Genomic DNA, 72,089 nt, shown 5'->3' with positions numbered 1-72,089 from the left:
TTTACATGGCAGGGCGCAGATTCAGCGGGCAGGTTCTGGGGTTTGCCTGTGATGGGGGGGAGAGGCTGGAGGTGGGGGGGTTTCTCAACTCCCCTTTCCTGGTCGGCCGCCCCCCCGATAGAGGGTTGAACCCAGGGGGGCTGGACGGTAGAGGGGGGGAGCTGTGTCTGAGCGTCTCCGAGTTCCTCAGGCTCCGATTGGTCCAGGCGGATCGTGACCCCTCCCTGACCCCCTACGATTCGATCCAGGTGTACGGCTACGAGGGTGAGGGTTCGCTGGCGGGGTCGCTGAGCTCCCTGGGGTCGGAGGGCAGCGGTGGGGCCGGTGAGGGGGGGCCCGAGGACTGGGGGCCCCGGTTTGAGAAGCTGGCGGATTTGTATGGAGTGGGGGGGAAGGGAGAGGGAGGTGGGGAGGTGGAGGTGGAGGAGGAGGAGGAAAAGGTGAGTGGGGAGTGAGATGAGGAAGAGAGAGGAGGAGAAGCTGTCCTCCCCTCACCTTTACAATTAAGAACATTAGAAAAGTTTGGGAGAGAGGAAAGGCCAGTCGGCCCATGAAGGCGCGTCCCTCATCAGTGCCCCCCCCCCACTAGGGGGCTCTCATTTAAAATGCACAGAATCTTTTTTTAAACGCTCCCAGTGTTCCTACTGCTTCACCTGGTCCATACATTTATAACTGTGTAAAAAAAAAAAACTGTTTCCTCTCTTGTTCTAAACCACTCTCCACATCCTCCCTCTTGTTCCCTCTGTGCTAAACTTGAAGTTGTGTTCTTGGGTTCACTGATTCTAGATAATTTAGGGTTTTATAGACTTTTCAATCAAGTCCCTCCGTCTCTTTCTCCTTCTGAAGAGATTTGATTCTTTGAACCAGTCCTCCCAGCTCATGCATTCAGTCCTGGGATCAGCCGAGTTGCCCTCCTCTCTACCTTCTCCATGGCAAAGATTTTGACCAAAACTGCACCCAGTCTTCTCGGTGGGGTCTAACCAGGACGTTGCATAGAGCCTCCCTAATCTTGTATTCCGCGTTTTTCTCAATATAGCCCAACAGGTCATTTGTCTTTTTAATATTGCCTCCCCACATTGGCGAGAGACCTTTAATGATGACTCCACTCTTGCCCAAGATCCTTTTCAAAGCCCACGATTTCCATCCTGTCCATTTTATAATTAACAGACCCAGTAAGTAGAAACACTTTCCTTTAGAGATCCGTTATAAGGGTTATAAACAACGACAAGAAAACAAACACAAAAACGCCACTAACAAAACTGTACTGCAAAAAACAGTCAGGCAGGCAGACGGACAGACAGACAGACAGTCAGGCAGACAGACAGACAAACAGACAGTCAGGCAGACAGACAATTTCTATTGTAACTGATTATAAACAACAGAAACAAAGGAATCAATGGCAACATTTATAATACTGGTCTTTATTATTTCTAATCATAGTCTGTAATTGTAATGGCGTAATTTGTAACCTGCTTATAGATCACTTCTAACCTAAACTGAAGTGTTTTTTTTAAAGAGAGAAGAGAGGTAAAGGGAGGAGAAGGCTACATGTATGTTTGTGTGTGTATAGAGATTTTCAAAAGATTGGAAATGGGAGGGGCTAAAAGCAATAGAGGGTGTGGTTTACATGCAGGGGAAGGGTTAGGGAAAAAGGGGGGTGTTTATGCAAATCAGTATGTAAATAGATACCGAGGGGCGGGGCTGTGTCGAAGGGTTGTGGTCATTTTGGAGAAAATAATGCAAATGTTGTGCAATATTGTATTAAAATTTATACTGTGTTTCTTAAAGCGATAAACCTACATTGATGTAAACAAGTATAATTACAAATAATAATAATTATAGTGTTGGAGGATACTTCAAATGATAAATAAATAAGCACTTTATAAATAAATTCTCATTTATGTATTTATGTATTTATTTTTGTGTAACAAACAAGCCCCTTCTCAAAGTTTACTGCTTTGGTAAAGCATAGGGAAGCATTGCAAAGCACAGAGAGGTCTGGTAAAGCATAGGGAAGCATTGTAAAGCACAGAGAGGTCTGGTAAAGCATAGGGAAGCATTGTAAAGCACAGAGGGGTCTGGTAAAGCACAGGGAAGCATTGTAAAGCACAGAGAGGTCTGGTAAAGCATAGGGAAGCATTGTAAAGCACAGGGAGGTCTGGTAAAGCATAGGGAAGCATTGTAAAGCACAGAGAGGTCTGGTAAAGCATAGGGAAGCATTGTAAAGCACAGAGAGGTCTGGTAAAGCATAGGGAAGCATTGTAAAGCACAGAGAGGTCTGGTAAAGCATAGGGAAGCATTGTAAAGCACAGAGAGGTCTGGTAAAGCATAGGGAAGCATTGTAAAGCACAGAGAGGTCTGGTAAAGCACAGGGAAGCATTGTAAAGCACAGAGAGGTCTGGTAAAGCACAGGGAAGCATTGTAAAGCACAGAGAGGTCTGGTAAAGCATAGGGAAGCTGCGACTGAGACACTTGCCTCTCCTCTTAAGAGATATCTTCTGTTCTCGCTCTTGGAGTGAATGTCTGTTCAGGGAGAATTGCAGTGGAAAATACATACGTTGCATTTCAAATGCGTTTCTGAATGTGACAGCCAATTCATCCCTGGTGTCTTGAACTGGAAAAAAACCAAAACATAAATAAATGCATTTCTTTTTAAAAACTGTCGTTGTATGTTTTTTTTTTTTTCCCACACGCCTGGGATTTTCATTTATCATTTCATCTCTTTTTCATCAGTCATAGTTTGACACATGGGAAATCTATACAGCTGAGGAGGGACTGGGAGGGAGGGAGGCAATGCGGCTCTAGTGGAGCTGAGGAGGGACTGGGAGGAAGGGAAGCAATGCGGCTCTAGTGGAGCTGAGGAGGGACTGGGAGGGAGGGAAGCAGTGTGGCTCTAGTGGAGCTGAGGAGGGACTGGGAGGGAAGAAGTGTGGCTCTAGTGCAGCTGAGGAGGGACTGGGAGGGAGGGAGGCAGTGTGGCTCTAGTGGAGCTGAGGAGGGACTGGGAGGGAGGGAGGCAGTGTGGCTCTAGTGGAGCTGAGGAGGGACTGGGAGGGAGGGAGGCAGTGTGGCTCTAGTGGGAGCTGAGGAGGGACTGGGAGGGAGGGAGGCAGTGTGGCTCTAGTGCAGCTGAGGAGGGACTGGGAGGGAGGGAGGCAGTGTGGCTGTAGTGGAGCTGAGGACGGACTGGGAGGGAGGGAGGCAGTGTGGCTCTAGTGGAGCTGAGGAGGGAGTGGGGGATATGGAAGAAGTGAGGCTCTAGTGGTTAGAGCTGAGAAGAGACTGGGAGGGGGAAGCAGTGTAGCTGGTCTAGGCTGCACTAGAATTACATTGTAACTGCAGTTTAATATCACTAGACTGGACTGGAATTACATTGTAACTGCAGTTTAATATCACTAGACTGGACTGGAATTACATTGTAACTGCAGTTTAATATCACTAGACTGGACTGGAATTACATTGTAACTGCAGTTTAATATCACTAGACTGGACTGGAATTACATTGTAACTGCAGTTTAATATCACTGGACTGGACTGGAATTACATTGTAACTGCAGTTTAATATCACTGGACTGGACTGGAATTACATTGTAACTGCAGTTTAATATCACTAGACTGGACTGGAATTACATTGTAACTGCAGTTTAATATCACTAGACTGGACTGGAATTACATTGTAACTGCAGTTTAATATCACTAGACTGGACTGGAATTACATTGTAACTGCAGTTTAATATCACTGGACTGGACTGGAATTACATTGTAACTGCAGTTTAATATCACTAGACTGGACTGGAATTACATTGTAACTGCAGTTTAATATCACTAGACTGGACTGGAATTACATTGTAACTGCAGTTTAATATCACTGGACTGGACTGGAATTACATTGTAACTGCAGTTTAATATCACTGGACTGGACTGGAATTACATTGTAACTGCAGTTTAATATCACTAGACTGGGCTGGAATTACATTGTAACTGCAGTTTAATATCACTGGACTGGGCTGGAATTACATTGTAACTGCAGTTTAATATCACTGGACTGGACTGGAATTACATTGTAACTGCAGTTTAATATCACTAGACTGGACTGGAATTACATTGTAACTGCAGTTTAATATCACTAGACTGGACTGGAATTACATTGTAACTGCAGTTTAATATCACTGGACTGGACTGGAATTACATTGTAACTGCAGTTTAATATCACTGGACTGGACTGGAATTACATTGTAACTGCAGTTTAATATCACTAGACTGGACTGGAATTACATTGTAACTGCAGTTTAATATCACTAGACTGGACTGGAATTACATTGTAACTGCAGTTTAATATCACTAGACTGGACTGGAATTACATTGTAACTGCAGTTTAATATCACTAGACTGGACTGGAATTACATTGTAACTGCAGTTTAATATCACTAGACTGGACTGGAATTACATTGTAACTGCAGTTTAATATCACTAGACTGGACTGGAATTACATTGTAACTGCAGTTTAATATCACTAGACTGGACTGGAATTACATTGTAACTGCAGTTTAATATCACTAGACTGGACTGGAATTACATTGTAACTGCAGTTTAATATCACTAGACTGGACTGGAATTACATTGTAACTGCAGTTTAATATCACTAGACTGGACTGGAATTACATTGTAACTGCAGTTTAATATCACTAGACTGGACTGGAATTACATTGTAACTGCAGTTTAATATCACTAGACTGGACTGGAATTACATTGTAACTGCAGTTTAATATCACTAGACTGGACTGGAATTACATTGTAACTGCAGTTTAATATCACTAGACTGGACTGGAATTACATTGTAACTGCAGTTTAATATCACTGGACTGGACTGGAATTACATTGTAACTGCAGTTTAATATCACTGGACTGGACTGGAATTACATTGTAACTGCAGTTTAATATCACTGGACTGGACTGGAATTACATTGTAACTGCAGTTTAATATCACTAGACTGGACTGGAATTACATTGTAACTGCAGTTTAATATCACTGGACTGGACTGGAATTACATTGTAACTGCAGTTTAATATCACTAGACTGGACTGGAATTACATTGTAACTGCAGTTTAATATCACTAGACTGGACTGGAATTACATTGTAACTGCAGTTTAATATCACTAGACTGGGCTGGAATTACATTGTAACTGCAGTTTAATATCACTGGACTGGACTGGAATTACATTGTAACTGCAGTTTAATATCACTAGACTGGACTGGAATTACATTGTAACTGCAGTTTGAGATCACTAGACTAGAGTGTATTATGATGACATTGTAACTACAGTTTAAATGTAGTAAAGTCATATGTATATATTATTCCAATACACAGTGGCCTATTAAAATTATAATTTGGTAGGCAGAGACAGAGTAGAATTGTACAATACGTTTATTATTAATTACCAGTTCAGTTAATTGGACAGCTTATTAAGAACTGCAGAGTTTAATGCAGAATAAAGATGTCAAATTAAAGAGAAGGTACAGAGGAGAGGAGAGAGAGGTGAGAGGAAAGATTGCAGAGGGGGGAGAGGGGAGAGAGGAGAGAAGAGAGAGTGGTTTTAGTTCTTTCCTTCAAGTAGACAGTGTATTTGGTTTTTGGTGCTGTAGGAGTTTCATTGCAGACAGCCTCTGTAATTGAAAACGTTCTTCATCAGATGAAATATTTATCAAGCAACAAACAACACTTTTCAAACGAGACACAACCCTCCTGATTCAAACAAGGGTTTGCACATGAGAGCAATCCAGCTAGCAGAGTAACCTTGTGATGGGACAGTGAGAGACAGGGACCAGCGTACTAGTGAGTATGCCCTGGAGTATAGTGGAGTATAGTTTACCCACAGCAACAGGAGCTATGATAACTACAATATCCAAACCTGAAATCTGATGTAGTCACAGAGACAAATAGAGAGATAGAGCAATAGAGAGAGATAGATAGATAGATAGATAGATAGATAGATAGATAGATAGATAGATAGATAGATAGATAGATAGATAGAGACAGATACTTTTTGAAAACTTTATTTACTATTAAAAAAAAACCCAGAATAATACATTTACAATACAGTACATTAATCACAGGTGAGTACAGCAGTGAAACCAAGCTGCTACAGTCCTGCTAAAATCATCACCCAGGCCCTGCCCACCCTCAGCTAATGGCAAGTACAAAACACACTGCCTTAACCAGGGCACTCCATCCCAGATAAACTCCACTAATATGGTCTGGATCTCTTTTAGAATATTCTCTGGTGGGTCTATGCAAAACAGCTTGTGCCCCAATGTTTAAATGTTTATACCACCCCTTCCCGGGTCTTCTGTTGTTCATCTTCATCTCCCAGATGAGTCCTCAGATATTTAGACCCCCCCCTCCCGGTCTTTTTTCTCTACGTCCCTCTCGTTTACACCCAGCAGAGCTATCTCGTCTGCATAAGCTGGCTCAGAGGCATTTTGGAACGGAAAACCCTGTAAGCTGATTTAAAAAGGGCTCTACTGCCAAGGAGAACAACATCCCTGATAAGGGGCACCCCTGCCTATCCCCCCTTCCTCACTGGGAAAGGAGCATTTAAGCCAGCATTAACCTTTAAAACACCAAAGAAGCCACTAGATTATTGAGTTGTTTTTGATGTATTTGGCTTTAAAGTCAAAAGCCTTCAACGTTGCCCACATACATGCATTATCCTGTCAAAGGCTTTCTCCTGGTCCAATGAAATGACCCTTACGTTGAAACCAAAAATCTTAGAAGCTGCTGGAATATCTCTTATAATAAAAATTCTCATAACGTTTAAACTCCCCACCCAAATTCGAAAAAGGACTGAAAAAAACAAACATTTAGAGACGAGTGAAAAAAAGTAGGAAAACTATTCAACTTTCTATCCTACACTTTTTTCTTTGTTTACTTTACTTGACACATTTCGGAGCCTTAGAAGCTCCTGTGTTGAAAATCTACTGGGCTTCATACTTCGTACTACTTTCAGAGCTCAAAAAAAAGACTGAGGTGCGGCAAAAGAAAATCAGACACGTTTACTCTGTCTTTTTTCTTTGGTCTGATCAAGAAAACGCTTTACCCTTTCTATAGTGTCTACCCCTGACAGCAGGCGAATCCACTGCTTCCGCGGCAACAGATGAGTCTATGAGACTGCCTTCATCTCCCTCTTCACCCTCCGAGGACAAGCTGTCCTCATCCCCCACTGTAGCGACACGCCAGGGAATCGAACCCGGTGCTTCAGTCTGTTCATTGCTGTTCTCTAGTGCAGTGCTACTTTGTTTTTTGGAACATTGTTATCACCTAATTTCTTCTGTCTCTTTTCTATCTCTCTACTTTAAAATTCCCCCCCCCCCCACCCTTCTTCTATTTCTGCATCCCAGATACTGCTTGGGGGCTACGCTGTTTGCTCTTCGACATTGCCTCGGCACAGGCCAGCACATCGCTACCTGTCTGCTCTCTCCAGCCCTGGACACACCAGCCTGCTCCTTCTCCCTCTCTCTCTCCACTCCTCTAACATTCTCCTCATAGTCTGATTCAGGCACCACCAGATTCTCGCTGCTGTTAGTACTTCCAGCAGCTTGCTCCTGCGCCTTGACGTTACCCACCACAAACGTTCCTCTGTTCTGTTTGTCCACCCCTTTCATCTCTCTCTTTCTCAGGACAATGCAGAACAACATGCCCTTCGCTGCCACATTTCAAACACTTTGTAGAATCTGATGCAGATTCATGAGCAACTGTCTTCAGAAAGACACCTGAACCAGGGGAATTACAGCCCCGTGGAATTCACCCAATTCCCGACGTTATTTGTTAGTTCTCTTTCCATGAGATCATTCCTTAGAAAAGGAGGCTCAATAGACAAAATCATTTTAATAGCAGGTACTGCAAGAGGTGAGACCTGACAAAACATTTCATTTATGACAATGGCCCTGCTCAACCCCTTCTGCAAACTCCTCTGGAGAAATTTTAATGTCGCCGTGTTCATTTTCCAAAAGAAAATGCCCAGGCTCATATAACAATAATCTTTATTTTCATAGTGGCGCACCATCACAAAGCGCTTTACAAGAGACTAGGGTGTGTGAACGGTGCATCAGCTGCAGAGTCTCTTACAAAAACCTCTCACCCCCAAAGACGCAGCACAAGGAGGTTCAGTGACCTGCTCGGGGTCACACACAGGGAGTCAGTGGCTGAGCTGGGATTTGAACCGGGTACCTCCTGGTTACAAGCCCATTTCAGCCTCCTGTGTGGTCTGGTGGTTAAAGTCGCTGTCTGCAGACAATGCATCGGTTTACCCTTGAACTGTTTTCTTTTCAAGAGCAAAGAAATATTTTCTTGGTGCATCCATCTGCGCAAGATTCTGAAATCTTGACCGTGTCAACTTGTGTGTCCAACAGATCACCTGTTCAATTTTCTTCATTTTCAGGTCCTCAACCAGCCTGTTACTGTAGCCCAGGGGAACCCTGGTCCTGGAGAGCCACAATCCATCAGGTTTTATAGGTAACCCTTAATCATCAATTTTAAAGACTTGGAACAATTTAATTTTGACTAGTTAAGCAGTAATTTGTTCATTTAAGTAATTTAGAGATCATTTGGAACAGAACCCCGAACACCCTGCAGCTTTAATGGACCAGAACTGACCACTTCTGATTTAATTGAACAAATTAACTTGCTAAATTACATTCTTCAGAAATTGCTGATTTAAGGTTTAATTATAAAGCCTGCTGGATTGTAGCTCTCCAGGACCCTATCATCAGTGATATTTGATTCCAGCTCTTTCATCGCTACACTAGTGCTCTGTGTAATGTGCTTAGTGTATTCCTGACATGGCATTTTGATCTGAACTTTAGCCACGTCCTTCCATCACCTCAATGATGAAAAAGCTATTTTCTTTCTCCTTTCCACCTTTCCCAAAAGAATCTAAAAAAAGTGGGCGTCCTGCAGCAATTTCCTATTAAAGTGCCAGTATGAGGAATGAACTTTCAGTTGGGTCTAAAACAACCATACCGTGGTCTGAGAATCCACTGGGAATAATCTCTGACTTAAATAGGTTTAAAACAGGATTGCAAATGTAAAATCTATCCAGCCTGGCGATATAAATATTCCCAGCGCTACCTTTACCCCAGGTGTACTGCCTGATATTATTGTGTGTTGACCTCCAGGCGTCCACAAGATCATTGGCAGTTCAAAGGGAGACCAGTTCCCTGACTAACTGCGGATGGGGCTCTGAGCCATTCCTGTTAGACTGATCGTTAAAGGTGCAATTAAAATCACCTGCTATAAATCTACCTCTTCCAGCTGACACTGTGGCAAGACATGTTTCTTTTTTTTGCACAAGCATTTACCTGTAATCATCTCCTTGCTCTAACTTCAGTAGCAGCAGAAGTATCAGGTTTCAAATCTGCAAACCGCTGCTCTGAAATTAGTTCCATTCATCGAAGCCTGATTATTAATATATGTGTGTGTCTCCTGTAGATAAGCAACAATCACTGTCTTCTGCAATAAATAATCCAAAATATCTGCCCCCCCCCCCCTTAGTGTATCCCTCCTGTCAATGAATTACATTTTATTTTATTGTGGTTCCCATTTGTTGCTACAACTGTTATGTGTGTGTATTGCTTTAAAAAAAAATTTAAACAGTTTGATCACTTTTTCAAACTTTTAAATTGCATTCCACTGACTCAATATGTACCCGCATGGACCTCTCAGATCTACATTTCCCATCACCCTCCTGCTCACATATGTAACTGAGATGGATTTACCAATGAGCAGGAGGATGATGGGAAATGTAGTTCTTGAGGCAGGCAATGCAATTTAAAAGTTTAAAAAAAAAAAAAAAAGTGTTCAAAATGCAAGGAAGACAGGGAACATACACAGAAAAATAACAAGCAGGTAATCAGGAGAAAGAAATAGGTCATTGTTCGTTTAAACATTGTAACTGTTTTAAAAGGGAACCTCTAACTTTATCGATAACATGTTCTACCACAGTAATTGCTCTTTTACCTTCTATGGTTTCCAAGAATTGTATGCTCAGAGCGCTGTACCTTCCTCTAACCTGCTGACAGGCGGAGAGCTTGTAGCTATGACTCTGTGTCACTGTCGCACTCTCCGCTCTCGACTGTGCTCGCCTCAAACCGAGGTCCTGCGCGTTTACTGCCAGTATCCCTTTACCGACGCGTCTTCTCTCTCAGAATAATCATTGCTGTTGTCTGAGATCCTACTGGCTTGTCTTAGGCTTTTTAAAACCTGCATTGTCTGTCTGTGTTGCCTCTACTTCTCCCTCTGCTCGCTCACTCCTCTCCCCAACACTGCCATTATCTACCTGCTCAGAGCCAAATCTCCCTTCCTCACCCTCTGCTTCTGGCCCTACGGCACCCTCAGTGATCACTTGTGGCAAAGTGTTTAACAGTGTGCAGGAGCAGGAATGCAGCAGTGATCAATGAACAGACAAACAACGGTCATCCAGGTGCATTGTACCGTCAGTCATGACCCCTTGGTTAACTAGTACAACCACTCCTCCAATCCGTGGCTGCCACTTCGTTTCCCTTCCGGGTCGATGATTTAGTGTATCGTAGCGCCGCCCCCTTTCTAGATGACCGACTTCCTTCTGACCCTGGGAATGAATTGTCTGGCCATCCAGTCCAGGGCACTCTGTTCCCTTTACACAGCGCCCTCACAGGTCAGGAGAGAGATTTATCACCAAGAATCATTCTGTCTCTGTCACATCACCCTAGTAATGTTAACATTTGAAAGTCCAGCTTCCTGGCTGGCCAGTGGTCTGCCCTTTTTTGCCACCTGCCACTTTTTGCTTCCTTTGGGAACTGCGCATGCTCTTTTCTGCCACTGCACACTCTCAACACATTTACTATGCCAGAAACAGCTACCCAACCCAACAAAGGGACGAAAAAGATTTAAGAGGCAAGATACTTTAATTTCTGAGACTGTGTGATGGAGAATATGCCCAGAATGAAACCCACTCCAGTCTGACTGAAATCTGTAAAAAGAAATATAAGAACATAAGAAAGTTTACAAACGAGAGGAGGCCATTCGGCCCATCTTGCTCGTTTGGTTGTTAGTAGCTTATTGATCCCAGAACCTCATCAAGCAGCTTCTTGAAGGATCCCAGGGTGTCAGCTTCAACAACATTACTGGGGAGTTGATTCCAGACCCTCACGATTCTCTGGTCCTTGTTTATTTTTTCAGGGTTATGTATGCATGCATTTTGCAGTGACTGTTTGTATAGATTGCCAAGAACAGGTCACATACGCTTGGCAAGGACACAATCTGTTACAAGCGTGTTTATACATTTTAGGCTCAGAATAATATTTAGTTAAAGGAAAAGGTTAAAATCACTGGATAATATTTTTAAATACCACTTCAGTGATGACGTAAGGCTTTAATCTAGCCAGGAGCGCTCCCAATACAAGTACATGAGTGAAAACCCTGGGTAGATGTGATCTACAACGTACTGTAGTGGTTCCAGGGCTTGTGCTGTGGATGGACATTATGTGCCTGCAAGATAGCTTTCTTTTTTGACTGCCAGGACCACGGACAGCAAGAGTCAGGACCATGGACAGCTCAGTGGAAATTTCCAGAACAGCTACACCTGTCTCCAGGTGTAACCAAGGCAAACAATCTGCTCTACTTAACTGCGCCCTGGGCTTTCTTTTATTGTCATTTCTTATCCTGGCAGGTGAAGGAATAAGAGGGCGTTGGGAGAGAGAGAGAGGAGAGAGAGAGAGAGAGAGAGAGAGAGAGAGAGAGAGAGAGAGAGAGAGAGAGAGAGAGGAGAAAGGAGATGGGAGAGAGGAGAGGAGAGAGATGAGAGAAGAGAGGAGGGGGGGGAGGGAGGGGGGGGGGAGTTGTCTCTAAAAAAAGAAAGAAAATTAAAAATTACACCAAGTGATTGAGTTCGTGTGTCGACGGTACGGGATGAACTAGGATTCCCTCACCCCTCCCTCCCCTCACACACACAGCTTCCTCACTCCCTCCCTCCCCTCACACACACAGCTTCCTCACTCCCTCCCTCCCCTCACACACACAGCTTCCTCACTCCCTCCCTCCCCTCACACACACAGCTTCCTCACTCCCTCCCTCCCCTCACACACACAGCTTCCTCACTCCCCCCCCACACACACAGCTTCCTCACTCCCTCCCCCACACACACAGCTTCCTCACTCCCCCTCCCCTCACACACACAGCTTCCTCACTCCCTCCCTCCCCTCACACACACAGCTTCCTCACTCCCTCCCTCCCCTCACACACACAGCTTCCTCACTCAGCTCCCCTCCCCCCTCCCCCACACACACAGCTTCCTCACTCCCTCCCTCCCCACACACACACAGCTTCCTCCTCACACCAGCTTCCTCACTCTTGTCCCCCTCACGACACACAGCTTCCTCACTCCCCTCACACACACAGCTTCCTCACTCCCTCCCTCCCCTCACACACACAGCTTCCTCACTCCCCTCACACACACAGCTTCCCCTCCCCTCACACACACAGCTTCCTCACTCCCTCCCTCCCCTCACACACACAGCTTCCTCACTCCCCCCCCCCCACACACAGCTTCCTCACTCCCTCCCCCACACACACAGCTTCCTCACTCCCTCCCTCCCCTCACACACACAGCTTCCTCACTCCCTCCCCCACACACACACAGCTTCCTCACTCCCTCACCCCTCACACACACAGCTTCCTCACTCCCTCCCCCCCACACACACAGCTTCCTCACTCCCCCTCCCCTCACACACACAGCTTCCTCACACACACACAGCTTCCTCCTCCCCCTCCCCTCACACACAGCTTCCTCACTCCCTCCTCCCCTCACACACACAGCTTCCTCACTCCCTCCCTCCCCACACACACAGCTTCCTCACTCCCTCCTCTCCGTTGTGTCGAAGCTTCCTCACTCCCTCCCTCCCCCACACAGTTTCCTCACTCCACTCCCTCCCCTCACACACACAGCTTCCTCACTCCCTCCCTCCCCTCACACACACACAGCTTCCTCACCCTCCCACCCCAACACACAGCTTCCTCACTCCCTCCCCTCACACACACAGCTTCCTCACTCCCTCACCCCCCACACACACAGCTTCCTCACTCCCCCTCTCCTCACACACACAGCTTCCTCACTCCCTCCCCCACACACACAGCTTCCTCACTCCCTCACCCCTCACACACACAGCTTCCTCACTCCCTCCCTCCCCACACACAGCTTCCTCACTCCCTCCCTCCCCACACTTCCACACAGCTTCCTCACTCCCTCCCTCCCCTCACACACACAGCTTCCTCACTCCCTCCCTCCCCTCACACATACAGCTTCCTCACTCCCTCCCTCCCCTCACACACACACAGCTTCCTCACTCCCTCCCTCCCAACACCAACAGACAGGCAGACACATAGGAGAGGTGATTATACTGAATTGAAATACAACATCTAAACCTGTAATTTTCCTTTTCTTTCCACAAAACTCCTCTCCCCCTCCCTCTTCCTCTCCCTCTCCCCCCTCTCCTCTCTCTCTCCTGACACAGCTGTCTACTCCAGCGATTTTCCTCAACACACAATACAGGTAAAACCACCGACGTAATTGAGGTATGATGTTTTTTGTATATGTCTTTTTTGGAAAACCAAAACATTTTGTACTGTGAGAGAGAGAGAGAGAGAGAGTGGGGAGAGAGTGGAAAGGCAGGGAGAGAGAGGGACGGAAGGAGGGAGAGAGAGGGGGGGAAGGAGGGAGATAGGGGAGAGAGGAGAAGGGGGGAGGGGAGGAAGAATTGCTCCAGCATTGCTGTAGACCCCCAGAACAATACTGAACCCTGATTTTCAACATAACAACACACTGTGGTCCCATTCTACCAGCCTCACCCCATTGCAGCTGACCTATACTTGTGCTACCCTTGTAGTGTAATACAGAACCATTGCAGTGCCACTGTCTGTCTGCATTGCCATTGAAGATCATTGAGGGTATAGTCAGCACACTGTGGTCCCATTCTACCAGCCTCGCCCCATTGCAGCTGCCCTATACTTGTGCTACCATTGCCCCTCAGTGTAATACAGACCCATTGCAGTGCCGCTGTCTGTCTGCATTGCCATTGAAGATCATTGAGGGTATAGTCAGCACACTGTGGTCCCATTCTACCAGCCTCACCCCATTGCAGCTGCCCTATACTTGTGCTACCATTGTAGTGTAATACAGAGCCATTGCAGTGCCGCTGTCTGTCTGCATTGCCATTGAAGATCATTGAGGGTATAGTGAGCACACTGTGGTCCCATTCTACCAGCCTCACCCCATTGCAGCTGCCCTATACTTGTGCTACCATTGTAGTGTAATACAGAGCCATTGCAGTGCCACTGTCTGTCTGCATTGCCATTGAAGATCATTGAGGGTATAGTGAGCACACTGTGGTCCCATTCTCTGGTTTCTGTTTAGTATTTTTCTCTGCGATTTGTTTTTGAAACAGATGGAAGTTGATGGGGGCGGAGAGTTCACTGGGAGAAATAAAGTTTAAATTCCTGACCTGTCTGTTTGAGAGATCGCAGTGGAAGAGTTGAATTTATATGATAATCAGAGAGCAGCTCTGAGACACAACCGAAGGCAGTGGGGGGGGGGTCAGGAAGGAGGGCTTTATCAGCGACAGAGGAGGAAGAGAGGGAAAGAAAATATAGTATAATGTTGTGTTTGTATTGATGTGAGTTTTCTCATGACTCTGTAAAAATTTTGAGTTTCATTAAAGCTGCAGACAGACAGACAGACAAAGCATCTTGCCTGGGTGTTAGGACAAGTCACAAATCAATGTCATATTAGGGAAGTGTGCAAGAACCCCAGACACAAACAAAGTATGTGACACTCCTTCATAAATCAAAGACCGACAGGACTCTCAGTCTGCCCCTGTCTTGTCTGTCTCGGGGTGTTTAACGACAATCAAACTGCTAATCATTTTGGGAACCCCCAGACATTATCAAATAAGTATCAATCGTAGAGACAGGTACGTCATTCTGACACAGAACTGCCCTAACTGTGTGGAGGGGCAGTGGGGGTTGGTCAGGACCAGACCAAAATTTAGGTATTTAAACACCGGTGAAAGACTGGAAACCTCTCATTATATATTGAGAGAGAGAGAGAGAGGGGGGGGGGGGGAGGAGAGAGCACGTTAAACAAGAGGAGAGGAGAGGAGAACGAGCCGTGGTCTTACTTGAAGTAAGTAAGTCATTGTTGGAAGGTCGTCGTTGGCGTCCTCACTACACCCAGATCCCCCCCCCCCCCCACCCCCCACTCAGGAGGGGGGAGTATCTTAGTCACCGTCAGGTCAGTGTACTGTGAGTTCAATATTGTCGGGTCGAAGGTCGGACCAGACAGTTATAAGTCCAGTTTGGTATAAATATTCAGAAGCTTTGGTTCCAAGCTAGAGGAATGTATATTTAAAATGACTTTGATACTTGATATTTCTCCCTTCTCCCCTCCCCCTCTCCCTAGAGGGAGGATCATAGATTTTGAGATTAGACCGTACTGTCCATGTAGATAAACTTCTTTTTAGAGTATGTGTTTACCCCCTCGAGTTAGTTTCAGAGTAGGGGCTGAGAATTGAGACTCGAAATTGTGATAAGGAATGCCCTGTTGACGCTACAGTAAGGGGTTTTAAATGTCTGACGTACACATACTTGTGAGCATCTCTGGCCCCATCTCCGAGAGACTGGAGAAACCCCCCTCCAACCCCCCCCCCCCCCCCCCCAACCCACCCTCCTCTGTGTCGGATTACCTCTGGAGAGTACTTATATAGACGAGAGAGAGGGAGGGGTGGGGGGGGAGGAGATCGAGAGATTTTGTTCTCCCCTCCCCTCTCCTCTTGGGACGCAGATGAAACTTCATTCATTTCAGTAACACCTTTCCAGCACTCACTCAGGAGTGAGCCCCCCCCCCCCCCCCCCGCCCCCCTCCCACCCTGAAATCATTTGGCGGGCCAGTCCCTGGACCCTCAAGTTATAAACAGCCCAGCTTCCATCCCCTCAGAAAGCTTGGTTCCAAGCTAGCGGAATGTATATTTAAAATGACTTTTGATACTTGAGGATCCCCTCCCCTGAATGAGGTGGCCCCCTCTCTCCCCTCTCTCCCCTCTCCTGATTTCCTCCCCTCGCTCCTTTCCTCCTTCCTGTCCTCCGCTCTACTGCCTCTCCCCCTCTCCTCTCCTCCCCTGCTCTCTCCCTCTCCTCTCCTCCCCCTCTCCCCCTCTCTCCTCCCCTGCTCTCTCCCTCTCCTCTCCTCTCCTCTCTCTCCCTCTCCTCTCCTCCCCTGCTCTCTCCTCTCCTCTCCTCCCCTTCTCTCTCCCTCTCCTCTCCTCCCCTGCTCTCTCCACCCCTGCTCTCTCCCCCTCTCCTCTCCTGCCCTGCTCTCCCCCTCTCCTCTCCTCCCCTGCTCTCCCCCTCTCCTCTCCTCCCCTGCTCTCCCCCTCTCCTCTCCTCCCCTGCTCTCCCCCTCTCCTCTCCTCCCCTGCTCTCCCCCTCTCCTCTCCTCCCCTGCTCTCCCCCTCTCCTCTCCTCCCCTGCTCTCCCCCTCTCCTCTCCTCCCCTGCTCTCTCCCTCCTCTCCTCCCCTCTCTCCCCCCCTCCTCTCTCTCCTCCCCCTCCTCTCCTCCCCTGCTCTCCCGTGAGAAGGACGAGCTCACCCTCTGGGACACCTAGGAGCTGCTCTCCAACGAACCTAACCAAACTCTGTGGTGGATCTTCCCCCATAGAGGGTCGAAGAAGGGTCTTCGAAGGCCTGCCCGGGAGGAGGGGACCTCTCCCACCTCCTTTCGGTGGAGGGGGACGCTTCTCCCCCTCGTCCTCCTCCCCCCTGGGGTGGAGCTATCTCCACCCCTGCTCTGCTCTCCCCTCTCTCTGCTCCTCCTCCCTGCTCCTCTCCCCCTCTCCTCTCCTCCCCTGCTCTCCCCCTCTCCTCTCCTCCCCTGCTCTGAAACAAAAAACAGATTCATCTCAGCTGAGATTGCGTAACAGCCCTAAATCAGCTCGGGTGCAAATGATTTGTTTGAAAGGTCGCAACATTAGTGAAATGTTTTCAGCCTGTGTGTACTCAAAGTGGTTCAACTTGGAGATAATTTCCCTCAGGTATATAAAGACTTTCAAGCTGCAACTCGCGTAGTGATCCAACAAAGCAACCATAAAGACCAAGGAGCTTTCGAAACAAGTCAGGGATAAAGTGGTAGAGAGGCACAGAGCAGGAGAAGGGTGCAAGAAAATTTCAAAGGCGCTGATTATCCCTCTCAGCACAGTGAAGTCCATCACTAAGAAGTGGAGGATGCATCATACCACCCAGACACTCCCCAGATCAGGTCACCCTCCCAAACTAAGCAGCCGGGCAAGCAGGAAACTGGTTCAGGGTGTCACTCTGAAGCCAACAATGACCTTGAGAGATCTGCAAAGTCCTGTGTCTGGGATGGGAGTCAACGTTCACACATCAACAATAATCCCTTCCCTACACAAAGCTGGCCTGTATGGACAGGTGGCAAGAAAGAAGCCATTAATGAAAAAGCCTCATCTTAAAGCACGTATGGAGTTTGCGAAAAAGCATGTAGATGATACTGCAGACTATGCTAAGTCTGGTGCAAGCCCAACACTCAACACCATCCCAACTGTCAAGCATGGTGGATACAGCATCATGTTATGGAGATGCTTTTCTTCAGCAGGGACTGGGAAACTTGTCAGGATAGAGGGGAGAATGGATGGTGCAAAGTACGGACGAATCCTTGAGGAATATCTGTTCGAGTCGGCCAAGACTCTGAAACTGGGGAGGAAATTCACATTTCAGCAGGACAGATGACCCGAAGCACAAAAGCCACACTGGAGTGGTTGAACAAGAGAATGAATGTTCTTGAGTGGCCCAGTCAAAGTCCTGACTTGAATCCAATCGAAAATTTATGGCAAGACTTGAAGATTGCAGTCCATCGACGGTCCTCAACAAACTTATCAGAACTGGAGCAATTTTCCCCTGTGAAGAATGGGCAAAAATGTCACCATCCTACTGTGCAAAGCTAGTGGAGACCTACCCAAAAAGACTCATAGCAATAATTGCTGCAAAAGGTGCTTCTACCAAGTACTGACTGAAGGGGCTGAATACTTATGCAACCAGTAAATTTCATTTTGTACATTCAAAACCGACCGTAACTTGGAGGATGAGTATATTGTCAACAAGTCAAATTGGTCATGTCGAAACTTTACCATTTTTGTTTCAAGTAAACTTTTTTGACACGTCTTTGTAATAAACAAAAGTTGGTTTACACCGATAGGGGGTGAATACTCTGCAAACCGTTTGGTACATATCACAGTCTTAAACCCTATGCTTTACCAACCTCTCTGTGCTTTACAATGCTTCCCTATGCTTTACCAGCCCTCTCTGTGCTTTACAATGCTTCCCTATGCTTTACCAGACCTCTCTGTGCTTTACAATGCTTCCCTATGCTTTACCAGACCTCTCTGTGCTTTACAATGCTTCCCTATGCTTTACCAGCCCTCTCTGTGCTTTACAATGCTTCCCTATGCTTTACCAGACCTCTCTGTGCTTTACAAATGCTTTACCAGACCTCTCTGTGCTTTACAATGCTTCCCTGTGCTTTACCAGACCTCTCTGTGCTTTACAATGCTTCCCTGTGCTTTACCAGACCTCTCTGTGCTTTACAATGCTTCCCTGTGCTTTACCAGACCTCTCTGTGCTTTACAATGCTTCCCTATGCTTTACCAGACCTCTCTGTGCTTTACAATGCTTCCCTATGCTTTACCAGACCTCTCTGTGCTTTACAATGCTTCCCTGTGCTTTACCAGACCTCTCTGTGCTTTACAATGCTTCCCTATGCTTTACCAGACCTCTCTGTGCTTTACAATGCTTCCCTGTGCTTTACCAGACCTCTCTGTGCTTTACAATGCTTCCCTATGCTTTACCAGACCTCTCTGTGCTTTACAATGCTTCCCTATGCTTTACCAGACCTCTCTGTGCTTTACAATGCTTCCCTATGCTTTACCAGACCTCTCTGTGCTTTACAATGCTTCCCTATGCTTTACCAGACCTCTCTGTGCTTTACAATGCTTCCCTATGCTTTACCAGACCTCTCTGTGCTTTACAATGCTTCCCTATGCTTTACCAGACCTCTCTGTGCTTTACAATGCTTCCCTATGCTTTACCAGACCTCTCTGTGCTTTACAATGCTTCCCTGTGCTTTACCAGACCTCTCTGTGCTTTACAATGCTTCCCTGTGCTTTACCAGACCTCTCTGTGCTTTACAATGCTTCCCTATGCTTTACCAGACCTCTCTGTGCTTTACAATGCTTCCCTATGCTTTACCAGACCTCTCTGTGCTTTACAATGCTTCCCTATGCTTTACCAGACCTCTCTGTGCTTTACAATGCTTCCCTGTGCTTTACCAGACCTCTCTGTGCTTTACAATGCTTCCCTGTGCTTTAGCTTTCACTGAAATCTATTACACTTTGCTGTGCTTTTACCTGATACTTGGACAGCTTTTTTTATGGTGATAAAGAGTTAGACTAATAAGAAGTCAAATAATGATATATAGTATATATAGTATATATATATATATATATATATATATATATATATATATATAGAGAGAGAGAGAGAGAGAGAGAGAGTCGCTGTCCGATATGTTAATCATAATGTTAAGACGGTGAGTTAATTGACGTCTTTGTTCGGCACTAATGAGATTTGGAGCTTATCGCGCCGTGTTTAATTATTTCGATAAAGACAGCGTTTAAACTTCAGGTCTCCAGTGACCTCACCCCAGTAACCTCCGAGTCAAGGACAGACCAGCGAACTTCTTCACAGAAGTTTAAAATACGCATGCAGGTAAAAAAAAAACGAGAAAGTGAAGCAGCAGGGCGGCGTTTCTGCAAACGCCTTCATCAGTGTAATGTGTGTGTGTGTGAGATAGTGGAAGAGTCTGTTTCTTCTCCTGTGGGTTTGTGGGTTGTCTGTCTGCAGATAATGAAAGGAGCAAGAAATGCATATCTTGCTGTATCGTGCATTGCCCGTACCGCAGTGGTTATATATTTAAAAATAAAGTCAATGTCCTGATCTCGTTTTTTAACATCATCACGTAGTGCAGTTTAAGATTAGAAGGGAACCTGGTTGCAGCAACTCAACACTGACACATTGTGGCTTCAATTGGAACTGCACAATATTTCTGCGTAGTGCAGCGCTGCCATCTAGTGCTTGAAGTGGGAATTGCATCTTAAAATAACAGTCACCAAGAGCAAATAACATTAATCATCATCATCATCATAATAATTGCTGTATCTTGCCATCTTCCTCATGGTGTCTAGGAGGAGTTAAGAGTCTAGTTAAGCATGCCGTATGCCTGTTGAGGTGAACTTCAATATTTATTAATGAGCTTGCCCTGTTACATGAACTTACTTTCTGTGGCTAGCTCTCTAAGTTACCCCTCCTGTGGTCTGGTAAGGTGACATTAACAATGCCTGCTGTAACACTTGATCTCACTTTCCTCTGACAGTCCATCTTCCTCCAGTCACTGACAGGCACTTTTCGTAATGCCCTCCCCAAAAAAAGTATATTACGCGTTTTGTTGTGTATTACTGTTTTATTTTCCTTTTTCCTGTCGCCTTCTGTTTTCATTATTATTTTGAGCACCTGCGAGTGCACCCGCATTCAATTTGTTTACCAGCCTTGGTATTCCCGTGGTGCTGTCTGTCATCGTTGATAGACAGGCCACGGACAACAGTGCCCTCTGCAGGTAAAAAGAAATCCCTACCTCAGAAGAAAACTGGGCACCTGTGTGGTGTTTCAAGTACACCTGTTCTGTCTCCCGTGACAGTGAATTACCCACCACCCTTCCACATGCCCTCACTCAAAAACCCTGCCCTGGGCTGTTACTGCAAGCAGTGCACTAGATTTTGCTCTTGCTTCAGATGCAATGTCTGTAATTCAGTCACTGTGTAATATCTCCCTGCAGGAACCTCAGAGATGTCATCAGAGAAGAGCATGCCTCAAGAGGCTGAACTCCAGGTAGAAATGAAGAAAACGCAGGTCAGTCGAATCACTTACTTTGCTGAGGACACCAGAGACGTGCTGAGCTCGGAGAGAACTCTGGACGCTACACCCATTGTCCCAAACCCTCAAGACCAGGACAAACCTCAGGGTCCAGCAGACATGTCTCCTGTCACCTCTACTGCACCAGCACACAATATCTTGGGGAGGGGGGGGGGTAGGGGTTGGTTTTTTAAGGGGGAGGGGGGGGGGTGGGGTGTAAAAGAGGGGGGTCCTGAGATTCCAGGAGACACGCCTGTCACATGTCCATCAGATACATCATCTGTCATCTCCACTCCTCTGGACTCTACAGTTCCTGAGGATCCAACAAACAGTCCATCCACTGCCCCCGCATCTGTGTCCCCTCCTGGAGAGATAAAGATAGACTCAGTAGATATTGACTCTGTCTCTCTGAGCTGGGGAAGACCTGGTAATATGGATGGGATCCCACACAGCTTTTACATTATCTACGCTAGCTCTGATGAGAGTGACCAAGATATGACCACTACTGCACCCTCTAATTTTACTGTCATCTCTAAGCTGAGACCTGGGAGAGAGTACAGCTTCACAGTCACCACAGTGCTGGAGAATGGGACCCAGAGCACACCTGTTTCAACATCTGCCTGTACAAGTCAGGATCAGTTCTCTGCAGCTCGGGGTATTAGCCTCTTGATTATCTCTACTTCCTTTTTGTCTCATTCCAGCTCAAGCATGTCTTGTATTTCGTGCATTTGTGACGATACATGAATCACATGTGATGGAGAAAAGGCTCTGACGCTTGACCTAGAGAGTAACAGTTAGTATCATTTTAAAGAATTGTTTCAAGGGCCAAACGGGAATTAATTGAAGCAAGCCTTTGATAAAAAGAGTCTATCAACCCCTGATCTGTTGTTGGATGGCTTCCCTCTTGAGCTGGTGGATGGAGATGCATCAAATATCCCTGTAAGGTGGGTGACCAATGTTCTAACAAAGCTCCATGAGAAAGTCCAACATAAGAGCAGGGTGCTGGTTGTAACAGTGCTGGGAGTCCAAAGCACTGGGAAGTCTACCCTCCTCAACACAATGTTTGGGGTTCAGTTTGCAGTTAGCAGTGGCAGATGCACGAGAGGAGCCTTCATGCTGTTAATCAGAGTCAAAGAGGATCTTAAAGAAGAGCTGAACTGCGATTTTATCTTGGTAATCGACACTGAAGGTCTAAAATCTCCAGAGTTGACACAACTAGAAGACAGCTATGAACATGACAATGAGCTTGCAACACTGGTCATTGGATTGAGTGATGTCACCATAATAAACATCGCAATGGAGAACTCCACAGAGATGAAGGATATCCTACAGATCGTGGTGCACGCCTTTCTTAGAATGAAGGAAGTGGGGAAGAAACCAAACTGTCACTTTGTGCACCAGAATGTGGGGGGACGTGTCTGCTCATGACGACAATGCAAGGGACAGGAATAAGCTTCTAGAACAACTGAAGGAGATGATACTGGTAGCTGCCAGGATGGAGAAGCTAGATCCCAACATGAAACTCACAGATGTTGTGGAGTATGATTCCGAACACAGTAACTGGTACATCCTTGGTGTGTATAATGGTAAGCCTCCAATGTCTCCAGTGAACACAGGTTACAGTGAAGCTGTGTATGAGTTCAAGAAGAGCTTGACTGATGTTTTAAAAAGCATCACAAACCAGAAACCTTCTGCACAAATTACAGAGTTCCTGGAGTGGGTGGGGAGTTTGTGGAAAGCAGTTAAATATGAGAATTTCATCTTCAGCTTCAGAGACAGTCTAGTGGCTGAGGCTTACAATAACCTGTGTGTTGAATATGGTAAATGGGAATGGGACTTCCAAAAGTGGCTGGAGAACGCTAAGGCAAAAATCTCAAATACCAATGAGCAGACCTCAAACCTTGATGAGTTTCTCAACAGTTTACAAGCTGAGTCAGTAAGGAGGGACGTGTTCATCTCATAGAAAGCTACAGAGCAACCTTTGAGATCAGCATCAAATCTCTTGAAATTGAAAACTCTGGGACAAACAAATTGACAGCCGCTATTGATTTTCAAAAAGGAATGAAGAAACTACATGATTTCAACGAAAAGCATAAAGCAATATTAGAGGAAAGAGTATTGCAACTGCTAGGAGAGTGTAGGGAAAGAAATCAGGATTTATCTGAGGAGCAGATGAAAAACAAAATTGAGAGGATGTGGGAAGACACAGTGAAGAGACTGGACTTTAAAGGTTTAGAGAAGCAAGACATTGTGTCAAATGTTTTCAATAAGCAGAGAAAACAATTTGAAAGACATGTAGGCACAATTAAAATGGTGTTAAATGAGGCTACAGATTTGACTAAATACGGCAAAACACAGTTTAATGTAACTGATAAACACTTTGATGGCGTATGGTATACCAGACGCCTCACTGATCATTTGGTACTATCAACACACCCCAAAGAGGAAGCAAATGTGTTGGTGAAATCTTTAACAGAACAGTGCACAGAGTTTGTATCACACAAAAAAAGCAGTAAAACTGACTACCGTGAGACCTACACCAGAGAGCTGTTAGAAATTATAGATGTCAAGCTGAAGGAAATTGAAAAGTTCAAGACCAACGACAAGTTTGAGGTTGACCTGAAGCTGCGCGCCTGTGGGTTTGCAGCCAGGGAATTCCAACAGATGCACGAAGATTTCTTTGAAGACAATGACCCCAAGAAACATCTGGAAAAGTCCAAACCACAGTACAGTTCTGACTTCATAGATCTTTACCATGAGAAGGACCAGAGCCTAAAGAAGGCTGACGAATTCACTGAGCGCTGCCTCCAGCCTGCAGTAAGGGAGTATATCAACAAAGCCATTGGGATAGACATCGTAGATGCAATGCTGACTCTGTGAAATACAGCACCAGCGCATCTTTCCGCTATTCTGTCTTGAAACAGCTGTTGAATAAATCCAGTTCTCATTATGTGGCTTACTGTACAAACTATGAAGGTTTTGTTAAGAATTAGATATTTGATTGTATTCTTGAGCAGTTTCAAAAAGGTCCTGCCCTTTCAGATTTAGAAGGAAAACATTTGGAAGCAATAACGAAAAAAATACAAGAAACCGTTGAAAAAGAAAATAAGACTTTAACAAAACGCAAAACCATTTTTATGCTTGGAATGGAATTCCGAATGGAATGAAGACATGTCTAAGTGCTGAAGTTTCTCAAAGGTGTGATATCCAGAAGAAACTTATCAATCTGCCATTCCAGCCACAGGACGAGCTGTTGAAGAGGGTGTTTGGTTGTGGAAAGCAGTGTCCATTCTGCAAGGTCCCCTGTGAGGAAGGAGGCCAGGACCACAAAGAACACCACGCATCAGTGCATCGACCACAAGGGCTGGGTGGAATTAAACAGGGTTCTGGCAAACTACTGAATTAATGTGTACAACACTTGCATTCAGTAATCAGAAATTTCAGAATAGTGTCACAGCTGGAGAGTGGCATCCCTATAAACTATAAGAGATTCGACCCTGACTGGAACATTCCCCCAGATCCCAGTATCGAAGCCTCTGACTACTGGAAGTGCGTGCTGACTACATTTAATGAAGAATTTGCAGTGGAGTATAATGCAAAGCCTGCTGCTATCCCTGTGGAATGGAGACACATAACAAAGGACTGAGCACTGAAGAGTATAAAAGAGTTGTTTAACATGAAGTAAATAAGCAGCAGCTCTGATCTACAGTGTAAAAGCATTCTAGTAAAATAACACCCTGGTTGTAGTCTTGAAACAGGTGTTAAATCGAAGGACATGTTTTACTATCAGATGTAGGGCTCTTGGAGGATTGTTGGTCTGCCTATAGGCATCAGCTTTTCCTTCTAGTATCCTTTACTTCATAAGTCCAACAGACGCCTTTGATTATCACCCATAACTCCACAAGAAATAAATACAATACAATTCATAAGCAAAGGAAGATGTCCTCTCATTGTGATTGGTGAACGAACAGCAATATTCAAGGCTTACATTTGTTAAGACAACTGTGATGACAAATGTATTATATCCTAAAATGTGATAATTTTCTTTAAGTATCTTCAGAGTGTGTGTGTATTTTATAGCACACAAAACAACAACGTATGTTCTTTGTCTTTGTCGATAATTAGTTACAGAATATTCAGAATTGACATATAACATTTTGCTTTGAGGTAGGTATTATCACTAATATATATATATATATATATATATATATATATATATATATATATATATATTATATATATATATATTTTTAATTACTGACAAAACTATGGCTATTGAAACTCAGGGGGGCTGTGTGAATCATTGCTGGAGTCACAGTCCAGTATAATATATAAAACTATGGCTGTTGAAACTCAGGGGGGCTGTGTGAATCATTGCTGGAGCCACAGTCCAGTATAATATATAAAACTATGGCTATTGAAACTCAGGGGGGCTGACTGAATCATTGCTGGAGCCACAGTCCAGTATAATATATAAAACTATGGCTATTGAAACTCAGGGGGGCTGTCTGAATCATTGCTGGAGCCACAGTCCAGTATAATATATAAAACTATGGCTGTTTAAACTCAGGGGGGCTGTGTGAATCATTGCTGGAGCCACAGTCCAGTATAATATATAAAACTATGGCTATTGAAACTCAGGGGGGCTGTCTGAATCATTGCTGGAGCCACAGTCCAGTATAATATATAAAACTATGGCTATTGAAACTCAGGGGGGCTGTCTGAATCATTGCTGGAGCCACAGTCCAGTATAATATATAAAACTATGGCTGTTTAAACTCAGGGGGGCTGTGTGAATCATTGCTGGAGCTAAAACTGTACAATGCACTAGTAAGATCTCATCTTGAATATTGTGTTCAGTTCTGGTCACCTCGCTGTAAAAAAGATATTGCTGCTCTAGAAAGAGTGCAAAGAAGAGCGACCAGAATTATTCCGGGCTTAAAAGGCATGTCAAAAGCAGACAGGCTAAAAGAATTGAATCTGTTCAGTCTTGAACAAAGAAGACTACGTGGCGACCTAATTCAAGCATTCAAAATTCTAAAAGGTATTGACAATGTCAACCCAAGGGACTTTTTCGACCTGAAAAAAGAAACAAGGACCAGGGGTCACAAATGGAGATTAGACAAAGGGGCATTCAGAACAGAAATACAGCATATGCTACTCGTCTTTTTTTGTCCTTGTTGATAACGCAGTATCATTTACTGTGTCTAAAGTAATAAACTTCCATTGTCAACAGCTTTGAAGCCAAAGTGCAATTCATTTCCTTGAACAATAAAAGTGAAAGCATTTTAAACCACTTTAAAATCTGAAACAAAACCTAGATAGACTGACACTAGGTTTTATTTTATACTCTTGTCACACTTGAATAAATGCTTAGAACCTTTTGATGGCATGAAAACAACTCTTCGGGAAGAAACAAAAACTAAACAGAGCAACAGCTTGAAAAGTATTCACCTTCGGTCACCTTTGATGGCTTTACAGAAATGAAGGTTTCGCTAATCAATCAATACATTAACGAATGTGTTTATTTTATGTTAAATAATTAATGTGAGCCATGAACCTTTCAATATTTCTTGTTCATCTCTAGAACAATTTAAAAAGGCACCTTGCAGACTTGCTGTGGTGTCCTATACCCTATTGCCTGCATGCAGACAGTGTTAGGGCAGGTGGACAGGCAAGGGTTCCTCCATTTTGTGTCCCTGCTGATAAAGCCCCATCATTTCCTGTGTTTAAAGTGTAATAAACTCCCATTTTGAGTCCACAGTGCAATAACGATTAAAGTGAAACCATTTTGTTAAAACCTGGAGCAGGTCCACCTAGATAGACATACTGTGGATTTTATTTGATCCTCTTGTTATATTTTATTAAATTGTTAATAATCTAACACTTTATTTGTTATGAAAACATCTTCTGGGGAAACAGAACATCTGTTAGAAAAAGATTGATTGCTTGAAATTAATTCATCTTTCTTTTTTGATCAAATACAAGGTCACCTGTGAATGAAAGGTAAGTATTTATTTATTTATGCATAATATTTTAATTTTTAATTGAATAATGGTATTTGAGAAGGTAAATTAATTTTTTTTTTTTTTTTTTTTTTACTTAGGCTTACTGAGATAGTTTTCTTTTTATTCTTTCGCTGGAAAAGTCTTGTTTTTCTTCATTAAAAAAAGTTACTGTATGGATCAAAATGTCTGATAATGCAAATTAGTTACCATGAAAATGTAATTCTATATTGACAAACTACATATCTCAGCAGTCTCACTACATGGTAGCCATTATATATATATATAAGATGTTTTTTTAATATATTTTTTCATATTACATATTCATATTGTTGTAATTAAATTATATTTATTTCATTTTACCCTGCATGTATTTGCACTGTAGTTTAGAGTTATTTTACAATATTTCATATATAGCAAAGTAGAATATATGTTTACTATTTTAAATAGAATATATTTAAATATACAATGCATTGTTTATGCAGGGTGGATTTGAAGATTAGTTTTATTATTAATATATTACACTGTGTAACACAATTTTTGTTCCTGGGTAGTAAGTGTTATTTCCTAATTGCTTATGCCTCAAAAGTATAGAAAATGGCTATTATTTCCCACAAACTTTGCTTTTGTGACCAGGACAGTGATATTTTGAAATATCACTATTTCCAATGAGAAAACGGGCGCGGGTCTCTTCGTTCACATAAAGTCAGAAAAAAACAACATATGAATCCAAATTAACATGTATTTATACTAAAGTAATACAAAGATGACTACAAAAGATTTAGAAGCGAGTAGTTTGGTTCGAGATTTACGATTATACTGTAAATTTAAAAATGTGTTACACGGTGTTATTAATATGAACATTGAGGTGTATCTGGAGCATACAACGTATAATTTGCCAAATGTTTAGAATACTTTCAGGTAGGAAGAACAGATATTAACCTTTGACTGTTTTACAGCAATGAAGGCTTTGCTGAGAATTGAAGATCTTATTCTGATTCTTCTACAGGTGTACTCTGCGCAAACAGGTGAGGAAGAAATACTGTTAATATATATTTTTTCTAAATACTGTCGAAAATATGTAATTAATGTGTGTTCCGTTTCTCTACCTCATTACAATTAATAAATAAATACACAAAGTATTGATATATAATAAAAGGCTATGTTATAAATATATCTCTGTAGTGTAGGCACAAAATAACCAGTTGTAAGTATGAATATGTATAGTTACTACATCAAAAATATCTTCATATTTAAACATATTTTTATTGGTATTTTTTAAAAAATATATCTTTAGATATATTTCTTATGTCATCGGCCCATGTGAAAGTTTACCATGGTAGATTTGTACACTAATTTTTCAGTTTTCCCACAAGCTTTTTCAATGGTCACACTATGTATTTATTGTACAGTAGCTTAGAGTAGTAATTTTACATGTGCTGTACAATGCTTCCCTGTGCGCTACTAGTGTAAGAAATGTTATGGGAAATGTTTGGGGTATTGGTTCAGCGATGTTTGATTGACACAGGGATTGTTTAGTTAAGTCTGGTGGAGCGGGAGAGAGGCAGAATATGGCAACTGTTCCTGTTGTTCAGTTATGTCTATGGATCTGATTTACATAAAAAAGAGAAGTGTTCAAGGACCAAACAGCCTTGTCTAGTTCTCTATTTAAACACCACATACAATGCTACACTAGTTTGCTGCACTATGGGAAACTTTTGTAAGGGTTAATTTACCATTATTGCTTGTTTTCTTTTAAAATATGTTTTACCAGACCTCTCTGAAAAGTGTAAGGTACTGCACGCAGGAAATATAAGTGTGCATTATAAATACCATATGGGAGATACTAAAATTGGAGAAGGAATCTATGAAAAAGACCTAGGAGTTTTTGTTGACTCAGAAATGTCTTCATCTAGACAATGAGGGAAAGCTATAAAAAAGGCTAACAAGATGCTCGGATACATTGTGAAAAGTGTTGAATTTAAATCAAGGGAAGTCATGTTAAAACTGTACAATGCACTAGTAAGACCTCATCTTGAATATTGTGTTCAGTTCTGGTCACCTCGCTATAAAAAAGATATTGCTGCTCTAGAAAGAGTGCAAAGAAGAGCGACCAGAATTATTCTGGGCTTAAAAGGCATGTCATATGCAGACAGGCTAAAAGAATTGAATCTATTCAGTCTTGAACAAAGAAGACTACGTGGCGACCTAATTCAAGCATTCAAAATTCTCAAAGGTATTGACAATGTCGACCCAAGGGACTTTTTTGACCTGAAAAAAGAAACAAGGACCAGGGGTCACAAATGGAGATTAGACAAAGGGGCATTCAGAACAGAAAATAGGAGGCACTTTTTTACACAGAGAATCGTGAGGGTCTGGAATCAACTCCCCAGTAATGTTGTTGAAGCTGACACCCTGGGATCCTTCAAGAAGCTGCTTGATGAGATTCTGGGATCAATAAGCTACTAACAACCAAACGAGCAAGATGGGCCGAATGGCCTCCTCTCGTTTGTAAACTTTATGTTCTGTGCTTTGTAATGCTTACTTATGCTTTAGCTTTCACTGTACTTTATTACACTTTGCTGTGCTATGTCACACTTTTCTAAGGAAAAGGCAGACATATTTATCGTCTTAAATGTATTTCTTCAAGCTTTCAAATCAAGCTTGCAATCCATATACCTTATGTAAATGTTTTTCAAAGCATGTTGAATATCAGAAAATTTTTATAAACCCTCTAAAAACAATATTTTAAAGAGTCCTTAAAACATCCCTTATAAATCAGTCAATAGAATACTCCTTAAAACAGTCCTTAGAAAAATGTCCCTATGTTGTTGTATCAGTAATGCTATTTAAGATTTTTTGGTCCACATGCAGTGTATGTAGGTAGCTTTCTTTGTCTTATTTATATTCATTTCTGTGATTTATAATAAGTTAATGCACAAACATGCACATGCCTTGTTAATTTTTATATATACCCCCCCCCAGACAAAGTTACCCTTCTAGTGCCAAGCGATCCTGTGGCTGCTCGAGTAGGTGAGAATGTCTTGCTTCCGTGCCAACTCTCTCCAAATGTCAGCGCTGTCAAACTGGAGGTGAAGTGGCTTAAGCTAGAGGATTCGTATCCAGTCCATGCATATGCAAAGGGAGCCGACCTGAACGGCATGCAGAGCCCAGGATACAGAGGCAGGACTCACCTCTTTAAAGAAGAACTGGGCACTGGCAACGTGTCTCTACAGCTCAGCAGCGTCAGAGTCTCGGACGAAGGAAGATATGAGTGTTACGTGGTCTCATCACAATGGTTCACAGATTCACCGATAAACCTAAAAGTTACGGGTAAGCTGAAATATACTGTTATAACCAATTTAGACATCAATTTCAAGCAATATAGCTTCATTCCTGAAGGAATTCAATGGCTCTGAACCCTATTGACAGTGCTATGGCAGGTGAATCAGTCCCATGCTGTGCTATTGACAGTGCTATGGCAGGTGAATCAGTCCCATGGTCTACACCCTATTGACAGTGCTATGGCAGACGAATCAGTCCCATGTTGTACACCCTATTGACAGTGCTATGGCAGGTGAATCAGTCCCATGTTGTACACCCTATTGACAGTGCTATGGCAGATGAATCAGTCCCATGGTCTACACCCTACTGACAGTGCTATGGCAGGTGAATCAGTCCCATGTTGTAAACCCTATTGACAGTGCTATGGCAGGTGAATTGACTATTGTGCTATGGCAGGTGAATCAGTACACCCTATTGACAGTGCTATGGCAGATGAATCAGTCCCATGGTGTACACCCTATTGACAGTGCTATGGCAGGTGAATCAGTCCCATGTTGTACACCCTATTGACAGTGCTATGGCAGGTGAATCAGTCCCATGTTGTACACCCTATTGACAGTGCTATGGCAGGTGAATCAGTCCCCTATTGACAGTGCTATTGACAGTGCTATTGACAGTGCTATGGCAGGTGAATCAGTCCCATGTTGTACACGCTATTGACAGTGCTATGGCAGATGAATCAGTCCCATGGTGTACACCCTATTGACAGTGTTATGAAAATATATAAAAAAGAAAATGGCATTTTAATCTGTTTTTGATTGAATCCTATGGCACGTTATTCATCTGCCCCCCCTTTCTACCTGCAGCCCAGGGCAGCTCCCCCCGCATCACTCTGCTCGGTCTGCAGGGCGGTGGTGTCAGTCTGCTGTGTGAGTCTGAGGGCTGGTTTCCTAAGCCGAAGCTGCAGTGGAGGAATGTGAAGGACGCTGATTTAACAGGGAGGGCTGTTCTCACTGAGAAGCAAGGAACAGACGGACTCTTCACTCTCCAGAGCTCTCTGCAGATATCTCAGCAAGAGGCTGACGGGATCATCTGTCTTGTAAGACACGGGGAGGAGAAGAGAATCCTGCAGACCAGAGTTCACATCACCGGTCAGTAAACCCGCACTAATTCTTAACTGATCAGATATCCACATGCATGCAGAGTATTTCAATGAGCAAGAAAGCCATTCCTGCTGCTGACACACTGTGCATAACTAACCCTGTGTCCTTTCCTCTGCAGGAGAATTCTTCACGCTGGTCTCCTCCTCGTGGAAGAGCTTGTCTGTGTTCTTTATAGTTTTTCTCATACTCGTAGGATTGTGCATCCTGGTGGCCGTGTACTACAACAGAAAGAAGATGAAAGGTATGGACGAATAACTTCATATAACAGTGCAATAAAAACATGGGACTCTATGCCTTGATTTCTTGGCATTAGGTCAATAAAAACAGATTGATGTTACAAAACTAGCGTGAAAAGTAAGGTGTATCGTATTCATAATACAGCCTTGAAAAATCAATCTTTAAAATAGCTCATAAGTTAAGGGTGTGTGAATAGCACCCCATTATTATATTATTTGATCTACAACGAATAATGCCTGTTCAGTAGGGCTGGGTTTATTGACTTTTGGCATCCATTGCAGCGCTATGCACTTACAATTTACATGTTATACAGTACAAGGGTTTGGTGTGTGCTTTACATTGTTATTCGAGTTTTTTGTTTTAAAAAAAGTGTTGTTTTTTTTTTTTTTTAGAAACCATGGAATTAGCTAAACATGATCTTGAAACAGGTACGTTCAGTGCAGAGGAGGGAGGATGTTTGAACAGCACTATAGTGGTTAAGGGGGGTGTGTGGTCCAGTGGTTAAAGAAACAGGGTTATAACCAGGAGGAGGAGGTCCCTGGTTCCAATCCTAGCTCAGCCACTGACTCACTGTGTGATCCTGAGCAAGTCACTTGTGCTTTTGGGGTGAGACGTTGTTGTAAGTGACCCTGGAGCTGATGCATAGTTCACACACCCTAGTCTTGTATCTTGTAAAGTGCTTTGTGATGGTGGTCCCCTGTGAAAAGTGCTTCTAAAAAAATATTACTTAAATCATGATACTGTTTTTTTTAATGGTTTTAGGTATTTCTAATTGAGCAATTTAAGAACAAACATGAAATATACCGTAAGTGAATGCATGCACTAATGCAATAATTTCATTTCTTTTAGAGCGTGCTGGCCTTCATAAACAAATAAGTAAGTTTTTTTCAGGTTTTCATAATAAATTAATACATACATAATATATAAACACATACAATTCAAGTATAATTTAAATTAATACAAAAAAAATAATATATGGGCATTACTGCAGCCATGAACCATGCAAAACATCTTCTATAGTGATTCAGACAGCATACATTGCACATTCAAAAGACACCATGACAGCTCTCCCCATCACCTTGACCCTGAACTGAACAGAAAGAAGAACTAATACCTACTTACTTGACTGGATTGTTTTACCCACTGTAAACATGTCCTATTTTGTTTCTGCAGAAGATACTGGACATCTCCTGAAATCAGGTATATATTTAATCATAGAAAATTGCTTACATGGTTCATTATCTGACAACAACTTTACTCACACAATTGAAGATACAATATAAAACTATGCTTATGAGACAAATTAGAGACTGCGTTGTGGAATTGTGTGACGTGTAAGCCTTACATGTGACAAAATAAAGCAGGACTGCATTGTGTTAGCTCTGACCATTTCATTTCTTGCCTATACAAAATGTTCTTTCTTGCTGCGTGTTTCTAGTGAAACGTTGATCTGGAAATGCAAGTGTCAGGTGGTGATGAGAGTCTGGTGGTGATTTGAGAGTCAAGTGGTGATCTGAGTCTGGTGGTGATTTGAGAGTCCTGTAGTGATTTTAGGGTCTGGTATTGATTGAGAGTTGATATTGCCTTGATAACTACATTTATAGCTCCTTGATGTCAGCGTAAACAAAAATGTAAAAAACCAAATTAAAGTCACCGTTCAGTGAATGGTATGCTAGCATTGCCAAATCTGGATTAGACAATACGATGACACTAACATGGATTTAAGAACATTGAAAGTCAAATTCATGGGAAGTGGCTGATGAAGGTTGTTTCTGATCTCTCTGTGGAAACGAATGTTATGGTACGACATGGCTTCAGATAAGTTGCAGTCGTGCTAGACTTTTAAATTGGCTTATTTCTTTTTCTTGTTTTTTTTTTTCTGTACAGCTTTGGGGTGCATATCATGAAAAGCACTTTATAAATGAAATGTTACTGTTGTTCAATCAACTGAAGTCAGTTGAACTGAGTTATGCTTGTGCGCTCCCCGAATATAAAGGTTGCTAATAACCATATTTCTGGTACTGTTACATTCCCTGTCCGTGAAAATAAAGACATTTACAGTGTTGGATTCATACTTGATACCCATTCTGTGATTCCAGTCCAGAAACATTTACTTTATGTCCTGTAATTTTACAAAATTGCCACCGATAGTCTCATATCATATTTGCAGGAACAGTAATTCCATATTTGCAGAGTTATACAAACAGACATTATGTTAAGTGGTGGTTGGTAAGTTTTACCTCTTGTCTAATATAGCTGCCATATTTCGTTTATAAGACATTTAAATTTTTTGGGGTATTTAGTGTATTAGGTTGATAAAGAGAAATTATTAAGCATTATTTTGTTTTCAGGCTTAAAACTTCAGACCTAAGGCACAAACATTGTTCGTTACCAGTTCAGACTCAACCTGAGTCCACCTGGGTTTGGGTTCTAATAAGCCCACCTTGTAGCATTATTAAAAAGTATTTTTTTTTTCTAGAATGGGAGAAGCTGCAGAAAAACTCAGGTAAGTTTTATTCTTAATTATAAAATCAGTTGGATGTTTTGAAGCATTGTAAAGTATGGAAGCCCAGAGATGATAGACCTCTGAGGTCTTGAACGCTTATGATTCATTATTGTTTAGTTAGTCCGTTGAAATGTATCACCTCTCCTTCTTTTAAAGTATGGAATACACTTACATCAAAGAAATGAAACAGGTTTATGATATTCATGGTTTTTTGAGGATACATTTCTGTTGCTGCATTTATTTGTTGTATCGCACAAAATGCTATTATGAAGTGGACTTGCCCTGCAATAATATAAATATATGTGGCTTCCATATTAGATTTTTAGAGTTTAATTCAAACTGATTCCTATCTCTGTCCTCCCCAGTTGCTGTGACTCTGGACCCTGAAACAGCACACCCTTGTCTCATTGTGTCTGAAGATGGGAAACGTGTGAGAAATGAAATGGAAGAGCAGAATGTCCCTGACAATAAACAAAGATTTGATGAGCATCAGTTTGTGCTGGGCAGGGAGGGGTTCACCTCAGGAAGCCACTACTGGGAGGTGGAGTTGGGGGATAGGGATAACTGGAAACTGGGAGTCGCCTGCGAGTCTGCTGAGAGGAAAGGACGTTTTGACCTGAATCCCAGTGAAGGTTACTGGGTGATTCAGTTACGCAGTGGAGGTGGGCTCTGTGCCTTCAATGTCTCTGTCATGGACCCTAAAAAAGTGGGTGTATATCTGGACTGTGAAGCGGGTAAGGTCTCTTTTTATAGGGTGGAGGATTACTTTCATATCTACACTTTTACTGGTAAATTCTCTGGGAAACTCTACCCTTTATTTGATCCTGGAACAAGTGGGGTGGACCTAGTGATATCAAGCACATTCAAGGATGGATCAAATAGGGTTGATTAACCCAAGGTAGACCTTCCCACCATTCCAGTTTTATTGTAATGTTAATAATATAAAATACTGCCGTGACAAACATGGTATTTTCATGTTCTGATACCCATTCAAAATTCAGAATATTTGAATATTGGGTCATTTGAAAAATATACATTTAACACTCCCAGAAGTAAGAATAGGTTATGAAGACCTTGCCTTACTTCACTGAATTAACTACAAAACCAATTAACTGCAAAACTAATTAACTACAAAACCAACTAACTGCAAAACCAAGGATGCCACATAGTAGTTTGTTAACCCTTTACGGTCCTGTGCCGGATCAGGTCCGACGTTACAATTTTCCCTTTCCAGTCCCATGTCTGGACCCTGTCCCACATCATCAAAAAGACGTCAAGCCCGGGTCTCTAGTCGTTTTTTCTCCAGAAAAAGCAGAGAAAACCTTTCAATGGCCGAGTGAGACGGATCTCATAGCCCTGTACGCTACAGAGATAACACAGACATAACAAAGGAGAGAGCTGCTTCTGCACCCAGCGCTCAGAACATCACAGACACCTGCAGAGCTTTGAGATGTTACACTAATAAAATAATGACTCGGATCACATTATTGAGGAGTTTGGTGATAAAACGAGTGATCAGGAGAGAGTTTATCAGTGCGCACGTCTATAAAGAGGTGTGTGAAAAATACAGCGATCAAGGGGTGGAGCTTGGCTGGAGAGGCAGTACTGAGTGTGCTGTTGATATGCAGGGCCTTTTAAACCTGTTTTACTCGGAAAAAATATATATTTTAACAGCATGTCTAAAATAAACAGTGGTTGTGAAAATAAATTGAACCTTATAGCCTGACAAGTGCTGAATAAATGGACTGCAAAGGGTTAAACATTTTTTTACATGTGTGTGCAGAGTACTAAAGTCAGCCTTTTCTTTGCAATGATCAGTGACCATAGGTGTATTTTCATCAAGTCATACTGAGGCTTATTTATGCTTTATTTAGCTCGACAGCCAACTGAAAACTGTTAAATTTAACTGAAATAAACACTCCAAATGAAAGCAAAACTCACCATTTTGGTTATTGTGTATTTACATTCCACATAAAAGAAACGTGGGTGGCACTTAAGGTCGCCACACACTGGACGTGATGCAGCAAGCGAATCTGTGCAGCAATCACATGGGACACAGGAAGTGAACTGATAGTGTTGTGTCAGCTACAGGATAACTGGGCTCAATATAACTGTGTGCTAATAAAGGATGTTAAATGATTTTTAAGCATTGGTAATTACTTGAGAAATATATTATTCAATGATACATGGTATAATCTTTTGTACTGCGTTTTAGAAAATGCCTGTAAATAAATACATACACCCCAATAATGCTCTGCCTCTTTCTGTTCATAAGGGGAGTGGAACCAAGTGGATTACCTTGGAACAATTAAGGGAGAGTTTGACTTTATCTGGGATCTTTTTACTTGCCCTCTGGTAGAAAAACACTCCCTTTTTGCTTGATGTTTCCAAAAGAAAACCTCTCTTCGGGAAGGAATGAAAGAGGGTCTGTGGATCATATGAACAGTAATTAAACATTACAGCATACAAAAAAAATACTGTCTGCAGCGTTAATTAAACTAAACTCTGGAATAATGCAGTAAACTAACAGACACTAAGAATACACCACTTTGTGAAAGACTCTATATAAAACAAAGATTGATTGATTGATAATATTTATTTATTTATTGCATTTATATAGTGCTTTTTATACAAAAGTATCGCAAAGCACTGTACAGTACATAGCATAAAAAAAGAACAAACCACAGTTCATTTGTGTAGCATGTCACACACACAACTGCACAATCAGACCATTTCAATGACGGTATACACACAATGCAAAAGCAGCAATTTTAAAGTTACATTCAATTTTATAAAAGTGTGTTTTTAGTCTTGACTTGAAGACTGTAACGGTCCCATGTTCCCTGACAAACGAAAGTAGTGTCAAAGTGAACAGGATTGTGGGTTGAACTGGATTGTGGGGCTTTGTCTATCTGTGTTTCTGTCTGTCTGTCTGCAGCTTTAATGAAACTCAACTATTTTCAGAGTGTAGTAAACTAACACAGACACCAAGAAGAAGGGATTATATTGTAGTGTCAAACTGAACAGGATTATGGGAGATTATGCCTTTTTAGTGCTATTGATGGTTTTTAGTGATATTGATGACACTGAAGGCACGTATTAACTATGAATAAGCATACAATTTTGGCACAGTGATTTTTTTTTGTACGTTTCATGAGCTAGCTGAGGGAAAAACACAAGAATTCACGGAAAGGCCACAAAATAATATAGGTTTAGCTACATCAACATTCACAAGAGCTTTTAAATAGTCCACCAAAACCAATACTGTAAAGACTATTGCTTTTGACTGCTGGCAAGTTTAAAAAGGGGCATTCAGAACAGAAAATAGGAGACACTTTTTTACACAGAGAATTGTGAGGGTCTGGAATCAACTCCCCAGTAATGTTGTTGAAGCTGACACCCTGGGATCCTTCAAGAAGCTGCTTGATGAGATTCTGGGATCAATAAGCTACTAACAACCAAACGAGCAAGATGGGCCGAATGGCCTCCTCTCGTTTGTAAACTTTATGTTCTTATATGTCTGGGGAAAATGCTTACAGTAGGGTTTTCTATAATAATGAATAACCTTGGCAGGAAAAACGGGTGGTTTGGATGATGTACTCCTTAAAAGTCTCCCCTGAGTTTAAGAGTGTGCTTAGAGTTTGCTAACATGAAATTTGCTGCCCAACCATGTGGCTTACAGATAAATGAGAACTAATCAAGAAAGTCATTATTAATTAAATTGACCGAATTTTATTTAATTTTAATTTTCAATTGATAAATATATTTAAATTCCGGAAAACCAAGGTTATGCTACGCCTTCTGATGCGGTAACCTGACCTCATGCACCAGACTTTTCGGTGAGCTAAAATCTAGCAAAATAGAGGGCATTGAGAAGACTACTGCAGATAGTAATGACAGGACTACTCTATTGCAGAAAGAGAGTTTACAATAGATGAGCTTAAGAAAAAACCTAAGTTGGGATAATCAGCTACGAACATCTAGGATAGACTATCTTGCAGTATTAGACAGGATAGTCAAATAGGATATACTAGAATGAGTGATACTGATTCACAAATAAAAGGGATGGACCTCTTAAACTGTTAACTTTAAAGAAAGAAAAAGCAGTTAAGCAGCCAGTGGGTAACCCCGGTGGTACTAATGAGAACGGAGGATGGAAAGCTCAGGTTTTGCGTTGATTATCGGAAATTGAATGCTATCACAGTGAAGGATGCTAAACCCCTGCCCCAAATCGACGATGCACTGGATATGGTGGCAGGAGCTCAGTGGTTCTTCACTTTGGATTCGACGTGGACCCCCCAGGAGAGACAGAAGACTGCTTTCTCCACAAAGTATAGACTTTGAGTCTAGCGTTCTGCCATTTGGTGTGTGCCATTCAGTGTGTGCAAAGCAGCGAGTATGTTTCAGCGCTTAATGGAAGAGATTTGCCAAGTGCCTGATCTACTTGGATGACAGTATTGAGTTTGGTGGGACTTACAAAGATAGATACGCCCTTTTTTTTCGGCTTCATTCGTCTCCTGTCGGTCTCACTCGGCCATTGAAAGGTTTTCTCTGCTTTTTCTGGAGAAAAAAAACGACTAGAGACCCGGGCTTGACGTCTTTTTGATGTGGGAAAGAGTCCGACATCGGACTGGAAAGGGAAAATTGTAACGTCAGACCTGGTCCGATGTCGGACTGCAAAAGGTTTTTTTTTTTTTTTTTTAGTGTATTTTTATTATAGGTTGCAATGTTAATAATTTGATGAATAAATCTCCCCTGGATAAAACAATATAAAGTGAAACAGCCACCACTGTTTCGACCATTTTAATAGAGTGTTTAATTACTGTTCAAATAATCCACAGATTGAAGACTCATCAATCAACCCTCCCTGAAGAGAAACGTTCAGTTGCACTAGGAAACATCAATCAAAGGGGCATAAAAATAACTCGCTCCATTTTAAATAAATGAACACAAAGGTGCAGAGCATTGTGTATTTATTGAAAAACATTTTGTAAAAGACAGTACAAAAGTCATTCAGAACAGGATCAAGCGTTTTGAAAGCATTGCTTCATAATTATACAATGTATCATTGAACAATATATTTCCCAAGTAATTACCTCTGCTTAAAAATCTGTTTCCTATCCTACAGAAGACACAACACTTTAAATTCACTTCTGGTGTAATTGCACATGTGTTTTATTTTATGTGCAATGACTTTATGAAAACATATGTACATGGCCACTGTTTATGGCAAAGAAACAACGAAAAAAGTGTCTACTTTATGTGCTTTACATTATGTAAACACAAGAAAAAATGTTTAACTTGTGGCATCCTTGTTTTTGTTTTTAATTCAGAGGGATAAAGTAAGGCCTTCACAACCTATTCTTACTTCTGGGAGTATTAAATGTACGTTTTGCAAATGAACAAATATTTGAATACTTTGTCTGACTTTTGAATGGATATCCGAACATGAAAATACCATAGCACTATTTTATATTATTATTAACAATAAAATAATTAAACTTTAGGGTCTGCCTTGGGTTGAACATTATTTGATCCATCCTTGACTGTGCTCACTATCACAAGGTCCTTCCCGCCTGTTCCAGGATCAAATAAAGGGTAGAGTTTCCCAGAGAATTTACCAGTAAAAGTGTAGATATGAAAGTAATCCTCCACCCTATAAAAAGAGACCTTACCCGCTTCACAGTCCAGATACACACCCACTTTTTTAGGGTTCTTCAGAAGAGAGACATTGAAGGCACAGAGCCCACCTCCACTGCGTAACTGAATCACCCAGTAACCTTCACTGGGATTCAGGTCAAAACGTCCTTTCCTCTCAGCAGACTCGCAGGTGACTCCCAGTTTCCAGCTATGCCTATCCCCCACCTCCACCTCCCAGTAGTGGCTTCCTGAGGTGAACCCCTCCCTGCCCAGCACAAACTGATGCTCATCAAATCTTTGTTTATTGTCAGGGACATTCTGCTCTTCCATTTCATTTCTCACACGTTTCCCATCTTCAGACACAATGAGACAACGGTGTGCTGTTTCAGGGTCAAGAATCACAGCAGCTGGGGAGGACAGAGATAGGAATCAGTTTGAAATAAACTTATAAAATAAAAATCTAATATGGAAGCCACATATATTATTGCAGGGCAAGTTCACTTCATTCGTGGGGGAAAAGTCAATTTTTCGTATTCTCACAAAATATATTGGTACAGAAATTTACCATCAAAGAACCACAAATATCATAAACCTTTTATTTCTTTGATGTAAATGTATTCCATACTTTATGAGCACGAGAGCTAACTAAACAATAATGAACCATAAGCTTTCACGACCACAGAGGGCTATCATCTCGGGACTGATACAGCTACCATTTCATCTTCCATGTCTCAAAATATTCACCTGAGTTTCTTAATTTATAATTAAGAATAAAACTTACCTGAGTTTATTTGCAGCTTGTCCCACTCTAGAAGAAAAAAAACAAGAAACACTTGACCATTGAATAATGTTGCAGGGTGGATTTATTACAACCCAAACCCAGGTTGACCCACTCTGAGTCTGAACAGGTAACGAACAATGCCTTAGGACTGAAGTTTTGAAAACATTATGTCTGAAAACACTTCCTCTTTCTTGTTTATGAACTGTGGCAGGGAATAAGCGTTAACCCTGCCTGTGTAAACAGGTGTACGTTTGGCAGGGCTCAATCTATGTGGCCATTGCCTAATTAGGCAAGTGAGTGTTATTTGGGGAATGACCACATATATACTGAACATCAAAAGAAACTTCTCACTTATATTTGGATAAAATTCTGTAGATGTGATCGAAAAATGACAAACTATGTTCCAGAGCAGGTGCAGTGACTTTTTATTGTGCTGATAAACAATTGACATTTTACTGTCTGAAGTTATGGAGGGACAGGGGATGCTGTGAAAGTCACAGGGTAGTAGCGTGTGAGGCCAGCATTGGAAGCAATACAAGCAGTTCTTGCTTTGCACCAGGTTTCAGATGTTGTCTTGTGGAATCCTGGCCCGTTCCTCTTGTGGTGCCTGGATAAGCATCTGTCTCTTCAGAAACAACACGTCTCCCAGTTTGTGGCCTGCAATTGGCAGAGTGTGTCTGGTTCTACCGTCTCGCCAGGTTTGAGATCGCTGGCTGCGAGCGCCCGAGGCGGCGAGCCACAGCCCGCTGCCCCAGCCCAGCCTCCAGCACGCCGATCGCACGAAGGCGCTGCTCCCCTGAGAGACGGGGCATATTGTTTTGTTTTTTCTCTGATTTTTCTTTATTGCTTTTTTCAAGCTTGCAATTCAACAGTCAAGGATGAATGAGAGTGTGATTAAAAAATAAACCAAAAACATTGTCAATGTCCATTCACATTCCTTATTTATCTATTTCTAAATGTGTTATAATGATGAGTTTCTTTTGATGCTCGGTATATATTAGGGAGGTAAAGGCAATGAGTAGCAGGGTGTGCGCACAGCTAAAGTACCGAGATAGCGTTTGCCTGGGTCTAAAACACCACCTGATGAGCTCATATCGCTGCTTGGCTCTCAAATCGCTGCCTGGCTCTCAAATCACTGCCTGACTCAAATCACTGCCTGACTCAAATCACTGCCTGGCTCTCAAATCACTGCTTGTCTCAAATCACTGCCTGACTCTCAAATCACTGCCTGACTCTCAAATCACTGCACAAAGCATCTTTTCAGTTGTCGTCAGATATTAACCATGTAGCAGCTATTTTTCGTGAAATATAAATGCATACCTGATTTCAGGAGATGCCTAGCACCTTCTGTAGAAAAAAAGAGGACATGTTTACAGTGGATAAAACAATCCAGTCGAGTTACAGTACTAGCTGGAAATTTTTTTTAAATCTTATTTTTTTTTATTATTTTTCCAGCTCATGCAATTGTTAACAACTAGCTTACTATAATTTTAACAAACGCCTTTTTTTTACTCGGATGTATTCTATATGCGTTTGTTAGACTATGTGTGGCAGACAGTGGGTTAATTAACTTGTAAGCCTCTCATTCACGTCTTTTCACCTTTTCGAAGGTTCCTAGCTTGTAGCACAGGTCAAGAGAGAGAGGCTCAGAACTGAATGGGAGGCAGGGACTGTTCAGGGTCAAGGTGATGGGGAGAGCTCTCATGGTGTCTTTTGACTGTGCAATGTATGCTGTCTGAATAAATAGAAAACGTTTTTGCATGGCTCAGGTAGCAATTATGCCCATTATTTGTTGGATTCATTGAAATTGTATTTGAATTATATGTATTTATATATTACATATATATTACATTTTTTATTATGAAAACTGAAAAAAAAATCTTACTTATTTGTTTACGAAGGTCATCACACTCTGCAAGATATAAAATTATTGTATTAGTGCATGCATTCACTTATGGTATATTTCTTGTTTGTTCTTAAAATGCTCAATTAGAAATTAAAGAGCCAGTATCACGATTAAACCACTATAGTGTTTATCCTGTTTTCATTATGAAAAAAGTTTTCATGCTGTGTTTTGGTATAGTATTGCTCTGTTTTTCCTGTGTGGGAGAAACCCACTTCCTGCAAGGTTACCTGAGCAAATGTTGTAGGAAGAAATGGCCAGGGAAAAAAAATCCAAAGTCAAGTGTACATAACAACATAAGAACAGTTACAAACGAGAGGAGGCCATTCGCCAGTCTTGCTCGTTTGGTTGTTGGTAGCTTATTGATCCCAGAATCTCATCAAGCAGCTTCTTGAAGGATCCAAGGGTGTCAGCAATTATCAATTTTTCTCTTCATCTATGATGTTGTCATTTGTATGTCTTAGACATTTTGCTTCCTCCTTGAATGTTCTCTTGCAGTTATAATATTGGAAAAGCTTTTTGGAATTGGTTTTAGCCCCCTTAGCAATGTTCATTTCTATCTCTCTCTTGGCCTTTCTAACTTCCTTTTTGACTTGCGTCTGCAGTTCCGTGTACTCTTTCTGTGTACTTTGTTCTGGCTTCTTTTAAACACTCTGTAAAGAGCCTTTTTTTCTCCTGAATATTTAATTGATCTATTAAATCATTTTCTTTTAGATTGTGATTGGTCTACTTTTGGGCTGTATTTGTTTTGTGCCTCTATTTACTACATATAGCCACACTTTCTCCATGGATGTCTTCTCTATTTTACTCCAATCGACTTCTGTTAGTCTTTGTCAATTCTTCATCGTTTTCAAAAATTGTAAACCTTAGCTTTAGTCGTTACTTTTGGGGTTTTAAAAAGCACTTCAAATGAGACCATGTTGTGGTCTGAGTTTGCTAGTGATTCTCTGACCTCTGTTTTAGTTATTCTGTCTTCGTTATTTGAAAAGACTAAATCAAGGCATGCCTCCTCTCTAGTCGGTGCCTTGACAAATTGCATTAGGAAGCAGTCATTTGTCATTTCCACCATTTCAATGATGGATGAAGATTTATCTGCTCACCTAACCTGTAATTGCAATGCAGTGGTCAAGGTCACCTGGGTTCAATAGTTGTTATAATAATAATGTTACTGTTAACTTTTCTCTGCATCACATAATAGTCATGTGCAAATTATGTATAATGTGGTGTATATATTTTTTTCTGGAAAGATGATGGTAATAAACAGAAGTTACATGAACCTGTTCATTATTCCAGAAGCACTGAATGCTATTTCAGGATAAGTAGGAAAAGGTCTAAGACATCTACCAGGTACTGTTTAACTTATATTAATGAGATACTGGCTCTTAAAGTGTATTTAATTATCCGTCCTCTCACATCTTAACATTTCACCCTCCTCTGCACTGAACATACCTGCTTCAAGATTACTGTTAGCCAATTCCACAGTTTCTAAAAGACAAACAAACAAATTATAACACACATTAAACCCATGTTTACAAGTTTATGAACTGAATGTAAGAAATTAGCCTTGTATTTCCCTCTTTAGTACAGCTCCTTCAAACAAATAATTGTATACAATAAGGTTAGGGCTTACGATTTTCGGTTTTAACTGATTACAACGGTAAAACACCTTGATGGGGGGATAAAAAATGATATCAATGTATAGTCAATAAAACCAGAGAACATTGGAGAAACAGTGGAAATGGTCAATCAATTCACGCTGGCCACCACTTTCCCATTAAAAAATAAAACCAGCTGGCAAAGCCCCTCCTTCCTGACTTGCATCTATGATTGATTCGATCTGAATACAGGCGATCCTCCACATACGATGCTTTGCATTATTACCCTGCTTCGACTTTACGACGGGGCGAGACCCGAGCCATGCGTCCTGCGCACAGCTCGGTGTCCGGACCACAGTACCTGCCATGTCATGACTTTACATTCTAGACACTATGAGCTGTGGTCCAACATTAGTGCTAATTAGGGTCTGTGAAAGCAACTGTATAACAGACCATACAAGTCAGAGGAGCAGTTTAAATACCCGAGGGTGATGCAAAGAGGGCAGTAAAGTCACAGGATGGTATAAATGTGGTTTTACTCTGGAACTTCTACCTTGCTTGTTTTGATGTGTTTAAGCAATGCAAGCCACCCTGTATCTTTAGAACATTTACAGTGTTGCTGTTCAAAGAGTAAGTAGCAGGGTTGTGAAAAATCCAGCGCTATAAATCCTCACATGTTGCTATAACCCGTCAACTCATTTTTCTTTTCTTTGTTAACATCCTGACAACTTTTTATACTTGTAACTTTAAACTTTTTTTTAAATGTCTGCCCTAGTGCTCTGGGGTTTGAGATCTGTCCTCTAACTCACTGCAGGAAGAGCCATAAAAAAATAAAACAAAACATAACAAATCTCTGCAGTTAACAATGAAAATAAATGACAGATTTACATAAACAGCATAACGGAAAAAGAGCATCATATTTAAACTGAAATACAAACACTGAAATACAATACAGATACCGAAAACTACCAGGGACTCGCATATATACATGTGCAGTAGGAATGTCCATCTAAAAGCAAGATGACTCTTAAGATATTTGTTATAAATTATGAACGGATTAAAATGTTTTGAGAATGTATGTTGAATCTGCTTTTCACAGTGGTGTGAAATATATATATATATATATATATATATATATATAATATATACCTGATTTTTACTCTAGTGTTATTTGTTTTGATGTTGTGTGATTGTATTTCTTAACATGAGATCTGCAATGGATGCCAAAAGTTATAAACTCAGCCCTACTGAACCTTATTGCAAATAAAATAAAATACGATTATTATGGGATGCTGTTCACAAACCTTTAACTTATGAGCTATTTAAAGATTTCAAGGTTGTATTATGAATACGATACACCTTACTTTTCACGCTAGTTTTGTAACATCAATCTGTTTTTATTGACCTAATGCCAAGAAATCAAGGCATAGAGTCCCATGTTTTTATTGCACTGTTATATGAAGTTATTCGTCCATACCTTTCATCTTCTTTCTGTTGTAGTACACGGCCACCGGGATGCACAATCCTACGAGTATGAGAAAAACTATAAAGAACACAGACAAGCTCTTCCACGAGGAGGAGACCAGCGTGAAGAATTCTCCTGCAGAGGAAAGGACACAGGGTTAGTTATGCACAGTGTGTCAGCAGCAGGAACGGCTTTCTTGCTCATTGAAATACTCTGCATGCATGTGGATATCTGATCAGTTAAGAATTAGTGCGGGTTTACTGACCGGTGATGTGAACTCTGGTCTGCAGGATTCTCTTCTCCTCCCCGTGTCTTACAAGACAGATGATCCCGTCAGCCTCTTGCTGAGATATCTGCAGAGAGCTCAGGAGAGTGAAGAGTCCGTCTGTTCCTTGCTTCTCAGTGAGAACAGCCCTCCCTGTTAAATCAGCGTCCTTCACATTCCTCCACTGCAGCTTCGGCTTAGGAAACCAGCCCTCAGACTCACACAGCAGACTGACACCACCGCCCTGCAGACCGAGCAGAGTGATGCGGGGGGAGCTGCCCTGGCCTGCAAATACAAAAGGAGAGAAATTAGTAAGCTAGTATAAGGCATTTGCAATAACACTGTAAATTGGACCACAATGGGGCAGAATAGGGAGTCTGCAAGTTGCTTTTAAAAAATGTTCTAGAGGGATTAATGGCAATTCTTCAAAGATTAATACCAAGCTCTAATTCCTGTAAGGATCAAGTTGTTTTATATGATATGGTGAAATTTTGATTTACAGTATATTACCTATAAGAGGCTTGGGATGACGAAGCCTTCCCAAAATAAACTGTTCTGCCCCCCCCCCTCCCCCCGCAAGCGCTCAAAGCAGGTCTAACTCGGAAGCTACTTGTTTTAGATATCTATCTATCTATCTATCTATATATGTGTGTGTGTGTGTGTGTGTGGTGTGTGTGTGTGTGTGTATATATATATATATATATATATATATATATAATATATATATATGTGTGTATGTGTGTGTGTGTGTGTGTGTGTGTGTATATATATATATTGGTCCTTTAAAGTAAAATGTTACTGCCCATTTTATTCATGACACAGCACATGTGAGTCTGCCTTAAAATCACGCAGCACAAATAAGAGAAAGACGTTATCTGCATGGAATACCTGGTCACTTGTCAAACAGACTTTGCAATTTACAGCTTGGTAACGTGGAGAACTACTGGGCCAGAGTTAAGAAACAATTTAAAACAATGCAGGGCGCAGCAGAAGACATGATGCCATTGTACATGTGCGCATTCGAAAGGTATGGCAGGAACTGTCGAGATGCATTTCTAAATGTTCAGCATCAGATCACACAGCTGCGCAGGCAGGCAGACCGAAGAACGGACGGCAACAAAACATCTTTTAAACCCCAAAGTCTCTTTTTAAGAGGGACCCAAATCTTTTGCGAAAAGCTGAATTATTTTCAAAATGGGATAGGGAAACGCTGTAGTTCAGGGAGAAGGAACAATATCTCTTGTACACTTTGGTTTCCCAAAAGCTCAACATATACATAAATCTCACCGGTCGTGTTTATTGTGATAAATTCCAATATGCTGTAATATCAACACCCCCATGTGACCTGTTTTGACCAATCCGGATAGCCATACATTTAGTCCTTTCTCAAAAATAGATATATAGTATTATATATATATATGCTTATATATATATATATATATAGATATATATTATATATATATATAGATATATAATTATTTTATCTTACTGTATATCGCTTGGTTGAATAAATGCATGGGGAAAAGTGTGGAATAGCCTCCCCAAACAAAACACCCACACATCGCCTATACAGCTCACCTGTAACCATTAAGTTCATGGTTGATTCAGAGAACCAGCTTGACGAAAGCACATAGCACTGATAGCTTCCTTCGTCCGAGACTCTGACGCTGCTGAGCTGTAGAGACACGTTGCCAGTGCCCAGTTCTTCTTTAAAGAGGTGAGTCCTGCCTCTGTATCCTGGGCTCTGCTTGCCTTCTAGGTCGGCTCCCTTTGCATATGCATGGACTGGATGCTCATCGCCTACTTTAACCCACCTCACCTCCAGTCCCTCGGCACTGACAGCTGGCGAGAGATGGCATGGAAGTAAGATGCTTTTTTCCACATGAGCAACAAGAGGTTCTTTTGGTACTTGAACTGAAAATTCTGTTAAAAAAAAAAAAAGATAAAGGTATGCTTGAGTCAGTCTGTTGTCTCTGTTTGAATGAGAGATACTGTATCACGCTGTTTGGAGGCGAGAGAACTGTGAAGTGAGCCATACAAACTGTACGAAAGTCGGTTTTCTTTTTTTCAAAACCGAACGAGAGGTTCACTTGTTCAGCCCATCAGGTGGTGTTATCGTGAGACATCCGGACTAGTTTTTAATAGCTTTTTACTTCAAATCTTTCCCAGAAAAGAAAAACACACACACACACACACACAATAAAGTTACCAAACCAGTATTAAGTAAATTACTTTCTTCCTCACCTGTTTGCGCAGAGTACACCTGTAGAAGAATCAGAATAAGATCTTCAATTCTCAGCAAAGCCTTCATTGCTGTAAAACAGTCAAAGGTTAATATCTGTTCTTCCTACTTGAAAGTATTCTAAACATTTGGCAAATTATACGTTGTATGCTCCAGATATACCTCATCGTTCATATTAATAATAAAACTAATCTTCAAATCCACTCTGCGTAAACAATGCATCATATATTTAAAATATATTCTATTTAAAATAGTAAACATATATTCTACTTTGCTATATATGAAATATTGTAAAATAACTCTAAACTACAGTGCAAATACATGCAGGGTAAAATGAAATAAACATAGAACATTGTAATATGATAAATAATTTTACATAATAATTATTGACGCATATAATATATAGAATATATATATATAATATATATATATATATTATATCTTATATATATATTAATTTTTTATGGCTAACACATATTAATATTGCTGACATAGTTTGTCAATATAGCATTATGTTTTCATGATAACTAATTTGCATTATCAAACATTTTAGCCCATACAGTAAATTTTTGTTGTTTTAATGAAGAAAACAAGACTTTTCCCAGTTAAAAAATAAAAATATAATACTCAAAAAATTAAAGTAAAAAATGATAACAAGTTTTTTTACTAATTTACGTTCTCAAAAACACAATGATCCAACAAAAGAGGTTAAGATATATTATGAATAAATAAATATTTACCTTTCATTCAAAGGTGACCTTGTATTTGATCAAAAAAGAAAGATGAATTAATTTCAAGCAATCGATCTTTTTCTAACAGATGTTCTGTTTCCCCAGAAGAGGTTTTGATAACAAATAAAGTGTCAGATTATTAACAATTTAATAAAATATAACAAGAGGATCAAATAAAATCCACAGTATGTCTATCTATGTGGACCTGCTGCAGGTTTTAACAAAATGGTTTCACTTTGATTGTTATTGCACTGTAGACTCAAAATGGGAGTTTATTACACTTTAAACACAGGAAATGATGGGGCTTTATCAGCAGGGACACAAAATGGAGGAACCCTTGCCTGTCCACCTGCCCTAACACTGTCTGCATTCAGGCAATAGGGTATAGGACACCACAGCAAGTCTGTAAGGTGCCTTTTTAAATTGTTCTAGAGCTGAACAAAAAATATTGAAAGGTTGAGCAGCGCACAAGTGACACATTGTGATTAATTATTTATCATAAAATAAACACATTCATTCATTTACTGATTATTATTGAATGTAGCCTAGCTCCTTTGATACTTCCAATGTCTCTCACACATTACACTGACTAAGGAATTAGCAGACACATTTCTCTATCTATCGCTCTTTAATTACAAATAATAATAAACATTGCCATCAAAATGGCAGTGTGGCTCTCCAGGGTGTGTGTGGGATAGCTACACTTCTCACCTCAATGGCACAAAGCCTAGAGAGGAAGACGAAGGGCATAAATGAGAGACTGGAAGTTAGCCTGATCTCGATCGCATGCAACAAGACGGAAAACGCACTTTTATAAAATGGTTTTCTTATCTTAGTGCGTTTTAATGTAACTTTAAAATCGCTGCTTTTGTATGATGTGTGTACTGTTATTTAAATCTGTCATTGAAATGGTCTGATTGTGCAGTTGTGTGTGGGACATGCTATACAAATGAACTGTGGTTTGTTCTTTTTTTTCTGCTATGTACTGTACAGTGCTTTGCCATACTTTTGTATAGAAAGTGCTACATAATTGCAAAAAATACAATGCATTGTGTAATAAGCAAAATGTTTTGAATAGACATAACACATGCAATGTACATGTATAAAAATTGTCAGACCCAGTTGTCAGTGTCAGGATGTATCCCTGTGGCGGAGTGTCCCAAGCCTTTTGTATTATTATTATTATGATCTATTGTATTATTATTGTTGTGGTGTGTTTGGCCGAGGGGTTAATAAGATAATAACTAGCTAGTTAACCCCTCGGCCAGAATATAAAAGACCTGCAGATTGGCTGCATGGGGAGGAGAGTTTCAGAGGCGAGACGTGAGTCTATAACGATTGCTAGATGTGAAGGGTTATTAACCAGCATGACACCTTTGCGGTCCTATGCTGGACCAGGTCCGACATTACAATTTCCCTTTTCCAGTCCGATGTCATCAAAAACCCCAACAAGTCACTTAACATCCTACTACTAATAATAATAATAATAATAATAATAATAATAATTAGATTTTGATTATACTACATCTTACTTAGTACTCCAACAGCAAAGACAAAATGAATTTGAGTCCTTCTTTCACTTGAGGTGAGAGATATTGTTTAAACAGGAGCTCTTTTTAAACTTTATTATCAAACTTTATTATTTATTATCAACACCCTGAACACTTTCATTTTACTGTCCCTGCTAAAACAAACAGAACTTTGTCCTTTTTATAAGCTTTTAGCGTCTGAACCTTGAACTGTCTTTTTGGGGCCTCTCGTTTTGAGACTTGTCTTTCAATCTGGTAGGCTAGGTAGCAGACAGAGGCCTTTTGAATTCATTAGCCTCTCGTTCAAGCCTTTCACCTTTCTCTGTGTTCAGGATACATGATATTAACATTCTGATTGGTTCATTTCTTGTTCTGAAACATTAGCATTTGCTTATTTCACTTATATTTCAATTAACATGAAACATTATTACGAAACAATTCAATGTTTTGTAATAATGATGCTGTGCCTTGTTTAGGAATCACCTTACAGTATGATCAAGTGAAATTAAAAATAATACAATTATACAGATCAAATAAAATCAGATATTTCTTTATTTATTTATAGATTTCCTGCAATATCTTCTTCAAATGAAAGATTCTATATCTGCCCTGCATTATTCCAAACATTTGCCATTAATAACATTTCAGATACATACAGTTAAAATCATACATTGGATTATTTTATAGAGAACTCAAATATGCTTTTTCAACTGGGATTCAAACTGCACTGCTCTGTAAGGCTCTTGCTGGATGTGGACAGTAAGCAGTGTATGAAGGTACTGTTTTCCAGTGTGCATAATCTATGCCAGGCCTGTGGTTGACACATTGACACTGTATGGAGGGTGCAATATAGGGCGTGGAGATTGGCCCACTGGGGACACCCTTTCCCAGCCCAGACTGCAGTGCTTGATATCTGCGTATTCCCCTTACTTAACACCTCACCTAAACTGTTATAATGATTATGTGGTGATCCATGATACTGTTATGTTGAGACCCTGCCATTATAAAAGGTCTATTTATTACAATGTTTAAAACTGATTGCCAAGGGTTCTCGATCATGTGATCCTGGGCTGAAGATAGGGTAGACCTGCCCAGATAATCCACCTTCAATAGTGTGAATGTGAAATCTGATCTTGGTATTAAAAACATTGTAAAATGCTATCTTCTTTTCATCATGATCAAGACACACACCCACTTTCAAGAGCTGCTTCTTTGCCGGCAGTGTGACGGTGACTATGGACTGGCTCACAGCCTCATACTTTCCCCCTTCCAGTCTCAGAAACCAGTAGCCCTCCTTTGGTTTCTCAGGTATGATCCTCTCATCAGGGTGTGTGGAGACCCCCAGAGCCCAGCAGCCCTTCTCCCCCACCTCCACCTCCCAGTAGTGCCTCCCGGAGGTGAACCCCTCATCGCTCCGCACACTGGGCCACTCTTCTGATCTCTCCCCTGTGAATTTTATTAATCTGCCTTTAGACACCGTGAGGCTCCGGTTTGCAAGATCAGGGAGCAGAGTCACCACGGCTGGGGAGAAGGAAGGAGAAGCACAAAATGCATTACACAGGAATGCTTTAGTTTAATAAATGAATTTCCTGTAATTCTTTAACTATATTCTTTATATATTGTGGTCATACAGGCATGTCCCTATAAATGTGACAATACAGTGAGGCTCGGCACACAGCAGGCAATACAAGTGTAAGACACTAGATTTGAACTATACACACAGATTGGGTAGGTTGGTTGATTTAATAAATTCAAGTTTACCTGAAGCCTTCTGAATTTCCTGCCATACTAAAAAAGAATACAAAAATAAAAGGAAGTATAAGTGAATGACAAGTGTGGAAAGTATCAATGTATTCTCATTACGGTCAAATGAATACAGATATAAAGTGTATACCTCTTTCAAGAACATATCCTTCCGCATCTATAGAGGAGAAGATCACATGTTTAAAGGGGAAACATTCAAAGCAGTAGGCACTATTCACAAAGGTTAAATTGAAGAATGATTTTTTATTCATTGTTTTGTTCTGGATTATTGCCAGATAAAACTAGACTAGAAAAGTGAATGTATAGAAAAGTGTATTCATGAAATGACTCTTTAAATAATTAGAGCTTTGTGAATAGGGCTCACTGTTGCAGCTACTTCAACAGTGAAGACAATGTCATTATAATAACTACTGACCAGGCTATTGAAATCTGCTTTGATCACAGTCAAATCAATTCTGCAGCAGAAGACCAGCACCTTTACTGATAATACTATTTGAATGTTGCTCCTATCCTTACAGTGGCCTTTAAGATTTTCAAAATTGCAAAAAACTATCACAGCGGATCAATTTAATAAACCTGAATAAAACGATAGAGAAGCATGAGTATCTTCATCTTTGTGATTGTTTGTTTTATTATTTCTGAAATGTTGTTCTCTGGTGAAAATATAATTAATACCCTTACCTAATTTTTTTTGAACCTCCTGCAAACCTGGAAATGAAGCAGAAAACAGTAAAACAGCGGAACAGCTTCCCCTATTTCAATTCCTATAAAGGTTTATTTAGATGTTATCACATTCACATTATTATTATTAAACTCACCCTGTGTCTGTGTCTCATTCTTCTTTTGTGCATTTTCTAAAACACAGAATGAGGAGTCAAAGTTTAGTTTACATTATGTACTCACATCATTACCAGTATAACAGAATTACTGAACCATATTCATCATTTCTGGATATAGGAGTAGATAGGTATGAAACTCGCTCCGGCTCATTTCACACTTTCTATCATTCCTGTCCTGTTTCCAGAGTCACCAAAGAAACCTTGATCTTGGAACAGCGACTGGATCCCAGGTAAAGAAAACTGCACTTGACTTGGAGACGTTAATACAACAGCAATATTCTAATTATATTTACGCCTGTTTATCAGAAAACTATCTTACAAGTAGAATTCATGGACCAGTGCTGGATAACAGTATTTGAAAGGTGCCCGCTTATAGTGGCCTTTTAAGAGTTTCAAAATCATAACTGTTCAATTATTTAATAATAACCCTGAATAAAATTATAAAAAAGCAGCAGTTATCTTAATCTTTGTGATTGTGTGTGTATCTGTATATTTTTGAAATGTAGTTCTGTGGTGAAAAAATCAAAATACAAATTCCCTGTTTCAGTGTCTCATTCTTCTTTTTTTAACAAGTTTCTGGAGTAAAATCCATTGGAGAAATCAGGATGATTCATGCAGTTTAGTCAACAGGGATATTATGTACAGCACAATTACCAGAATAACAGTCTCCACAGTTATCAAATGCCTTTCCTGGTTGCGTTTTTGCCGATAAAAGCCTGTTATTAATTTACAGATTCTTATTTAAAACTTTTTGGGGTAGTCCTGTCAATTAAGAATAAGGCTTAGTGCAAAAGCTTACAGATGCAAAAGTTGTCTTTATTACTGTCGCTGGCCATTCACCCACGCATTACAACTGTATTATCAATATTTTCTCCATATTTCATTAAATTAACTCAAATTAATATATGTCATTACCTAGGGTAATAAAAAGAGACCCGGGTTGGGTCGAGTAATTTAACACCGGACGGGTACCCAGGTTTTAGTCCGGTTATAGATACTGGTAAAGACGAGGACAGTTTAAAATTCCCACATTTTCTATGTTAAAAAGGATAGGATCATAAAAGTGTAACTCAGATCTGGGGGTGACAGTGTATAGGAAGACGGTATAGAATCCCAGAATCCAGAAGGTTACTTCATGGAAGAAGAGGTACAGAAAAGCACATAGAGCTGTGGCATGATTGAGGATGTCAACCAGTGACTGGTGTAGTCCTGTAGAAATGATGGTGGCAAAACCTGATGGCACGGTTAGATTTTGAATGAAAAAATTAGTTTAGTAAAGTGAATCTACAGAAAAGTGTATTCATAAAATGACTCTTTAAATAATTAGAGCTTTCCTGAATTTAGGGCACACTGTTGCAGCTACTTCAACAGTGAAGACAATGTTCATTATCAATAAATACTGACCAGGCTATTTAAATCTGCTTTGATCACAGGCAACTTCAATTCTGCAGCAGACTTACCAGCACCTGTTACTGATAATACTATTTGAATGTTGCTCCTATCCTTACAGTGGCCTTTATAAGATTTTCAAAATTGCAAAAAACTATCACAGCGGATAAATTTAATAAACCTGAATAAAACGATAAGAGAAGCATGAGTATCTTCATAAGAAATGTTGTGATTGTATTGTTTTATTATTTGGCTTGAAATGTCTACGCTTTTAACAGGGCTTGGATTTGATCTGGACTTGGACTGGCTCAAAACAATACATTTAAATCCAAAATACAAATTAGGCCTAATTTAATTACATTTTTTTGCTGGAAAATCTCCAAATGAAGCAGAAAACAGTAAAACAGCGGAACAGCTTCCCCTATTTCAATTCCTATAAAGGTTTATTTAGATGTTAGCACATTCACATTATTATTATTAAACTCACCCCGTGTCAGTGACTCATTCTTCTTTTGTTCTGTTTCTAAAACACAGAATGATGATTCAAAGTTTAGTTTACATTATGCACTCACATCATTACCAGTATTGCAGAATTACTGAACCATATTCATCATTTCTGGATATAGGAGTAGATAGGTATGAAACTCGCTCCAGCTCATTTCACACTTTCTGTCATTCCTGTCTTGTTTCCAGAGTCACCAAAGAAACCTTGATCTTGGAACAGCGACTGGATCCCAGGTAAAGAAAACTGCACTTGACTTGGAGACGTTAATACAACAGCAATATTCTAATTATATTTGCCTGTTTATCAGAAAACTATCTTACAAGTAGAATTCATGGACCAGTGCTGGATAGCAGTATTTGAATTGTGCCCGCTTATAGAGGCCTTTATATAGTACAGGCACGCTGGCCAGACACCCACGCTTATAACTGCATTGTCATATTTTCCATATTTTCTTTAAATTCTCAAATTAATAATCGACACCTGGGTAATAAAAAGAGACCCGGGTTGGGTCGAGTAATTTAAAGCCGGAGGGGTACCCAGGTTTTAGTCTGCTTATAGATACTGGTAAAGACGAGACCATTTAAAATTCCCACCTTTTATAGTTAAAACGGATTTCCTGTACATGGTGAGCAAACTAATATGGGATAGCTGGTAGAACAATTAATGACTGGGGCGTGCTTCAGAGATTTGACTGCGTTGGCAGAGCAATTGTGTTATTGCCATCAAATGTACACTCATTCTTAGCCATGTGGTAGGGCCCTTATAAAATATTAGAAAAAAGTCAAACTACCCCGTCTTTCAGCCAGAGAGAAGTCTTATCAGATTTATCACATAAATCTTTTGAAACCCTGGAGGGAGAGAGAACATCTGACGGGGCGTTTTGGCCCTGAAATTCCATCTGGCTGGAAAAACCAGGAAGTACAGATAGGGGAAGATTTGAATACAGGACAAAAATAATAATTAGGGCATTGATGGAGCAAAAATGGATGTGTTTTTCTGAAATGCCAAAGGGAACAAATGTGAAAGGGCATGAAAGTGTAACTGATCTGGGGGTGACAGTAAATAGGAAGCGGTATAGAATCCCAGAATCCAGAAGGTTATTCATGGAAGAAGAGGTACAGAAAAGGATAGAGCTGGGCATGATTGAGGAGTGAACCAGTGACTGGTGTCGTCCTGTAGCGATGGTGGCAAAACCTGATGGCACGGTTAGAGTTTGAATTTTAAAACTAGTTTAGAAAAGTGAATGTACGGAAAAGTGTATTCATAAAATGACTCTTTAAATAATTAGAGCTTTGTGAATAGGGCTCACTGTTGCAGCTACTTCAACAGTGAAGACAATGTCATTATAATAACTACTGACCAGGCTATTTAAATCTGCTTTGATCACAGGCAATTCAATTCTGCAGCAGAAGACCAGCACCTTTACTGATAATACTATTTGAATGTTGCTCCTATCCTTACAGTGGCCTTTAAGATTTTCAAAATTGCAAAAAACTATCACAGCGGATCAATTTAATAAACCTGAATAAAACGATAAAGAAGCATGAGTATCTTCATCTTTGTGATTGTTTGTTTTATTATTTCTGAAATGTTGTTCTCTGGTGAAAATATAATTAATACCCTTACCTAATTTTTTTCGAACCTCCTGCAAACCTAGAAATGAAGCAGAAAACAGTAAAACAGCGGAACAGCTTCCCCTATTTCAATTCCTATAAAGGTTTATTTAGATGTTATCACATTCACATTATTATTATTAAACCACCCTGTGTCAGTGTCTCATTCTTCTTTTGTGCATTTTCTAAAACACAGAATGAGGAGTCAAAGTTTAGTTTACATTATGCACTCACATCATTACCAGTATTACAGAATTACTGAACCATATTCATCATTTCTGGATATAGGAGTAGATAGGTATGAAACTCGCTCCGGCTCATTCCACACTTTCTATCATTCCTGTCCTGTTTCCAGAGTCACCAAAAGAAACCTTGATCTTGGAACAGCGACTGGATCCCAGGTAAAGAAAACTGCACTTGACTTGGAGACGTTAATACAACAGCAATATTCTAATTATATTTACGCCTGTTTATCAGAAAACTATCTTACAAGTAGAATTCATGGACCAGTGCTGGGTAGCAGTATTTGAAAGGTGCCCGCTTATAGTGGCCTTTTAAGAGTTTCAAATTCATAACTGTTGAATTATTTAATAATAACCCTGAATAAAATTATAAAAAAGCAGCCTTGGTTAGCATAAAAGCTTGCAGTCGATATACTATGTGTGTGTGTCTAATATATAATAATATATCAAAGTATATATATCAAAGTTTCTGTTTTGTTTTCTGCCAGGAGATTCAGCAATCAAAAGTACAAAGCTTACCCAAAATCATACTCAATCACCCAACATGTTAATAAACCCTAAAGGAAATTAACAAGATATGTACTGGAGTGAAAAATCCATTGGAGAAACTTCAGGATCACTCAAATGCATTTCACTAAATCCCCAAGTCAACAGGGATACTTTATGCAGTGAAGCAGCAGCACAAAGGAAAGTGTTTCGCCAGCTGTCACACATAAGCAGCGCTTTTCAATTTTCAAATGCCTTTCCTGGTTGCGTTTTTTTCCGATAAAAGCCTGATTAAAATGCAATTTACAGATTCTTATTTAATTTAACTTTTTGGGGTAGTGCACTGTGGTCAAGGTAAGAAATAATGGCGCTAGTCGTCACAAACAGCAAACTTACAGATGCAATCAGCTTTTTCACTGCTTCACTGTCGCTGGGGTATTCACCAGCTTCTAGTGTTTCCATGGATACAGGAGTGTATTTATGCGATATTACACATAATATATTAGAGCATTATGGTGTAACTATAATTAATGTATGTCATAATTTAGTAAGATTTATCGAAAGCTTTTGGGTTTTTGTTGCAGACCAGTTTTACTGAGATGATTTATTTTGAACTTTTAGTCCCGGTTCAGTGTCTAAAAAGACAATAAAAAGTCCAGTTTGTATTCCAGCTCAAAGTTACGTTTGTAAAAGTTGGGAATTCACATTTTATTGCAATGTCATCAACGCTCCTTGATCTGATCACACACGAACTCGCTCAGTTCTCCTTGCTGCTTCTGTATGTGCTGACTGTGTCATAGTCTTAAAACTAGGAGTGTGTCCACTTAGATTCACACATGACTTGTTAATAAGTAAATATGGTAAGTGTTCCAATAATTAGCACATAGAATGTGTGTTATTATTAAGAGGATGAATCAAATTGTATTCAGTAGCCATTTAGAAATTATACTCCCAGAATGACAACATGACCAAATTACTTATTTTAAATGAAATGATTATTTGGGTAAAGTTCTTTGGAACAGTTCAAATGTAGCAGCCTCAGTGCTTAATCTATGAATGTAAAATATATGTTTTACCTGTTCCTGAAATTTAAAAGTTCACTCTCTTAAAAACAAAGAGTATTTTATGTACAACTGTTTGTTTTCAATTTAAAATGCCTTCCCTGGGTGCTGCCATATTGCCTCTGTGAAACTCACCCAACTTCTGTGCTGATTCTTCTTGTGATTTAGAGTTATCTCCACCTGTTGAGAGTCACAGCAAGTTGTTTGCAATCGGTTATTTATCAACAGATCCAGATTCAAAGACCATTTGATAAAAAAAAATCATGAAGAATTTGCTTACACCTGCTAAATTAACTTTATTTGTAATTGAAGGAGGGCGAGAGTTAACCATCGAGGGAACCGAACATGTTGGTCTGTTAATAAGAAATGTTGGGAATGACTATCAAAGCTTTTAAAATCCTAAAAGATGTAAACCTCTGGCTTGAAGCCAGTCAAGTCTACTCTTTTAACAGGGCTTGGATTTGATCTGGACTTGGACTGGCTCAAAACAATACATATAAAGTCCATTTAAAAGCCCATTTTAATTATATTTTTTTGCCTGAAAAAACTCCAAAACCTATATAGTACAGGCACAGTATGGATCACTGTCACTGAAAATGAAGAAACATTGGCCTTTTTTTTAACCAGGTCTGATCAGGAAAATAGTGTGTTCATCAACAGACAGTCATATTAGTTCATGACAAATCAACACAGCAATCTATATTTGAATAATCAAGGAAGGAAGCCATGACGCTAGAAGTCGCAAACAGCAGAACTACAGTATACGGACCAGCGGTTTCAGACCTTCATTGTCGCTGTGGTGTGTTAGTTTTTTCATGAAAGTCGTAGAGTATTTATATTCTATTACACAATATATTGGAGCCTTATGTGTAACCCTGATTAACGTACATGAGAATTTAGTAAGATTTATCAAAAACTATTCAGTTTTTGTTGCAGACCAGTTTTACAAATACTTCTTCTGAACTCACCCATTGTGCTTCCTGTATTTGTTCAGCGTCTGAAACAGAAAATAAGCACAGTTTCTATTTCAGCTCAATGGCCATATAAAGGATGATGCAATGTGTTTTAAACAAAGCTGTTTTTATTTGCTAAAAGTTTGTTTCTTTTTAAAGCAATTGATTACTGTTTAATGTTTGTAACTGCTATATCTTAATCTCACAGTCAATCTACCCACACCATCTATATTTGGGAGACTGTAAATTCTGTTTCTTCTTACTCACTGTCAATAGTGATTCTACTGCATTTTATTAAAAAAAAAAAAAAAAAATCTAAAATATCTATACTGAACGTTTAGCCATTTTTTAAATGTATACAATACGATTAGGCACTTTTATAACAGTATTACACAAAACCCAATCTTAAAACATTAACAAAACAGGAAGCGGTAGTTGTACTGATACAGCAGCTTTGCTGTATATTTCTATAAGTCAAGATCCTTATATAATGAAATGTTTATTATGTTCATAGTATTAGAACATTAGTAGAAAAACTTTTCCGCCCATTTTACTTTGTCAGTGCACACTGACTAGCAGTGTGATGTTCTTTACTAGTGCAGAGAAACTATATGATTGTTCGAATGACCATCCAGTAAAGGTGCGCCGCGTGGAGTGCAGGATGCCCCCTATAGCCTGGACATCATTGGTTCAAGTCCAGGCTATTCCACTGCCGACCGTGGACGGGAGTTGCCAGGGCGCGGTGCACGATTGGCTGAGCGCCGCTCGGGTGGGGAGGGCTTAGGTCGGACAGAATGTCCTTGGCTCACCGTGCACAGCGACCCCTGTGGTCTGGCTGGGCACCTGCGGGCTTGCCTGTAAGCTGCCCAGAGCTGCGTTGTCCTCCGACACTGTAGCTCTGAGGTAGCTGCATGGTGACATAGTTACATACATTAGAAATAATTGTGATAACATGTTTTGAATTGCATTGTTTTGATTTTACTGGTTTACTGGTTTTACCCCATGCTACAGTTTCTAAAGGCATGTGATGTGTGGAACATTAGGGATTAACATAAAAAGCAGGATCAACAAAGATGTAGAACATTAACTACTGTTTATAGTTATGTAGGAAATAACATTCTGCATAAAGTATTAATTATGAATTTGATTGTAAGTTTCTTTCCTTCTATGTTAAAGTTTCATTTTCATATTCTGATGCAGCTTAAAGCACAGGAGACTAGCTAAGCAAGACATTTGCAGTCTCTCGTATGTTGGCGTCTGGGCAGAGAGCCAAAGTTAGCAGGTGTCTAATCAAGATGTGTGGAGGAGTGGAGACACAGTGTGAAAACAGAAACCACAAGCAAAGGACTAGTTTGAAACAATTTCTAACAGGTTAAGACAGTCTGTAAAATGCTTAAATGTGATGCACTATAGAATGTTATAGATTTGGGCGAGTTTCCCCCCTTACCAGGAGGTATGTGATAGCAGGGTGGAGCTATACTGATTGGAAGAGGGTATAAGAAATGGGGCGGAAATGCTAATATATTCATAGTATTTAATGTAATGTTTTTGTTTGAATCATCAGTCAATTCTTTGCTTTGGCTCCACGAACGTCTGTGTTATGTTGCAAACGTATACATTAGGGCATGCTGTGACCTGCGCGGCTTTGCTTGCTTGTATCTAGTGTTTAGACGATTGTATTAACATTATTTTCTTTTGTACATATAAAGTATTTTTTTTACAAAAAACTAATTTGTCAAATTTATTTCCCTATAGTTAATTCTACTCTAAGGCTATAAATGGAGCATGGCCAGGGTCTGGAATGTATGGGGATGATTTCAGAGAATACTATGGAGCTTAAAATAACCAAGTCAAGTACATAATGTTTTAAAGAGTAGCGCCTGTTACATTAAATATTTAGGGGCGTTCCAGCCCCTATTCTGCTTTGTTTGACACGAACCTTTCTGTATCACTCTTTCATAACACAGTTTTATACCATTTCTTTAAAACAGCATCAATTTATTAGGATACCTTGAAACATAGTGTAATATGTCTTAATACTTGTCATTTAATGTTTAACTTAAGTGTTATATTACAGTACATGACTGAGTGATACATGCAGAGGGTACAAAGTTTTCAGTATTTTCAGCTTGTTTGTTTATGGTGACTTGATTATATTTTATCAGTTATTTTTAAAAGCTTTTAAAAGCAATTCCTGGTTGTAGGAAAGGGAGATCGTGTCTAACTAACCTGTTTGATTTTTTTGAGGATGCAACATCGATAATGGATAATTGCAAAGCAAAGAACATGGCTTATTTAGATTTCCAAAAAGCTTTTGACAAAGTCCCACATAAAAGATTAATTCTCAAACTGAACGCAGTAGGGATTCAAGGATATGCATGTACATGGATTAGGGAGTGGTTAACATGTAGAAAACAGAAAGTACTGATTAGAGGAGAAACCTCGAAATGGAGTGAAGTAACCAGTGGAGTACCACAGGGATCAGAATTAAACCAGAATTATTCCGGGTTTAAAAGGCATGTCATATGCAGACAGGCTAAAATAATTGAATCTGTTCAGTCTTGAACAAAGAAGATTACGTGGCGACCTAATTCAAGCATTCAAAATTCTAAAAGGTATGACAATGTCGACCCAAGGGACTTTTTCAACCTGAAAAAAGAAACAAGGACCAGGGGTCACAAATGGAGATTAGACAAAGGGGCATTCAGAACAGAAAATAGGAGGCGCTTTTTTACACAGAGAATCGTGAGGATCTGGAACCAACTCCCCAGTAATGTTGTTGAAGCCGACAGCCTGGGATCCTTCAAGAAACTACTCGATGAGATTCTGGGATCAATAAACGAACAAGATGGGCCGAATGGCCTCCGCTCGTTTGCAAACTTTCTTATGTTCTTATGTTCTTATGACTTCTAATAATACTCTTTTTATTGTACTTACCTTAGGCCTGGCAAGACACCACGCAAGTTGAAAATACCAATATATTCTTCAGCTCAGTTAAGGTGTTGTCGTCTTTGTTGATTACAGTTTTTCAACTTGATGCACTAAGTGTAAAAAAAGAACAGCAGATTGTGTTTTTACCACATACATTCCATTTCTTTATTTTTCCAGTATCGTTTACAAGGGCTAAGTCAACTCACTTTAGAAAGAAGAACATTTTATAGTGGGTGTTGTCATTATGGAATACCCCAACGTACAAGCCAAATATGAATTTCAAAAAAACATATTTCTTTGCTCATTTGCTTACCTGCCACGGGGTGAAAATAAGTCTTGTTAGCTGATTTAACTTTAGATGTCCTGGAAGCTTTACTGGCTTTACCGTTAAATCAAATTTATTGCAGGAAGAAAAGGAGTGACTGTGTTTTCATAACTATAAAGAGCAATAAAGTTAACACCTGACAGGAAACACGATTCATACCGTGCAATAAACACAGTGTGGACTTTGAACTCTTTGAAAATTCTAAAAGGTATTGACAAATTCAACCCAAGGGACTTTTTCGACCTGAAAAAAGAAACAAGGACCAGGGGTCACAAATGGAGATTAGACAAAGGGGCATTCAGAACAGAAAATAGGAGGCGCTTTTTTACACAGAGAATTGTGAGACTGAAAGGGGGGAAGGGGAAATGGAAGGTGGGGGGTGAGGGGGGGGGTAGTGATCTGAATGTTATTATCAGTAAAACAATGACGTCATTTTTAATCTATCTTGTATATATTCATCTTGTTGAAGATGAGCGTGTCAGTGAGTGGTCATTTTGCAGGCTGGTAGATGATCCAAAATGACACCCACAAAAAGACCTGCTTGCAAAAAATTATAAAGTATTTTTATAACCGTTGAACAGGCTCTGGAGGCGTTATCTTAAGGTAATCAATCCAAAGGTTTAATAATTAAGCGATACACTACTGTGCAACAGGAGCCAACCAGAGAAGTGTAGCTATCCCACACACACCCTGGAGAGCCACACTGCCATTATTCAATGGCTTTGAGGTCATTTCAAATCAAAAATAGGTTTAAAGAGACTATCAGAATGTATGGTGTAAGAGTCGGGTATGGCATTTTGGTGTGGGATACTATTCCCATAGTTTCTAGAAATGTTTTAAAAATGAATTAACACTTCCCTTTTCCTAGGTAACCAGCACTTTCCTTTGACAACTCTTTAAAAAGGGCATTAGCATCAGAGTATCCATCTGGACATTTTAGGCAATAATTGCTTTCTATTGTACGATGAGATAAACTTTTTGAATTGTAATAAACTACATGCCATCAATCTCAATGTCTGCTTTATTAGCATCCTTAAAATGCAGAGAAGTGTTATTTGGATGGGAATAAAACAAGTCTGTTTGTTGTCCCAGTTTAGTAAGGTAGCTGACATCAAGAAGGAATGATATTGCAGCGTTAAACTAAACAAGTCAAACTAAACAAGACAGTGGACGAACACTAAACACACAAATAGAGTGCTGGCCCTACAGCACTCATAGCGATTGCTGTTTTTATTTTAAATGACCTCTTCTCTCTCTCTCTCCCGTTCTCCACTCACTGAACACACAACCCAGAGTGAGTGAAAACATGCAGTTTTTATGCAGCTGTGCTGAGACTCGATTGCTAATCAGTCATTCAACTGGAGTCTCGGTACAACTGCACGTGAATTTATTTAGTGTAATTCCCTGTGCTCAAATATTACATTTTACCTAGTGCTGTGCAATCCTCGTGCCTAAATACAAACATACATTTTAAACAACTCGTGCTCATAACCCATATTATATCCTGTGCACCAACTACAATACACCAACATTGACACCATGCATACAACATATAACATAAAAATATGCACATGGGCGGGGCACACTATCACAGTTATGTATGTGTGTAAGTACTTTCCCATTTTAGACTGACAGTTGCACTACACACTGGTGTTTATTATGTTTCGGTCTTCCCGCTTCTTTTCAAAAAATGCACTAGAAGATAATCTCTCTGCTTAAGTCCAAAGCTCACTACCAGTGTGATTATACTCTAAGTGAGCATGCTCGCCTAAGCACACAGCTAAACAAATAAAATACGTGTGCGTGTGCGTGTGCGTGTGTGCTTCATGTTGTGTAACTGTGAGAAAGCTGTCTTAAAACTAAAATAAAATCGAACTTTTTCTAAAAGGGTCACAGCCTTCGGTGGAGAGTGGATTGGGAAAAAACATTTCAGAAGAGAAAGGAAAGGTAAGGCCATTCATTCTTCTCCTTCTGAGTGTCATAGAAAGGGTGAAAATGTGTGCAAATTTCATTATGTAAATTAGCTTTAGTCTATTCATATCTGTAGTATATCTATAGGGTACCTCTCCATCTTGGTATTATTGGATCCTAATGCTGCTTTTGACACTGTGAACCATAATATCCTTCTTGCCCGGCAGGAGAACACATTTGGTATGTCTGGTACTGCCCTTGGTTGGTTTAACTCATATCTCCTGGAGAGAAAGCATTTTGTCTCTTTGAGTAGTTTTAGATCTACTAATGGGTTGGTTTCTTTCGGTATTCCTCAGGGCTCCTTACTGGGGCCAATTCTATTTAGCATATATATGCTTCTAATCGGCCAAATTTTGCTGACAACAAGCTCTAGGATGTAACAGAATTTGCTGTAGCTCAACAGCGACAAGACTGAAGTGATGCTATTAGGAACCCCGCAATCAACTGTGGAAATCAAGTTGTCAAAACATGCCCATTGACGGGGTGCTAACAGAGTTTTGTTGTAAAATGAGAAACTTGGGGGTTTTGACCCTAGCTTAACCTTTGAGCCGCATGTTCGGAATATTACCAAGTTGTCCTTTTTCCATCTAAAGAACATTTCTGAGATCCGTGATTCTGAGTCTCTGTCTATTTTTAAATCCCGCCTAAAACTCATTTGTTTAAATCGGCATTCTTATGACTTTTACCGCCGTTGCATTTTTGATTCCAATTGTTTTAATATATTTTGTATGTTTGTTTTATTTATTTATTTATTCATTTATTCTGTTTTCACTTTTGTTAAGTGCTTTGAGATTTATTTATGAAAGGCGCTATATAAAATAATAATAATAATAATAATAATAATAATAATAATAATAATAATAATAATAATAATAATAATTATTATTATTATTATTATTATTAACAGTATACACACAGATACGCTTATGCTTGGGTTAATTTTCCAATTACGAAATGAAAGATCTAAACTTATTAATTACCGCGTTTTTTGTTTGCAGCTTTATGCCAACTTGAAACTTCAGCTGCATCTTGTTATCGCTATGCCTCTCATTCTCTGTACCTGCATTTGATTGATATATTTTGCTACGTTGAAAAAGGGCAGTGGTTCATCGCTGCTATAATGAATGATGCAGAACAAGAACTAAAGCAGACAAAGACTCTTTCGACAAAGAATATATTTTACGAATATACCAGCTTGATTCACAACACACACTTCTCTGGCACTTTAATTGCACACAAGACACTGCTGTTTATTCACACATCCTTCCAAAATGCGACCTAGGGAAAATGCTTTTTTAAGTTCTGTTACAGTATTGGGCTACAAAGCTACTTTCTGTAACATTTCACAGTATTTTTAATGAACGACTGCATTGTTTTATTCTGTTCTATATTTTAAACCAGTAGATTTCACTGGCTTCTTCTTTTTTTTTTTTTTTTTTGCTGTTTGTTAGATTCAGTCTGACAGATCCCATTGTTTCGGTTACCTGCGACTTTTTGAAAACGTAGGTATCCTGAGTGGTCGGCTTCTAGAAATATATGGAGTGCAGTGGAATATTTGTTAGAGTTGATCATGTTGTCAAATTGATTTCTGTGGTCAGACATGTGTAACAGGTTACTTTCAGGCTCGATTTGATGGTTTGATGTGTACTTCATTTCTAGCTGGGGAATTTCTAGCACCGAGGGACCATTCCCATGGAGAAATACATGAAAAACATTCCCAAAACCATTTCATGAAAGCGTAGTAAAAGCATACCATGGGCTATAGCCAAGCCACCAAAACAATGACCGTTAATAATGAATCAAGCCCATAGCTTTTAAAATGTACCACGCTAAAAGGTGTGTTAAAGGATTTATTATTAAGGACGTCACAATTTTAATTTAGCACAAGTTGTGTTAACCTGAATGTGGGTCCGTTTCTTGTAATTTAGGTGGCCATGCTGTTGCTGGATTTGAATGAATGCAAGATTCCAAAAAGGATAATAAATATTCCCTATTTTACAATGCTAGATCTCTCAACACCTACATACAGGGGGATTTATAACTTAAAACGGACTTTGTGAATGGGTCCCCATATCACGTCTTAATCCTGTTGCTTTGTCATTGGAGGCTAACCTTTTGGAATGTTTCAGGAATGAAGAAGATGGATTTTCTTATTGGATTTTTTGCAACAACTGTTCTAGTTGGATTTACATTTGCAGGTGAGCAACGCAATATTAAAGGATCAATGTCTTCTACAACAGATACTCTGTTTCAATATCCTTACTTATATATGCAGTAACACAGTTCATCCCTGAAACTTGCCTGATTACTAATTGATAGCGCAATGAATGAAAATTCATTAACACCTGTGTAGGTATGGCCAAAAGTTTTGCATCACCTAGAATTGTAGGTTTGAGACAAAATGTATTATTATTTAACATAATGTATTGAAAGAAACTACAAAATTATATCCCAAAAAGTCTATAGGAAGCCTTAATACTAGGGCCATATTTCATATTAGATTTCAAAAAGTCTTATTTTGAAATTTCTGTCAGTTTCGTTAAGTATATGGAAAACTACAAAGCCGTGTGTAATTCAATATCTTAACGTAACCTTATTCAGCAGGTTTCATTCAACTTTATGAAGCAAAATAAGTTAATTCTGTAGAGTGATGCAAAACTTTTAGCTAGCTGTAAACTGTTGGAAGTACAAATATTTTTTAGTTTTTGTAAAATACTGTAGATATTGTATCATGTTTTGGTAACACTGCTGTATAATATATAAAACTGGAGATTGAAACTTAGGGGGAGTGTCTGAAACATGTTAACATGTTAACTCTTTTCCTGCAGCTTCCCTTACCTTTAAAGTCTCTGATTCCCCTCTCATTGTCCAGGAGGGAGAGGATGCAGTTCTGCTGTGCCTCCTCCCTCCAGGTACCAATGCAGAGGAGATGGAGGTGAGGTGGTACAGAGAGCCAGATAGTCTAGTCCACTCCTACATCCAGAGAGATGTGATTGAAGCACAGAGTGAGCAGTACAGGGGGCGCACCAGCCTGTCTCAGGAGGAGCTGAAGAAGGGGAATGCATCTCTACAGCTGAGAGAGATCCAGAACTCCGATGAAGGATCGTATTCCTGTTGTGTGCTTTCAGCAGGGCTGCAGTGCGCAGCGAAGATTCAACTGAAGGTTGTAGGTGAGAGTGGCACAGCAGAGCTCTGCCCTTTAGAAATTTGCAGTTATGGGGTTAAATTCCCCTACCTGCCTGGGTTTATTGTGTTCAGGTGGCTGGGGTTGATTAGTTAATTAGAGTATTTAACGATCAATCAGCACCCAGCCACCTGACATAAAAGGAGGCCTCTGCTTCCCATTAGGGAGAAGGGAGCTGAGGAAGCAAGTTGGTGGTTGGTGGTTGGTGGTTGGTGGTTGGTGGTTGGTGGTTGGTGGTTGGTCCCAGCCTGGAAACCTTTATTTTTGTAAGTTTTGCTTTTTGTGCCTTTCTATTTGTGTCTAAATCCCTTTGTTTTGGCCCTTGTGCCCTTTTATTTTAATTAAAGCGTTCATTTTTTGAACTCCAGTCTGTCTCTGGGCTTCTATCCACTCGCAAGCCTGTCACAGTGAGTGTTCCTTCTGTTTTCTCAGTACGGACGCTCCACGGTACAATCAGAAACTACAGTTCTCAGCATGCCTGTGCTGTGTTTTTTCAAATTGTGTTTCTCTGTTTCCAAGCTAATCAGCCCCTCCAGTCTTTCTGCATGTGTTCATTTTATTCCTAACTTGGTATATGTGTGTTTCAGCAGGAGACACCGACACGGTTGCTTCAACAGAAAGCACAGTTTCCAGTAACTTGCCCAGTAAGACACCACTGACTACAGCTGCTGCAATACTAACCATTGCACTTTTAATCACTGGGCTCTTGGTTTTTTTTCCATGCAAAAAACCTGTAAAAGGTAAATCCTTTAATGTGACATTCTCTCATGCACCAGATTTAACATTATTGTATTAAATTGTTATACTCATGTCTTCCTAGTCAATTTGAAATCAATTCTCACTTTCTTTCCTTTGCTAGCAATGGTACAGACAAATAAACTCCATGCAAAAGAAGGTATGTTTCATTCCAGTAATGCATCTTTGGTCTCTGTTATAGAAGTGCAAATATAATATCTAGAAACAAAAAACTTGAGGCACAGTCTGTCTGTCTGCAGCTTTATTGAAACTAAACTCTGACACCAAGAAGGGATTATATTGTAGCGTCAAACTGAACAGGATTGTGGGGCTCTGTCTGTCTGTCTGTCTGCAGCTTTAATGAAACTCAACTCTTTTCAGAGTGTAGTATTAAGTATCTACTCCTATATCCAGAAATGATGAATATGGTTCAGTAATTCTGTAATACTGGTAATGATGTGAGTACATAATGTAAACTAAACTTTGACTCCTCATTCTGTGTTTTAGAAAAATTACAAAAGAAGAATGAGACACCGACACAGGGTGAGTTTAATAATAATGTGATGTAATAACGTTAATGCAATATCATTTCGATAACCCTTTATAGGAATTCGAATAGGGGAAGCTGTTCCACTAATTTACTCTTTTTCTGCTTCATTTCTAGATTCGCAGGATGTTGATGAAAAATTCAGTAAGGATATGAATTTGATTTTTTCACCACAGAACTGCATTTCAAAAAGGACGATACAAACAATCACAAAGATTAAGATAACTGCTGCTTTTTTATAATTTTATTCAGGGTTATTATTAAATAATTGAACAGTTATGATTTTAAAACTCTTAAAAGGCCACTATAAGCGGGCACAATTCAAATACTGTTATCCAGCACTGGTCCATGAATTCTACTTGTAAGATAGTTTTCTGATAAACAGGCGTAAATATAATTAGAATATTGCTGTTGTATTAACGTCTCCAAGTCAAGTGCAGTTTTCTTTACCTGGGATCCAGTCGCTGTTCCAAGATCAAGGTTTCTTTGGTGACTCTGGAAACAAGACAGGAATGACAGAAAGTGTGAAATGAGCCGGAGCGAGTTTCATACCTATCTACTCCTATATCCAGAAATGATGAATATGGTTCAGTAATTCTGCAATACTGGTAATGATGTGAGTGCATAATGTAAACTAAACTTTGACTCCTCATTCTGTGTTTTAGAAAATGCACAAAAGGAGAATGAGACACAGACACAGGGTGAGTTTAATAATAATAATGTGAATGTGATAACATCTAAATAAACCTTTATAGGAATTGAAATAGGGGAAGCTGTTCCGCTGTTTTACTGTTTTCTGCTTCATTTCTAGATTTGCAGGAGGTTCGAGAAAGACTAGGTAAGGGTATTAATTATTTTCACCACAGAATTACATTTCAAAAATAATAAAACAATCACAAAGATGAAGATACTCATGCTTCTCTATCGTTTTATTCAGGTTTATTAAATCGATCCGCTGTGATAGTTTTTTGCAATTTTGAAAATCTTAAAGGCCACTGTAAGGATAGGAGCAACATTCAAATAGTATTATCAATAAAGGTGCTGGTCTTCTGCTGCAGAATTGAATTGCCTGTGATCAAAGCAGATTTAAATAGCCTGGTCAGTAGTTATTATAATGACATTGTCTTCACTGTTGAAGTAGCTGCAACAGTGAGCCCTATTCACAAAGCTCTAATTATTTAAAGAGTCATTTTATGAATACACTTTTCCATACATTCACTTTTCTAAACTAGTTTTAAAATTCAAAATCTAACCGTGCCATCAGGTTTTGCCACCATCACTACAGGACGACACCAGTCACTGGTTCACTCCTCAATCATGCCCAACTCTATCCTTTTCTGTAACTCTTCTTCCATGACTAACCTTTTGGATTCTGGGATTCTATACCGCTTCCTATTTACTGTCACCCCCAGATCAGTTACAATTTCATGCCCTTTCACATTTGTTCCCTTTGGCATTTCAGAAAAACACATCCATTTTTGCTCCATCAATGTCCTAATTATTTTTTTTGGTCTGTATTCAAATCTTCTCCTATCTGTACTTCTTGGTTTTTCTGGCTAAATGGAATTTCAGGGCCAAAACACCCCGTCAGATTTTCTCTCTGATGAGGCTTCTCTCTGGCTGAAAGACAGGGTCGTCTGACTTTTTCCTACTATTTCGTAAGGGCCCTACCACATGGCTAAGAATGGGTGTACATTTGATGGCAATAACACAATTACTCTGCCCCCCGCAGTCAAATCTCTGAAGCACGCCCCAGTCATTAATTGTTCTACCAGCTATCCCATATTAGTTTGCTCACCATGTACAGGAAATCCTTTTTAACTGGAAAATGTGGGAAATTTAAATGTCCACGTCTTTACCAGTATCTATAACCTGACTAAAACCTGGGTACCCGTCCGGTTTTAAATTACTCGACCCGACCCGGGTCTCTTTTATTACCCGGGTATCAATTATTAATTTGAGAATTTAAAGAAAATGTAGAAAACGTGACAATGCAGTTGTAAGCGTGGGTCTCTGGCCAGCGTAATAAAGACAACTTTCCAAATCAAGCTTTGCATTAAGCCTTTTCTTAATTGACAGGATGTCGATGTTTTACAGAAAAATTAATAACACACAGCGGCAAGTACACCTCGATAATAATAACTGTGGAGACTGTTCTTCTGGTAATTGTGTGTACATAATGCAAACTAAACTCTGAATCATCATTCTGTGTTTTAGAAACAGAACAAAAGAAGAATGAGACACTGACACGGGGTGAGTTTAATAATAATGTGATGTAATAATGTTAATGCAATATCATTTCGATAACCCTTTATAGGAATTCGAATAGGGGAAGCTGTTCCACTAATTTACTCTTTTTCTGCTTCATTTCTAGATTTGAAGGATGTTGAAGAAAAATTCAGTAAGGATATGAATTTGATTTTTTCACCACAGAACTACATTTCAAAAAGGACGATACAAACAATCACAAAGATTAAGATAACTGCTGCTTTTTTATAATTTTATTCAGGGTTATTATTAAATAATTGAACAGTTATGATTTTGAAACTCTTAAAAGGCCACTATAAGTGGGCACCTTTCAAATACTGCTATCCAGCACTGGTCCATGAATTCTACTTGTAAGATAGTTTTCTGATAAACAGGCGTAAATATAATTAGAATATTGCTGTTGTATTAACGTCTCCAAGTCAAGTGCAGTTTTCTTTACCTGGGATCCAGTCGCTGTTCCAAGATCAAGGTTTCTTTTGGTGACTCTGGAAACAGGACAGGAATGACAGAAAGTGTGAAATGAGCCGGAGCGAGTTTCATACCTATCTACTCCTATATCCAGAAATGATGAATATGGTTCAGTAATTCTGTAATACTGGTAATGATGTGAGTGCATAATGTAAACTAAACTTTGACTCCTCATTCTGTGTTTTAGAAAAATTACAAAAGAAGAATGAGACACAGACACGGGGTGAGTTTAATAATAATAATGTGAATGTGATAACATCTAAATAAACCTTTATAGGAATTGAAATAGGGGAAGCTGTTCCGCTGTTTTACTGTTTTCTAGGCTTTGGAGTTTTTTCCAGCAAAAAAATAATTAAAATAGGCCTAATTTGTCCATTTTGGACTTTAAATGTATTGTT

The 72,089-nt window shown here is 40.1% G+C and overlaps 3 protein-coding genes and 1 pseudogene across 3 annotated transcripts in view; 3 read left to right on the top strand and 1 right to left on the bottom strand.

The window, feature by feature from the left end:
• The window catches only part of LOC121305195 (cadherin-24), a 40,746-nt gene extending 40,291 nt beyond the window's left edge, over positions 1-455 (top strand). Inside the window, 1 exon segment of the mRNA XM_041236736.1 lies at positions 1-455. This exon segment is cut by the window's left edge and continues 585 nt beyond it. Coding sequence (XP_041092670.1) covers positions 1-455 — 455 coding nt within the window.
• A 20,542-nt stretch (positions 456-20,997) lies between these two features.
• On the top strand, positions 20,998-24,056 carry LOC121305194 (annotated as a pseudogene).
• Positions 24,057-28,029: 3,973 nt separating this feature from the next.
• On the top strand, positions 28,030-38,603 carry LOC121305192 (butyrophilin subfamily 1 member A1-like). Its single transcript, XM_041236735.1, has 7 exons — positions 28,030-28,096; positions 30,054-30,401; positions 31,220-31,504; positions 31,635-31,757; positions 34,233-34,259; positions 34,625-34,993; positions 38,464-38,603. The coding sequence occupies exons 1-7, from the start codon at positions 28,030-28,032 to the stop codon at positions 38,601-38,603; spliced, it is 1,359 nt and encodes a 452-aa protein (XP_041092669.1).
• Positions 38,604-39,755: 1,152 nt separating this feature from the next.
• On the bottom strand, positions 39,756-48,219 carry LOC121305191 (butyrophilin subfamily 1 member A1-like). The gene is made up of 8 exons (XM_041236734.1): positions 48,153-48,219; positions 47,487-47,831; positions 45,909-46,193; positions 45,656-45,778; positions 44,033-44,068; positions 40,681-40,707; positions 39,935-40,306; positions 39,756-39,835 (listed from the first exon to the last, which is right to left on the bottom strand). The coding sequence occupies exons 1-8, from the start codon at positions 48,217-48,219 to the stop codon at positions 39,756-39,758; spliced, it is 1,335 nt and encodes a 444-aa protein (XP_041092668.1).
• Between the last annotated feature and the right edge of the window lie 23,870 nt (positions 48,220-72,089).

The sequence above is a fragment of the Polyodon spathula genome, chromosome 42 (assembly GCF_017654505.1).
Source record: "Polyodon spathula isolate WHYD16114869_AA chromosome 42, ASM1765450v1, whole genome shotgun sequence".
In the NCBI taxonomy this organism is placed as follows: Eukaryota; Metazoa; Chordata; class Actinopteri; order Acipenseriformes; family Polyodontidae; genus Polyodon; species Polyodon spathula.
Note: the sequence above shows the minus strand (reverse complement) of the source record. Positions and strands in the feature narration are given on the sequence as shown.

What these genes read in the sequence shown, in the direction of transcription:
- LOC121305192 (XM_041236735.1), top strand. Translation starts at nt 28,030, where the DNA reads ATGAAGGCTTTGCTGAGAATTGAAGATCTTATTCTGATTCTTCTACAG. An exon ending in GATAAACCTAAAAGTTACGG is followed by an intron (nt 30,402 to 31,219) that starts GTAAGCTGAAAT and finishes TTCTACCTGCAG; the next exon opens with CCCAGGGCAGCTCCCCCCGC. An exon ending in GACCAGAGTTCACATCACCG is followed by an intron (nt 31,505 to 31,634) that starts GTCAGTAAACCC and finishes TTTCCTCTGCAG; the next exon opens with GAGAATTCTTCACGCTGGTC.
- LOC121305191 (XM_041236734.1), bottom strand. Translation starts at nt 48,219, where the DNA reads ATGAAGGCTTTGCTGAGAATTGAAGATCTTATTCTGATTCTTCTACAG. An exon ending in TAACAGTAATCTTGAAGCAG is followed by an intron (nt 40,708 to 44,032) that starts GTATGTTCAGTG and finishes TTTTTCTTCTAG; the next exon opens with AGTGGGACAAGCTGCAAATA. An exon ending in GTATCTGGACTGTGAAGCGG is followed by an intron (nt 39,836 to 39,934) that starts GTAAGGTCTCTT and finishes ATCCTGGAACAG; the next exon opens with GCGGGAAGGACCTTGTGATA.